The sequence below is a fragment of the Hyperolius riggenbachi genome, chromosome 1, assembly GCF_040937935.1.
Source record: "Hyperolius riggenbachi isolate aHypRig1 chromosome 1, aHypRig1.pri, whole genome shotgun sequence".
Taxonomy (NCBI): domain Eukaryota; kingdom Metazoa; phylum Chordata; class Amphibia; order Anura; family Hyperoliidae; genus Hyperolius; species Hyperolius riggenbachi.
This window is the reverse complement of record NC_090646.1, coordinates 455,103,020-455,175,108: the sequence shown is the minus strand read 5'-3', so window position 1 is coordinate 455,175,108 and position 72,089 is coordinate 455,103,020. Positions and strand designations below refer to the sequence as shown.

At 43.2% G+C, this 72,089-nt stretch overlaps 3 protein-coding genes across 3 annotated transcripts; all 3 read left to right on the top strand.

Moving 5' to 3' along the window:
* The first annotated feature begins 43,259 nt into the window (after positions 1-43,259).
* Positions 43,260-44,198, top strand: LOC137524954 (olfactory receptor 6F1-like). The gene has a single exon (XM_068245548.1). It carries the CDS (start codon positions 43,260-43,262, stop codon positions 44,196-44,198), a length of 939 nt encoding a protein of 312 aa, XP_068101649.1.
* Positions 44,199-55,917: 11,719 nt separating this feature from the next.
* On the top strand, positions 55,918-57,855 carry LOC137524892 (protein FAM200C-like). Its single transcript, XM_068245423.1, has one exon. The coding sequence runs from the start codon at positions 55,918-55,920 to the stop codon at positions 57,853-57,855; it is 1,938 nt and encodes a 645-aa protein (XP_068101524.1).
* Positions 57,856-61,933: 4,078 nt separating this feature from the next.
* LOC137524848 (olfactory receptor 2G3-like) lies at positions 61,934-62,887 on the top strand. Its single transcript, XM_068245285.1, has one exon. It carries the CDS (start codon positions 61,934-61,936, stop codon positions 62,885-62,887), a length of 954 nt encoding a protein of 317 aa, XP_068101386.1.
* The last annotated feature ends 9,202 nt before the right edge of the window (positions 62,888-72,089 follow it).

The following is a 72,089-nucleotide window of genomic DNA, read 5'->3' as shown; positions in this document are numbered from 1 at the left end:
GTTGTGTTCACTTCAGTGCACCCACCTACCTACGTGAGCGCAAGCAGTGTCACTGTGCCTATCCGGTACCTGTCTGTGTGTGACAGGTGCACATGTAATACCCATCCCTGCATATACCTACTTCCTGTTGTTCACTTCAGTGCACCCACCTACCTACGTGAGCGCATGCAGTGTGATATACCACTCCGTGCATACCTGTTAACTGCACCTGTGTGACTGACTGCACATTGTATTAGTCAAGTCAGTGCATACCTTTCACTTCATCCCTCCCAATATGGACAAAACAAAAGGCAGAGGCAGGCCACCTGGCAGGTCTGTTCGAGGCCGCGCTATCGTGATTTCGTGCGGCCCGCGACCAAAGAACAGTGTTCAGAAGAAGGCACGTGCCATCAACCCCCAATATTGCCAGGATGTAGTTGACTATTTAACACAGAACACCTCATCTTTCTCATATCATATCTTCCTCCTCCTGCTCTGATTCTGGCACCCCACTTAACACTCAGTCGGCCGCCACCACCAAAGTGCCATCACCCCAGGGCTCAGCGGTGTGGACATTTTTTTGTGTGTCTGCCTCAGATGAGAGCAATGCCATCTGTACTCTCTGCCACCGAAAATTGAGCCGTGAAAAGACCATGACCCACGTAGGGACAACTACCTTATGAAGGCAGTTGTAGTAGGGGTGGAAGAACACCCTGTAAAAAAAAGTCACAGGAGACCAAAAACGGGAGCCCAGTAGTGCAATATGTCAGTGACCACAATAAAGGTAAGTAAATTAGAGGCACTACTCACAAAGGGAGGTTGCTGGGGCAACCAACCACAGGAAGCAGGTGGAGACAATAAATCCGACTCCACTCTGGGTGGTCCTAGCCAGAATCGGAAGGATGGCCACTCTCTTAGTGAAAAAAGGAGGACAGAGTCCACTGTGGGGACTCCACTGGTGGTCTGCCACCACCCCTCGGACAGGGTATGTACGGGGGTATACTTAGCACAAACGAGGAAAAGAGGCGCCCTGGTGTAATAAAAGCATCTAAAATCAGCTTAAAATTGAAAAGTAATATGAGGTAGCTTACCTCAATGACGAAACCTCTGTGATTAATACAAGGGATTTTTATTAACACAGGCAACGCGTTTCGCTGGTCTCAGCCCGCTTCATCAGGCCAGTAAAAGTGCCAAATAAGAAAAATCATCTAGCATAGGGAGGCTCCCTATGCTAGATGATTTTTCTTATTTGGCACTATTAATCACAGAGGATTCGTCATTGAGATAAGCTACCTCATATTACTTTTCGATTTTAAGCTGATTTTAGATGCTTTTATTACACCAGGGCGCCTTTTTTCCTCATTTGTAACTTATGAAGGCAAATTATTACAAAGCACAAACTGCAATGGGATGACCACCTGAGCAGCACACAAAAAAGCAGCACACAAAAGCAAATCCTCACACTGCAGTGGGAGATATGCAATTATTTCTCAAAAAAGGCAATACCCAAACTGTACCATGATGTTGAAAGGCAAGTGGTGTCATCTCTGGCACACAGCATTGGGTCAAGGGCAGGGCAGTTTCTAGGCTAAAGCTCACCCAGGGCGAGGGTGTAAAGATTGTGCCCCCCCGACTTGCAAATCCATACTACGGACCAAGTATAGGTAGTCAGGTATGGGTGCCCCAGTATTGGTAGCCAGGCATAGGTGTCACCAGTATAGATAATAACATAATAATAGCAAACATTTCTCCTGTCAGACTCAAAGCGCTCAAGAGCTGCAGCCACTGGGACACGCTCAAGAGGCCACCTTGCAGTGTTAGGGCTCTTTTCCACTATGAAATGCGATCGCGATTGTGATGGCGTTTGCGATCGCAATCGCGATTTGATTTCCACCATGCGATTACGATTGCGATTGAGCTACTATACTCATTATAGTAAAGCTCAATCGCATCCAAAACGCGGCAGGACAACGATTGCGTTTTGACCAAAATCGCATCGCAATCGGATCGCACTAATGGAAATTGCTGCTGCAGTTTCCATTAGTTTAATGTACCTTGCGATTTGCGTTCAGAATCAAATCACAAATCGCAGGGTGGTGGAAAAAGGCCCTTAGGGAGTCTTTCCTTACTGAATAGAAACTGACCCTAGCCAGGAATCAAACCCTGGTCTCCCATGTTAAAGGCAGTGCCCTTAACCAGTATACTTTCCAGCCACTAGTGTAAGTTAGCTAAGTATAGGTGCCACCAGTATAGGTTAACTAGGTATAGGTGCCACCAGTATAGGTTAACTAGGTATAGGTGCCGCCAGTATAGGTTATCTAGGTATAGGTGCCGCCGGTATAGGTTAGCTAGGTATAGGTGCCGTCGGTATAGGTTAGCTAGGTATAGGTGCCGCCAGTATAGGTTAGCTAGGTATAGGAGCCGCCAGTATAGGTTAGCTAGGTATAGGTGCCGCCAGTATAGGTTAGCTAAGTATAGGTGGATAGCTGGGAAGTCAGGGCACAGAGAGTGCCAAGTCTAAATGTATCCATTACTGGTACAATTCCAGAGCGAATCAATCGTTCCTGATCACCTTGGTAATCGATTGGAAGCAATTGGTCATGCCTATTAACTCACAAATTCCTGCTAACTAATTAGATCAGATCAATGGGATTGATCCCAAAAAAAAGATCAATACCACTGATCTAATTGATTTGGTTAGTGGGAATTCAGCAGTTAACGGACACGAACAATCCATTACCGAAGCAATCAGAAACAATTAATCGGCTGCAGGATAGTACTGTAAATGTTCACCTTTAGAATGCTAACCATAGGAAAGGTGAAGATGACACTATAACATTTTAGAATAATACGAGAGACAGACAGACAGACACACAGACACACACACAGACAGACAGACAGACACACACTATTGCATAAACCTACACAAACACACAATACAGCACTACACTCAGCAATATATATAAACAATACAGTAAGACACACATTCCCCCAGACTTCTCCTCCCTCAGCACACTTACTCAGACAGGATAATGCAGGCTTTTTGGCTGTTGCTGTGTGTATGCTGGAAGGCAGGCTGCACACAGGTCTCTCTTCCAGCTGAAGGGGACACATGCTGGCTGCTGAAGATTCAGAAAGCCCGGGGGAAGAGGGGAGGCAAGTCACATGACTGTGTGATGGAGGCTGTCACAGCAAGACAGCCTCCCACAAAGTGTCCTCAGTGCAAGGAGGCTGTGGTCTCCTTGCCATAATAGACAATGCATACAAAATGGGGCTACAAAAACATGGCTGCCACTGCTGATAGTGGCAGACTAGGCAGATTGCTCTCTAGTGACAGCTGCACAGATAGTTACTGTGTAGTCCTGTCATGTCGGAGAAGTCTGCCTGGGGACAGAGGCTAGAAGGACCTGGGGGGCGCAGCTGCTGTAGGGCTGGCATCAGAAATAGCACTATCGTTGGTAAGTGCTAGCCAGCTGCCCTAATTCCGCTGATTGTCTTTCGCCCTAGGCCACGCCCACAATAAACCTAGGCCACGCCCACAACATCGGAACTTTTTTTTTTTCATATCCAGCCGTGTCTGCGCCCATCTCCCTCACAGCGCTCAGTGCAGTTGCACGCCTGGCATGCCCCTAGAAACGGGCATGGTCAAGGGACCATCTGACCACGTGGTCTGCAAAGCACAGTCAGGCCTGCCCGAAGACTAAGTCAGTCCCCACACACAGCATCTCTGCCTGCAGGCCGCTTGACTGTCTTCTCTGCCACCACCAACAGGGTTCAGGACTCCAGACGGATTCCTGAATTTTTAACAAAACAAAAGGCATGTACATGTGCCAATTCCCCTTCGTGATCATTACCTTGCCGCAGTGAAGGGGCTTGCGTATCACAATTAAGCAATGACCGCCGGCTATATGAGTGTCTCGGGGGGGGGGGGGGGGGGCACACCCAAGATAATAAAGTCGTTGCTTCATTGTGGAAAGACCAAATTTGATCAGCTGGACAGTCACTGTTCTGTCAGCGACCACATGGGCTGGAAAACCACTACAGCCTGCACTCTGGCCATGGTGCGCCCTAGTCCAGCACGGCCATCACTACCCAAACAGCTGTTTGCAGTGCATTACACAGTGAGTTTGGTGTGTCAGTGTGAAGCAGTACTCTAATTACACTCCCTGAATAATTTATACACATGCAAGATGTTTTAAAGCACTTTAGGCCTGCAAATTAGCATTCAATGTGATTTTGGCCCTTAAAACGCTGTTTTGCGTCTATCATACTCTGCCATGCCCCCCTCCAGGTGTTAGACCCCTTGAAACATCTTTTCCATCACTTTTGTGGCCAGCATACATTTTTCCAGTTTTCCAAGTTCGCCTCCCCATTGAAGTCTATTGCGGTTTGCGAAAGTTCGCACGAACCGAACTTTCGCCGGAGGTTCGCGAACCCGGTTCACGAACCGAAAATCGGAGGTTCAGGCCATCTCTACTTCCAAGTTGCACAGGATTTTTTTTTTTGCCCTTTCTCTTCTAGAGCTAGTTCACAATGCTCAGTTGCATTGCAGAGTATTTCTGCATGTCAACTCACTGCCCATACAATTCAATGAGCCTGTTCACAGTACAGTGTTGTAACTGAGCACGTTATTCTAATTTGTTGCATGCAAGCTTTGTATCAAAGTCTATGTCCAGTCTCCATTGCAGTTTACACTCATTATAACACGTTATAACGTGTGTTATGCAACTGACCACGGTGAACCTAGTCTGAAATGTTGGTAGAGAATTTAACACCCTAACACGTGTTCCCCAACCCTAAACTCAAGACCCACCAACAGTGTATGTTTTGCAGAAAACCACAAACATGCAAAGATGAGGTAATTAGTCTCTCAGCAGAGCTGATTAACTACCTTATGTGGATTTCCAAAAATCATGCACTGTTTGTAAGCCTTGAGGACAGGGTTGGGAAACGTTGTGCCTAAAATATAACCATTAAGGACTCTTTTAAAACAAAGAAAGCAAGACAAATAAACATAAGTGGGAGATACATTGCCTACGGGGGTATGAGGATGGGTAAAAAAAGCACTAGTGAATTCAGATGTATTGTCACAATCTTATCTATATGTAATAGATAGCGGAGATGCCGCCGCAGCGCTGAGCGATATGGCGGCTCTCTCCATGTCTCCGCCGGCGGCCTTCGCCGCGCAATTACATGGTGGAGTTTTGCCTGGTCCTTCAGTTGCACATAGACTGAGGGCTACGCGTGCGCACGCCAGGCGACAGGACCTTTATGCGAATAGAAGGGGAGTCAGCTGATCGGCCGGTCAGCTGACTCCAGCAGTGCTCCTGATTGGCTGAGTGACTGGGGCGACGCTGTGGGGCGCTCTCAGTATATATAGGACCTGCCTGTCAGTAGCTCCTCGTCTGCTGTTGCAAATGCTACGTGTTAGCACTCAGACCTTAGTCAGATCCCAAAGTGTACTAGAACCAGCAGGAGCTGGGGATCCACACTTAGTCAGATTCTGTTGATAGCTAAAGTACTAATTGAATTGTATTATTTGTTATGACCTTCCGCTAGCCTTGACTACTCTTCTGCCTACTGATTCTGTGCTTCTGCCTATCTGATCCTGTTGCCGACTCAGCCTGAACACTACTTTGATTTAGCCTTTTGTCTTTGTACCGTATCTGTCCGTTTGTTGCCGAATCTGCTTGTCTAACTCTCCTGCCCTCACCAGTGAGCCTAGTCCCTGGTGAGGGATTCTCTGTATAGCTTAATCACCTGCTCCTCAGGTGACCAGTAGCTGCAGTACAGTCTGAATCACCTGCTCCTCAGGTGACCAGTAGCTGCAGTACAGTCTGAATCACCTGCTACTCAGGTGACCAGTAGCTGCAGTACAGTCTGAATCACCTGCTCCTCAGGTGACCAGTAGCTGCAGTACAGTCCTAATCACCTGCTCCTCAGGTGACCAGTAGCTGCAGTACAATCTGAATCACCCGCTCCACGGGTGATCTGTATACGTTGTCTTACTGTGCACCACCCACTCCTCGGGTGAATGGATTACTAGTTCATCTGCATCTCCGGCTTGCTGGAATGCTGATCCCTGTGTTCTATAGAGATATCTCCCTCTACTAGCTCCTCTGGGAAGTTAGTATCTCTATCTGTATTACTGTTGCACCAAACACCTATCTTTACATCTGGTTGTCCTGGGTCTCGCTATACTCGCATTATTGGTGATTCTGCAGATCACTACATAATCAGGTATAGCATATGTATTATTGGTGATACTGCAGATCACCAATAATCAGAAACTCTGTTCTTGCTGACACCAATCATTACAATATACTCCACAGTTCCCTATTAGTCTTATAACAGTATCAAATAAATGCTGTTCCCTCTCAAAGACTCACTGTGGGCTCTGTAAGTTGACAGAACACTGTGTGGAAATCTTGGGTAGTCAGTGCACACCACCATTAGTGACTCCTAAATACTAAATTTGCCCCTACATATACATATACACAATATACTTAAATTCACTACTACCAATAATCCAACATGTTGCACTTTGCAGAGGCTTTGTCAGGGATACAATTTTATTACATAAAGTAACAATGCATACAAGTGACAGTGTGGTGCTGTATATAGTTCAAGTAAGAGCCAAATCAGCCCCAGCTTCCCCTGGCTCTATATGTGTTACTTCAGGCACCACCCTTTTCCTTAATTGGGGCGGTGGCGACCATGCCATTGATTGTTACCGTATAAACCACCCTCATGATCAAGGCTGAAATTCTCATTGTGGGTGTGTTAGAAGCTTGATGTTTTATCCCCATACACTCCCCCAGTGTAGTATACATGCTGTTGATACACCATTTTTCCACCTTTGTGTCTAATTATGTCCCCTTTTCCCACTATCCCTCTGTATGGATAGATTTGTGGCTGATCCACTGTATCAGCCTGTTCACACAAGACAGGACAGGACACTATACATTACCTTGCCAACTTAAGTTTAATGACAGGAAATGTTTGCTTGGGAAAGGCCCTTAGCATGTTATGTTAAGGAATTACCTAACATGGGTATATCCTTATGCTTAGGGGAAATCTTTCCCTACCACTGTCATAATGGGTGAGCATGATCAGAGGTGAAGAACAACCTCTCATAGGGAGAACAACCAGACCAATAAACATCCCCTTCATGGAAAATACCCAAGTTAGAAGCCAAACCCGGTCTCTTTTCCCCCACTCTCCATTTATGCCTTCCACCACTTATTGGTGGCATATTGTGGGTGGTCTACTTCCGGAATGGGGGATGTACTATTATGACCATGCCTGCAAACAGTTACATAATCAACTCCACCTTCATGTTTAATATTGCCTGTGCTGTCACCATCCCTGGTACAAAAGAGATGGAACAGCACCTCGGCAATCCTCTGTGGGTGTGCGGGAACCAACCCATTGTACCAACAGGGTGAAGATCCATCTTGTTTGAAGATAATGGTCCGCACCACATCCAAGTATAAATCAGCTTTATTGAAGATGCATAAAAAGTTGTGTATCAGCTACAGCTCGCTGTTTCAGATTACATGCCCTTTTACAAGCTGCTCAGCACGGCTTGCTGAGCAGCTTGTAAAAGGGCATATAACCCAAAACCGCGGGCTGTAGCTGCTACACACAATGCTTGTTCCTGACTATTCTTGCTTGTTGCCTGGATTGGCCTTTACCTAATTCACCATTACAACTATTGCCGCTTGGACTGACCTTTTGTTTGTATATTGACAATGATTTTGTTTGCCCTTTTGCTTGTGAATTGACTCATGTGTATGACCTTGGCTAGTGTGACAACCCAATTTGTTTCTGCCTGTGTGCACTGTTGGTATCTCCGCCTTCCCTTCCTCAGTCTTTATATCTTGGGCACTAAGGCCTGAGTGTAAGCGTAGTCGGGTAGACACATTTTGTATGCCGTTTGAGCAAGGACGCTCCACATAGGGTGAAAATTGTCGAGATAGACTGGGGCATAAAGACTGAGACGATGGCTGGGAATCTGACAGGCCTCACATAGTTTTAGGAAAAATAATGATGGTCTACTCTAGGTTGAAAAATTGAATCAATCCAAAGTTCAATACATATTCCTTATCATATTTACAAGGATTCCACACACAACAAATAATATGTTGTATTATACATATAATTATATATTACTTTAACAAAAAAAACACTTCCCAAATGCATCAAAGAAATGTTTAAAAAGGTTCAGTCTGCATAAAGTAAGGCTTGGTTCACATATAAAAAGGTATCCAGTCCTGTCCTGTCAGTATTTGACAGTTGGTATCAGTTTTGTATGTGTTTCTATTGGCTGGATAGTGTACTAGTTAAGAGCTCTGCCTCTGACACATGAGACCAGGGTTTCGAATCTCGTCTCTTTCTGTTCAGTAAGCCTGCACCTATTCAATGAGGAGACCATGGGCATGACTAACACTGCTACTGCCTATAGGGTGCATTATACATGTTCTGTGTCTTGTCTTCTATGGAATCGTTCACGCATAAATCTGTACATTTCTGTAGTCAAAGAACTGATACAAAAACAGACAGGACAGTACTGGGCTGGACCAAAAAATGAACACCTTTTATGTGTGAACCAAGCCTTAGTCAGGAAAGAAAAGAAACCCTGTTAAAGGAACACATATAAACATGGGGTGAGAGGAGAACCTCTCACACTAGATAAATAGGGTGTAGGTGAGCCCTTCATTCAGATAATCTAGGCTGTGTTCCCAGGTGGTAGATCCCTTTAGCTTCCAGTTTCAAAAGTTGTTTATCTAGATAACAGCTTCTTGGCCTCATTGTCCAGATTTGGATACCCCAAAACTTGCCATCCTCATTCCTGCCCCCCATGGACTTTGTTAATATGCCTAGCATCTGATTCCTCTTTCTTATTTGTATGTCACCCACATGCCCGAGAACAGGCTCCTTCAATTTGTGTCAATGGTTTTACCTACGTTCATCAATGGGCACATACACTGGGCTGCATATACCAAACCAATGTTGTCACAATTGATGAATGTCAAAATCAGGGATGAGCAGAAACTACGCCAGTGCAAATTTACACATCATAGCTCGCATCTACGCATCGTAGTTCTTAGGTGACGTTTCAAAACTATGCTTACGAATTTACACGTAGCGAAGTACCGCTACGCGTAGCTTACGCCCACTATGCGTAGTTAACATGTGTATTGTGTAGTGAACTACAAATGTGTTACTCGCGTCTATTTTTCCGCGTGCGATTGTATGCTTACAAATTTACGCATTGGAAAGGGGAATGTACGCATAGAAGAGTTCCCGGTATAAGCCTGTTATGATCGCTTCTGCAGCGTTTACTGCTGACTGCAGTGGTATTGCAAACCAAGCAGTTCTGATGTCATTACATGCATTTGCTTGCATAGTTTGGTTTGCACTTAAACTAGTTGCTGATTCCATCTGCAGTCGCTCTGAAGTTAATGACAGTTTAATATGCTTTTGTGTAAACAAACATTGTCTGCTGCAATGGAGGGGCAATCCCTTTCCTGCAGGCTGCATATCATTGTCTGCCTTTTCCTGCTGTCAGCCTGTGATTAATTACCATTCACCTGTGTGGGAATCTGCAGGTCTGCTCCCATTGGATGACCTCAGTATAAAGAACTGCTTCCTGCAATGCTTCATGGGCTACCATAGTCTCAGATTCTGTCTGTTACTCTGCTCGTGCCCCACCTCGTTCCTAGTCCGTGTGGACTGCGCTGACTCCTGCGAAGGGGTCAGCAAGTCCTCCTAGTCCTGCTCTTGTTCTAGAAGTTGTTACTCTGCTTGTCTTGTGTCATATATTGGTTCATCGCCAATATATACGCATACTTGCACATTTTGTTATTTTCCTTGTATTCGTGTTACGTTGATACATCAGTGTCGCTGATATATACGTACACGAACTGTTTATATCCTGTGTTCCGTTAGTCAGCGTTCCAGCACGTTTTGGTGGTTGCGCGTATCGTGATCACCCGTGCTGAGCTAGTTATCCTGTTCCTGGTCCTGTTTGTGGATTGCGTTCATCTCCGCGAGGAGATAACGAATCCTTCTGAATCCTGTCCTGTTACCGTTTGTGGATTGCGTTCATCTCTGCGAAGAGATAGCAAATCCTTCTGAGTCCTGTTCCCTGTATCGTTCCAGTCCTAAGTCAGTGTTCCTGCTTATGTCATATATCGGTTCATTGCCGATATATACATATGTTAGTCAGACGTTACGATTAGTTTCATTGATAGCTGTAATTGTAATACGCTAGGAAATCATACTTATTGTATATTTATCTGTGTTACGTTCATCTATCTTGATCCTGCTATTTCCTGGTGTATGCGCCAGCGCTACTTTGCGCTGAGACGTTATTACGAAAGTGTTGTTTGTGGCTGTTCGGATCTGCACCGGCTCTGTGCACCACAATCTCCTATTGGAGTCAGTCCTCTCCACCACTAAACTGGGGATATCCTGATTCCTTGTGCTGGTGTGTGTACCTCCTTCACGTCAGCTTATGTGTTGCCTGCTGACTGTGGAGAATACACCTCCAAGCTTAACAAAGCCTTTACCCAATTTGTTTCTGTTTGTGTGCACTGTTGGTATCTCCGCCTTCCCTTCCTCAGTCTTGCGTAAAATTTTCTGCATATGGGCATAAGCATCCGCATACACTACGCTTCGCACTATGCGTAATTGCGTATTTTAACGCGTAGTCTATGAAATGCATGCGAAGCGAATATTTGATTTGAAGCTGTAGTTTGGTGAAGCTTAATTGCGTAAAACTATGCCTAGTTCCAGCGTAGCGAAGTTGGCTGACTACGACCATCCCTAGTCAAAATGTGGTTAACTACTTGCCGACCACTCCACGCCCGATGGCATGTACGCGGCAGCAGCCCCAGGACTTTTCCACGCCGATTGGCGTGAACGGCCTTCTATGGGGCTAGCAGGAGATTGTGCCCGTTGCTGCACGCAAATCCCTGAAAGGGGGAGGGGGATCACTTGTGTGCTGAGTTGTGCGGCCCTGCAGCTAGGCCTTAAAGCTGCAGTGGCCATTTTAGTAAAACATGTCCTGGTCACCAGGGGGTTTTAACACCGTGGTCCTCAAGTGGTTAAATGACAGATAATGTATCCCTACTATTTGGTATCAATTGTTTACCAATATCTCTCCAGAAATAACAGTGAATTTTCTGATGGGCTTCCCTGTTAGTCAGTACACTGACAGCCAGATGACCAACAGGAAACCCTGGAGCAAGTTGCAACACTCTTTCTGGTGGAAGCCTCTTTAACCCACCGTCATGCATGCAGGCTGATATAGCCATAATTTGAAGCCCAGACCATGCGTGGCTCCACACCCTGAGCTATGCCAAGCCACATGGTCAATGATGTGAGGGATGGCAAAGCCCCTCCCCCCCCATGAAAGCCGTTTTCCATACTGAGGACAAGAAGCTCTGCCCCATGTTGGTGTCCAAAAGAAGGTGGGGCACAGGGGGAACTTCATGTTGGAATTTGGCGATTCCCTTTAACAATTGAGGGTATTGACATGAGGTCATTAATTAAAATTAAGTATTCATGTTGATAAGGATCATTAATGGACCTTTTTGTGTTTGCATTTTTATTTCAAATGAATCATTTGTGGAAATGAGTAATAGGTGCATTAGTACTTCTATGCCCATTTCACTTGGGGGCAAGCAATTGGGTGTTCTATTGTTAAAGGGGTCTCCAGTTTCTGCCATGAACCACCCCAAGGGTCCATACCTTCTCCTGAGCACTGGGGGTGGGGAAGAGCCCCTTGTCCATGGTATGAAAAAGGTCTCTGGGGGAGGCTTTGCATTCTCTTTTTTCCAAAGCAAATACCCCCCCCCCCCCCCGCCGCCCCAATCATGGACCATGTGGCATGTTAGAGCTCACGGTGTGGAGCCCCACATGGTCCAGGCTCCAAATTTGGGCTATACCAGTATGCATGGGTTACAAGGGGCTAAAGAGTCTTGGGAGGGGGGACTCCCTGTTATTTTTGTAAAAAAAATGTTTTATGGAAAAAAGGAAATAACAGGTACCGTATATTTGCCAGGGATCCATACACAGCAGTATTGCAGTTGTACAGCAATCCCTGGTAAAAGTATTTCAACTTGCACTGGCAGTGTACTGACCAACTCGCAAAATTTGGTGACCTTAGCGTGTACATGTAAAATATGCCAGCCTGGCAGTGTCATGTTATTTTTATCATACAAATTGTAAATCCCATGAATTATCAATCACTAGCATTAAACAGCTACAGATTGTCCAGCAAGTGAGCCAGAGTTCCTACGAGTGTGTAAGGGGTTATCTTTAACCTCTACCAGACTAATTAACCCCTTGGCCCATATTCAATTCACTTTTTCTCCTCATTTCTAGGAATGATCGGAAAGTACGAATTCCATTCCACCGGAATTCCAGAATTCCGCCAGGGCTAAATTCTGTAACCGTTAAATTTCCACGGAATTTTGCAAAATTCCGTTCTGTTGGAAAAATTAAAGTAATCGCAATTGAAACCTCGATTTTGCTCAATGGTAGCCCATGGGACCTAGTGGCTGTTCCATTGGTCCTTTTTTTTTTTTTTTGCAGCAGGAGTTGTCATGTAAGCCATGGGGTTCCACGGCGGTCATTATAAGTGTGGTTTGGAGCTGCAGGAGTTGTCGCGTAAGCCATGGGACCCAGCGGTGGCTCCACGGCGGTCATTACAAGTTTGGTTTGGAGCCGCAGGAGTTGTTGCGTAAGCCATGGGGTTCCACGGCGGTCATTATAAGTGTGGTTTGGAGCCGCAGGAGTTGTCACGTAAGTCATGGGACCTAGTGGTGGTTCCACGGCGGTCATTACAAGTTTGGTTTGGAGCCACAGGAGTTGTCGCGTAAGGCATGGGGTTCCCCGGCGGTCATTATAAGTGTGGTTTGGAGCCGCAGGAGTTGTTGCGTAAGCCATGGGACCTAGTGGTGGTTCCACGGAGGTCATTACAAGTTTGGTTTGGAGCCGCAGGAGTTGACGCGTAAGCTATGGGGTTCCACAAGGGGCATTGTAAGTGTGGTTTGGAGCCGCAGGAGTTGTCGCGTAAGCCGTGGGACCTTGCGGTGGTTCCACGGCGGTCATTACAAGTTTGGTTTGGAGCCGCAGGAGTTGTCGCTTAAGCCATGGGGTTCCACGGCGGTCATTATAAGTGTGGTTTGGAGCCGCAGGAGTTGTTGCGTAAGCCATGGGACCTAGCGGTGGTTACATGGCGGTCGTTTTGGCGCCGCAGGAGGTGTAGCGTAAGCTTTGGGACCTGGCGGTGGTTCTATGGTGGTCGTTTTGGCACCGCAGGAGGTGTCGCGTAAGCTTTGGGACCTGGCGGTGGTTCCATGGCGGTCGTTTTGGCACCGCAGGAGGTATCGCGTAAGGTTTGGGACCTGGTGGTGGTTTCATCGCGGTGGTTCCATGGCGGTCATTTTGGTGCCACAGGAGGTGTCGCATAAGCTATGGGACCTGGCGGTGGTTCCATGGCGGTCGTTTTGGCACCGCAGGAGGTGTTGCGTAGGCTATGGGACCTATACAAAATGGGTGGGATAGCTGAGATAGTTAGGGAGCTGGTTGCTTACATAGGATTGATTGGTTTTTGTTAAGACTGTAATTGGTGCTGAAATAATTCCGATTTTCATGCAGAAATCCATTTGGCTGTTTTTTTTTAAAGGGAAGGTTCAGGGAAGCTACAAAAAAAAAAAAAAATACACATCCACTTACCTGGGGCTTCCTCCAGCCCGTGGCAGGCAGGAGGTGTGCTCGGCGATGCTCCGCAGGCTCCCGGTGGTCTCCGGTGGCCGACCCGACCTGGCCAGGTCGGCGGCCAGGTCGGGCCTCTTCTGCGCTCCATTGTGCATTCTACGCCGGCGCGCTGACGTCATCAGATGTAGTCTGTAGTTCTGAGCCTGCGCAGTACAGCCCGAAGGATGTCCGATGACGTCTGCGCGCCGGCGTGGAACGCACAATGGAGCGCAGAAGAGGCCCGACCTGACCGTCGGCCTGGCCAGGTCGGGTCGGACACCGGAGACCACCGGGAGCCTGCGGAGCAGCGCCGAGGGCAACTCCTGCCTGCCAAGGGCTGGAGGAAGCCCCAGGTAAGTGGATGTAGATTTTAATTTTTTTTTGTAGTGTCCCTGAACCTTCCCTTTAAGCCTCTAATTGATGCAGAAATTCCTATTTTCGTGCAGAAATCTGGTTGTTTTTACTTTAAGCTTCTTCTAGGGGCTTCCTTGTGATTGGATTACAAAAATCAGCATTCCGGCGGAATTATGCATTGCAATTCGGGAATTCCGCGGAATGCGGTGAGCATCCCTAGTTTTTACACTTTGGCCTCAATTCACTAAGCTTATCACCTGTCTTTAATAACTCTTCTAGAGTTGTTACCATGGTGATAAGGCATGTAGTATTCAGGCAACATTTTACCTCAGGCAAACCTAAAGTTTACTCTTCTGTCTTTAAGTTAACTCTTTAATCCTTAAAATAACTCCAGAGTTAGACAGGCTGTTCATTAACTGCGTGTGAAAATAACTACAGAGGAGGTAAATTAACTACAGAGGAGGTAAATTAACTACAGAGGAGGTAACATAACTACAGAGGAGGTAAATTTACTACAGAAGAGGTAACGTAAGGAATGAAGAGATAAGATAACTCTCTCACCTTGCCTTATTATCTCCAGCATGATCTTAGTGAATTGAGGCCTTTGTCATAAATTGATTTTAAAGCAAGAAAATACTCAGAATTATTTTGGCAGCAGATTCTCCAACTAGTGATGAAATACGGCTTGTATGGTATTGTTTTAACTGGGACGAGCCAAGTCATGTATTTTGAGATGTTTTACAATTGTGGCACTTGTCACAATATAAATATATAGTTCCCATTCATTGATCTAAGTCCCCTGCAGAAAAACCGATGGCCTCTTATCAAAGGCTGCGGTCTTTCTGCAGAAAAAAAGTTTCCCGTCCTCCTAATGCTTCCTGGAAGTGAGATCATTCGTTTCCCGGACTTTTGGACTGTTGCCATCTTATGGCCAAATAGTAAAACTACACCCACATACATTTTTTTATTAAATAAATACATTATATTATATTTAAAATTAGCTGTTTACCTCCCACACCAAACATTACCCAAATAATATTTTTAATAAAGAAAAAAATTAAAAAATTACAATAAAAAAAGCATAAATAGTTACCTAAGGGTCTGAACTTTTTGAATATGCATGTCAAGATAGTATATTAATATAATGTTTTACATTTTAAGCTTGTAAATAGTGATGGACGCAAATTGAAAAAATGCACCTTTATTCCCAAATTAAATATCAGTGCCATAAATTGTGATATTTAATTTAAAAGGTGTAATAACCGGGACAAATGAGCAAATAAAATAAATGGGTTTTAATTATAGTAGCATATATTAATTTTAAACTATAATGGCCAAAAACTGAGAAATAATGTTTTTTTTTTCATTTCTTTCGTAATCTTCCTGTTAAAATGGATTAGCAAAATGTACCACCCAAAGAAAGCCTAAATGGTTGCGGAAAAAACAAGATATAGATCATTTCATTGTGATAGGTAGTGATAAAGTTATTGGCAAATGAATAGGAGGTGAAAGTTGCTCGGATGCATAAGGTGAATAACACTGTAGGCTGAAGTGGTTAAGTGCCTGTGAAATTAAAAAATACTTGGAAAAAAATATTACTGAAGGAAAGCCTAGTTTGTCCTGAAAAAAAAACAAAACAATGCATGCATGTAATAGATTGCGGAAAAGCCGCCACGCGGACTGGCAGCGAGGCGGCTGATTCCGCATACAGCTCAGCGGTTTACACGCGGCAGCAGGTGTCTGATGTGGCTGGGCCTTCTGGTGCACACAGATTGAGGAATACGCACGCGCTGAGAGGCAGAACCTTTATGACAAATGGAGAGGGATCAGCTGACCAGCATGGTCAGCTGATCTCAGAGCGGGCGGCTATTGGTTGATCAGCGCTGGATGGCGCCAGGGAGCGCCGCTCTATATATAGTTATTGCTGGTCAGTCTCAAGTTGTCTGCCGTTGCGAACACTTACGTGAAACACTCATACCATAGTCAGATCCCACAGTGTGTTAGAACCAGGAGGACCTGAGGATTCACACTGAGCCAGATTACTACTGTGTTATTTGCTGTGTTATACTTTAGACTAGTTCCAGGGTGTTGAGACCACGGACCTCACACCCCAGCTTAGGATTACTGTGTCATTACTGTGTTATACTTTAGACTAGTTCCAGGGTGTTGAGACCACGGACCTCACACCCCATCTTAGGATTACTGTGTCATTACTGTGTTATACTTTAGACTAGTTCCAGGGTGTTGAGACCACGGACCTCACACCCCAGCTTAGGATTACTGTGTCATTACTGTGTTATACTTTAGCTCAGTCCCAGGGTGTTGAGACCACGGACCTCACACCCCAGCTTAGGAACTCTGTGTCAATACTGTGTTATACCTTAGACTAGTTCCTGGGTGTTGATACCACGGACCTCACACCCCAGACTAGGAATCTATTTGTTATCTGTTATGACCATTTGCTCTGTTGACCTCGCTCTTGCTTTCTGACTCAGTACCTCAGCATATCTGCCTTCCTGTTGCCAAACTCTGCCTGTCCCCGGTTACTGAATCAGTCTACTGTCTCTGTACTTTATCTGCCCGTGTGTTGCCGACCTAGCCTGCCCGACCTTGCGAGCTATCACTCTCTCTAGAGAGATTAGCCTTCAGTGCTACCTGTGACGCCCACCTTCCAGGGGTCAATTAGCCACAAGGCCTTCCTGCTATTCAGCCTGGGGCTCCATCCCCCTGGAAGTCTCAGGCTGCTGGAAGGTCTTCATATTTCCCAGAGGGAGGTATTCCTCATACTGCCAAGGGCCGCCTGCTCCTCGGGTGGTCCTACTCAAAGTCATTACAGTTGCACCAAACACTCACACTATATAGGTGTCCAGAGGTTAGTCATATCTGTATTATTGGTGATTCTGCAGATCATTAATAATCAGGTATACATCTGTATTCTTGGTGATTCTGCAGATCACCAATAATCAGATTCTCTCTGCGTGCTGACACCGATCGTTACAATGCATCAGTTTTATGGCATAGGTAATAAAAAAGTTATTGCTGTATCAATATTGACACAGCTGATATGCCAAAATTGTCAGGAACCTTAAGGAGTAACATTGGACCCTGAATTGGTTAAAACAATGGGTATTTGTGTTTATTCTGATTGGCGTGAGTACATGAGGTTTTCCAAAGTGCATAACTGCTGAATAAGCAAATCATTTCTTTGTTGTCCCTGAAAGCTGAACACCCCCCCCCCCCCCCCCCCCCCAGAACAGCTGGAATGCAATGATATGTCAGATTGTACAAAGCCACAATAATACAACATGCATACAGACTGTTTCGGACTGGTTGATACTCATCAATTGTGGGTATTTCAAGTCCTACCCCATAGAGCCACATTAATCCGTGCCATGCACTGATGAGGATCAACCAGTCTGAAATATTCTGTATGACTGTTGATTATTGTGGCTCTGTACAATTAACTAATTTGACACATCATTGCATTCCAGCAGTTCTGGAGGTGTGTTTAGCTTTCAGGGACAACAAAGGGATGATTGATCAGCATTTTACTCTGATGATTTTTTTTAGATGTCTTGTAGTAATCTACAAATATAAAATGTCACAATTTAGGTCCTCTGAGTTTCATGATCTTCAGATATCTAATCTAAACAGATCTGCTATTTTAACCTGCTGGGCGGTCTGGACGAGCTCAGCTCGTCCAGTACCGCCGGAGCCTGCCGCTCAGGCCCTGCTGGGCCGATTTGGCTCAAATAAAAAGCAGCACACGCAGCCGGCACTTTGCCAGCCGCGTGTGCTGCCTGATCGCCGCCGCTCTGCGGCGATCCGCCGCGAGCAGCGGCGAAAGAGGGTCCCCCCAGCCGCCTAAGCCCAGCGTAGCCGGAACAAAAAGTTCCGGCCAGCGCTAAGGGCTGGATCGGAGGCGGCTGACGTCAGGACGTCGGCTGACGTCGATGACGTCACTCCGCTCGTCGCTATGGCGACGATGTAAGCAAAACAAGGAAGGCCGCTCATTGCGGCCTTCCTTGTTTATTCTGGGCGCCGGAGGCGATCGGAAGAACGCCTCCGGAGCGCCCTCTAGTGGGCTTTCATGCAGCCAACTTTCAGTTGGCTGCATGAAATAGTTTTTTTTTTATTAAAAAAAACCCCTCCCGCAGCCTGCCTGGCGATCTTAATAGAACGCCAGGCAGGTTAAGTAATTGTTTTGTTTTGGTTGCATTCAGTGTACTCAATTAATAACATAAATTTGTCCTGAAATTTCCCACTGTGTATTTACTGATTTCCCATGGTGAAGTTAGACATTACTAAAAATATTGCATCACTTCAGTGTTTCCCTTTTACCAGCAAACCCCCAGGGAATAATATTGTATATATACTGGCAAAGTAATAATGCTGATACTTTCACAACATATTTTTTCCATCATGGATTCATGATAAATCTATTATATTTTAGGTCAGTATATTAAATTCTGGCTTAGTCAAACAACTCATTTATAGCTGTGTATTGTGTAGACATAATGTAAACACTAATACACTACAAAAAAAGTGTAGTACTATTATATAGCAAAGATGGTAGCATAGTGAGATATAAAGAGACTTTGTTTCAACTTTCAAATATATTTAAAGGAGATTCAGCATTTTAAAATTACTTCATTACGTGATGGTGCATGAGGTGAATGCATTTAAATCCCATCACTTTATTTCATTTCACTTTAATAAATTAAGATTAACTTTTTCTACTGAGTTTTCTCCAAGGAGATACATTTTCATCTTCCATGTATGCTAACTTTTCAGCGCATTTCAATGGAAACCAAAATGTACTAAAGTAGGTGAAAAGGTACTGTAAAAATTATTTTGAGTTTTTTTTTTTGCTGGTGATTTAAATGGCATTTTATTGACAAGTTTGAAAATATCATTTATGGAGAAAACTCAGTTTAAAGAGTTAATTGCATATGGGCCAATGGTCCTTATTCAATTCTCTTTTTCTCCTACATTTTCTCATTTTTAATCTTCTGTTTAAAATAACTTTTTAGCAGTCTGCTATTAAAAAAGTACCAAAAATGAGGCAAAAAAAGTACTGTCAAAGAAAACTTGTCCCCTTGGCCCTATTCAATTCATTTTTTCTCCTGCATTTTCTCCTAGGTCAAAATTTTCCATTTGATCAATACAATGCCCTTTTAGCCACCAGCAAGCAAGAAAATACACAGAATAATTTTGATAGTTATTTTCCACATATTTTTGGGTAGTTTTCCGATTGCAAAGTGCTGAAAAGTTATTTTTAACAGAAGATGAAAAATTATCTTCTAAGTGAAAACTTAAGAGAAAAAGTAAATTAAATAAGAAAAGATCATTAACCTCCTTGGCGGTAACCCGGAGCTAGGGTCGGGGTAGCCGCCAGAAGCTCTATGCAGAGCAATGCGCGCAGCGGGAGCGTTTCTACATACCTCCCAGGGATCCCAACATCGGACGCCATTCTTCTTCCGTCCTCCGGGGTCTGCTTCCTCCTGGTGAGATCGCCGGCTGTCGTAATGACGACAGCTGGCAATCTCACTTTAGAGTTGCAGTGCCACCCGGAGGATGGAGGCATAACTACAGTGCGGGAGCCCAGGGATGTGAGTGATTACTGGCGCTGTGCAGATCTCCCTGGCAGCATGTTATTATCCAGGTTTTACGGTCTGAAAGGGTGCAAAAAAAAAATTGTACCGCTTTTAGACCTAAAATCCGAAAAAAATCATACCGCCAAGGGGGTTAATGAATCAAGCCAAAATTAATTTAAAATGGAGACTATGGTCCATATGCATTTTTTTTTTCTTCTGAGTTATCTCCTAGTAGGTAATATGGATCAGATCCAATTCATTTTTTCTCCTATTTTTCTCCTAAGTTTTCTCCTAGGTGACATTTTCACATCTTGGTCCATGTGCAATTAATTTTTTCACCTGAGTTTTCACCTAGGGGATCATTTATCATCTTCTCTTTAGAATAACGTTTCAGCATTTTGCAATTGAAAAAAGTCAAAAAGTAGTTGGAAAAGTGAAATCAAAATTATTTTGAGTATTTTCTTGTTTGTTGTGAGTTTAAAAGGCATTTGATTGACAAGGGGCCATATGCAATTCACTTTATCACCTGAGTTTTATCCTAGGTAATATTTTCACAAATTGTAAATAAATTGCATTTTAAATTACCAGCAAGCAAAAAGATACTCAAAATTATTTTTATAGTAGTGTTTCAACTACTTTGTGGTACTTTTCTGATTGCAAAATGCTGAAAAGTTATTTTAAATACAAGATGAAAAATTCTCTCCTAGGAGAAAACTCAGGAGAAAAAGTTAATTGCATATATGGGCCAAAAGGTGTGAAAGTATCACCTGGGAGAAAACCTGGGAGAAAACCCAGGAGAAAAAGTTAATTGCATGTGTGCCCTTTCAAGCCACCAACAAGCAAAATCTACTACTTTTGGTACTTCTTCAATTGCAGAGTGCTGAAAAGTTATTTTAAACAGAAGATGAAAATTATCTCTTGAAAAAAAAGGGGATTGGATCAAGTCCTATATACCTTGATACATTTGTAGCGCCTGCATTACTTTATTTAATTTTGCGATAAAAGACATGATTTACTAAAGCAACTGCCCTAGGATATTTGTAGAGATTCCGGCCTAGTTCACAGTGCTCAGTTGCGTTGCTGAATAATTCTGCATGTCAACTCACTCATAGACCATGGGCACTGGGCAGTCTATTCTCTAGAGATGGCCCAAATTGTTTGCCTGGTAGTGAATAGGTCACAGCAGACGCGTGTTCGCAAAATTGACCCCTCGCCCCAGAGTCAGCAGACACATGGCAGCCAATCAGCTATCCCTCCCACCTGGAAAACCCCCTCCCCCTTATCAGAAAGCCAGCACAGCAGTCATTTTACACTCTGGCTGTGGCTATTGTGAAGGAGACGATAGACAGAGCATTTCTGCAGATAGGGAAATTGTTAGTTAAGCCTGTGTTCTGTGTCCCTAGTGGAGTTTCTTGCTGCTGCAGTACCAATTCACCATCTACATAACCCCAATAGTCCTTCTAAAGGCTGTGTTTTGATCTTGTGATAGTGCTGTTCACTGTGCCTACACAGTGTACTTTAGCTGTTGCAGACAGGTGCAGACCTTGTAGTTTTTGAGAAAATTGATTTTACATATGCAAAGAAAAAACTCACAGTTTAGAAACCATTTTTCTTTGCATTTTTAAAATTGATTTTCTCAAAAACTAAAAGGTCGGTTTGATTTTTTTTTTTTACTTGTACCCACTATTCTTGTAACAGATGTAGCAATCTTGGTGTCAGTAGCTTGTATGGGGGCTTTGCTATTAACTGCCAAAGTCGGCACAAAATTACACAAACTTATGCAAAAAATTATGCAAACTTTTGAAATATTACTATTACATGCAAAAGGAATTACAATTTTCTGTGAAATGTCGCATTACAATTGCAATGCGTAATTGCGAATTTCAATGCGTAATTATGTATAGGTGTAATTTCTGCTCATCACTAACAGCTATTACACTGATGTTCCTTTCTGTTAAAATGTACTATTGCCAAGCCTATCAGTGTCAAAAAACTATTCCAGGTACATTCCTGCCATTCATTTTTTTTTTGTTTTGTTTTGTTTTGTTTTTCAGTTTGCTTAATTAGGTAATAGTAATATGAAAAATCTAAAATGAAACCATTGCTTTTCAGGTACCACATTAATAAATATATAAATAATAAATACTCAAAACAAAACAGACTTAAATTGATATCTTGTGCTGATATAGACATCAATAAAAATTCATTAAAGAGTACCCCTTTAAAGGGATAACTTTATAGACCTCAGTGTTAGTACACAGGTCGTGTGTTTAGTGTACCTTTTCAAAAACAAAAATTAAAAAAAATTGAAAAATCTCATAATCCTTTCTCTGGAAAGGATTATGTTTTAAATAAGTTTCCAACATTGATTTTACCCTGCAGCAAAATGCTCTTAAACCATCATTTCATCGTTTATCTAATTAATCTGGTATTTGCATTAACAATTATACTAAAAGTATAAAAGAAATGAGGTTTACCAGAAGAGCAATAAAGCAATGATCCATCTCACTTTCAAATTTGTGATTTAACACCCCCCCCCCCCCCCCCGAAAAAAAAAGAAGATTGGTGCATGTGTGATGCACTTCAAAGGCATCATATTTTATTTCTGATCATAGACTATGGTACATTTCTGATTTTTCCCCATTTTAAATTTAAACAGCAAATCTGATTTTTTTTTTTGTTAAATAGTTATTTTGGTTAAAAACAGACAAACGTCCATTGAATTCAACCAGACAAGATGCAACACTAGCCTGCACCCTCACATAGCCATGCTTATCCAGAGGAAAGCAAAAACACCTTACAAGGCACGGTCCAATAAGCTCCAAAAGGGAAAAAAAATCCTTCCTGACTTCAAATGGCAATCACCACTGGGAATTACCTAGAAATTATAACCATGGATGTTTTTCATCGCAACAAAGCATGTAAGCCCCCTTTAACACAAATTTAGAATTTGCCATTACTACTTCCTGTGGTAATACTTTCCACATTTTAATCACTCTTATAGTTAAGAACCCTTTCTTAAATAAAAAGCTAAAACTTTTTTCCTCCATGTGCAGATCATGTCCCCTAGTTAGTGTTGGGCGAACAGTGTTCGCCACTGTTCGGGTTCTGCAGAACATCACCCTGTTCGGGTGATGTTCGAGTTCGGCCGAACACCTGATGGTGTTCGGCCTTTTAAGTTCGGGTTCGCCCCGAACTACTAATTGGCCGCCGAACAGGGCCGAACAGGGCCCCTGTTCGGCCGAACAGGGCCCTGTTCGGCCGAATACTGCCCCCTATGGGGTCGCAGGCATAAGGGGGGAACATGCCCCGATCGCGGGGGGGTCGGAAATTCCCCCCACCCCCTCCGCTAGCGCTCCCCCCTCTGCCCGCTTCCCCATACAAAAGTTTCAGGAAGTACCGGTCCGGTGGTAGTGGGTGGCTGGCAGTGGGCGGCACTGTGAAGTGAGTGACTGAGGAGGAGGAGTCCGGAGAGTGACGCGTTGAGGGAGGCCGAGCAGCGGGCGGTTCAGCAGTAGTGCCGCCCACTGCCAGCCACCCACTACCACCGGACCGGTACTTCCTGAAACTTTTGTATGGGGAAGCGGGCAGAGGGGGAAGCGCTAGCGTAGGGGTGGGGGGAATTTCCGACCCCCCCCCCCCCGTGATCGGGGCATGCTCCCCCTTATGCCTGTGACCCCATAGGGCCCCCAAAAGCGGGATGTTCGGGGAGTTCGGGGTTCGGCCCGAACATGCCGAACATTGCGGCCATGTTCGGCGAACTTTCCCGAACCCGAACATCCAGGTGTTCGCCCAACACTACCCCTAGTCCTTTGCACAAACAAGGGAAAAAAGTAATGATGACTGTAATCTGCTAATTCTGATTACGCAAACTTTTGCATACATTTTTGCAATTACTGCAATATGTAATTGTGATTTGGACATTCAATTGATTTCATATAATCCATTTGTAATTTTGCGTAATTTTGCATAGTTTTGTGCTGAGAGGTTAATAGTAAAACCCCTATATATATGTAATATACAACATTTATACATATGTTAAGGAGGATAGTGAAAACATTTTTTTTTTCAAAATTGGTAGTAGGTTTTGAGAATATGCAAAGGAAAAATGTTTTATAAATTGTCATTTTTTCTGAGTTTAAAAACCATTTTTTCCTTTGCATTTTTAAAATCAATTTTCTCAAAAACTACAAGGTCATTTTGACTTGTTCCCTCCTTAACATACTTAGCAATTTTGGTAACATTGGCATGTATGGGGCTTTGCTATTAAAGGGAACCTAAACTGAGAAGGATATGGATTTTTCCTTTTAAAATAATATCACCAAACTCTCCCGCTGATCCTGTGTCTCTAATACTTTCAGCCACAGCCCACTCAACAAGCATGCAGATCAGGTGCTCTGACTGAAGTCAGACTGGATTAGCTACATGCTGGTTTCAGGTGTGTGATTCAGCCACTACTGCAGCCAAAGAATTCAGCAGGACTGCCAAGCAACTGGTGGTTAAGGTTCCCTTTAATTGCTCGAGCATGCTACAGTGGGAGATGTTGGTTGCTCAGGTTGAACAGGAGTGTTCCCGCACACAGGAAAGTAGGAATGCCCGACAATTAATCAACGGGGGTTTTAGAAAATTGGATCGATTGTATGAACAGAAATCACGCTTGTGGTGGAACATCAAGTACAACCCTGAATATTTAAGCGATCATTTTGCACCTCTGTGGTTACGCTTTCAGATCTTCCCACATAGGAAGAATCTATCAGCAGAATTTAAAAAAAAATGGGAGACGAATTTTGAGACCTGTGCCAATGTTTGTTTGACTCTTATGAACGAACTTGATGAGGAGGAATTAAAAAATATTGAAAAAGAAATTATTAAAGTGACGGACTCTCTATGCTTATGTAGAGATGACCCCCTGTTTGAAAAGCGCAATGGTGAACTCACCAGCCATATTAAATACTTCAATCAGGAGTTGGTGATCAAGAGGGATCAAAAAATCCTGAGGGATAGATTGGCCTACAAACTCGGAACTGCATATAGATGGGGTCCTAAACCAAGACAACCGATAAAAAGGCCCCACCAGCAAAAAGGATCAGGACAACTCCCGATATCTAGTGCGGGGGAGGAATCAGAGGGATCACAGGGGTCCACGGTTAGTCTGAGCTCGGCTAGCTCTACCTCCCATAGCTCTGTATCCAATAAAGGACAACCTAAGGCCTATAACACTCGCTCACGTCCAGACACGAGTATACCGGCTAGGATAGATAAAACTACTAAACCTAGTAATAGAGGGAAGAAACCCACATCCACTGCGCAATGTCTGGACGATGTAGACACGGGTGGAACAGACGAGGGACGGGTGGATGGTGGAGTTCGTGGAGCCTGTGCCTCTGTGCCATCCTCTGTTTCTGGTACTTTTTTAGAATAACATCACAACCGTTGGTGGCATATGGGTCCCTTGGCAATGCCCATCAGTCTGATTTACAGGTGATCAATCTGACAGGTGAAATAAAACCTAAAGCCATGATTGATGTCCTTGCTCGTGGGTTGGGCTTTTGCCCTACCCACAGCATCGATAAGTTTGAAATTATAAAAGATCTCCATTTGTTTGGGAGAAAAATATTATTGCGATCCCTGTGCGCACAGACGAATGGTGGGCGTCATCGAGTTACATCACGACTAGCTCCGCCTGGTTTATCAACGCAGGATCATCAGGCTTTACAAGATCTATATGATCTCCTTGGTATGGAGGGTGGAGCGCCGGGGCATGATGGCCTGGATACGGGGGCTCCGTTGGACGCAGCCCCCTGCCCCCTCCCACCGCAGACTAACAGTGAATTATTGAATAGAAAGTCTCATAAATATCCCCCCTTATCTCTGAATTCTAATTTACAGACCTTTGTTACCTTGGTTGAGAGGGAATTAATGCAGATACGTAGTTATGTTGGCCCGGCTAACCTCATAGAGGAAAAGACTCAGGCCCTAGAGGCCTTACAAGATCATGATAATTGAGTCATTAAGCCTTCAGATAAAGGCAGTAATGTGGTGGTCATGGCAAAGTCGGCCTTCAGAGACATGTGTTTACAAATTCTGTCGCAGCGTGAATGCTATGTCAGGGTCTCGGCGTCCTTGGTGGAGCGCTGTCGGGTGGGACTGTATGCCATCCTTGATGGGGCACAGCACAATGAGTTGATTTCCAATGAAGTTTATGATTTCTTTAAAGTAACGCATCCGGTAACACCTACCTTCTATGCCCTTCCTAAAGTGCATAAGAGGTTAGTAAATCCACCGGGACGTCCAATCGTCTCGGGTTGTGGCTCTTTAACTGAACAGATTAGTGTCTACATAGATAGGCACTTACAATCTCATGTGCAGTCTTTCCCATCTTACATAAGGGACACTTCCCATTTTCTTAGAACTGTAGATGGCGTGCAGGTCCCGCCTGGCACTTTGCTCGTCGCTTTGGACGTCGAGGCCCTGTATTCGTGTATACCACACGAACTTGGCATTCGGGCTGTTGGTGCCTTCCTTGCCGAGTTGGGCCTAGAATCGGCTACACATAATAGATTCCTCTTGACGCTATTGGAATTTTTATTAACGAATAATATTTTCGTTTTTGACGGTGACCACTACCTCCAGGTGCAGGGTGCTGCGATGGGGACGACGTGTGCCCCTTCGTATGCTAACCTGTACCTGGGGGAGTGGGAACAGGAGTTGTTCGCAGACGAGGCCCTCTCGATGTACCTGTGCCGGATTTTGGTCTGGCACAGGTACATCGATGACATCTTCGTACTGTGGACGGGCAGCCGGACGGACTTGACCAAGTTCGTTGAATGCATAAACGCGAATCGTCAGAATCTTAGATTCACAATGAATTACGATTATCACGAAATTTCGTTTTTGGATCTTCGCGTGTATTGCGACGAGTCCGGTTTGATCAGCACAGGACTATTCAGGAAGGAGACATCCACCAATGCTCTACTAAAGGCAGACAGCTGCCACCCAAAGCATACAATCAAGGGTATCCCTGTAGGCCAATATTTAAGGGTCCGCCGTAACTGCACTAAAGTCGAATCTTTCATACAGGAGGCTGGTCAGCTACGTTCACGCTTTCGAGCACGTGGTTACGAAGATAAAATTTTAAAAAGGGCTTATCAGAGAGCCTTGGATAGCGATAGAAACAAATTACTTAACTCTAATCGAGTGGTGGGATCTGGTCAACAGCAGACCAGATTCTGCACCCGTTTTTGCATGCAACATGGGGAAATTGTACAAATTTTGGACAAATATTGGTACATGCTGTGCAATGATCCACGGTTGTCTCCTTTTGTCCCACCACGGCCTAACATCATGTTCAAAAGGGCCCCTTCTTTGAGGGACAAGTTGGTCAATAGTCACTTTGAAGACACTTCACGACCACATTGTCGGACCTTCAGTACCTACACATGTGGGGGTTGCAGTTTTTGTAGGTTCATGTACGTGGGGGCGTCTGTGGTGCTCCCGGACGGGAAACAGTGGAGACTTTCACATTATGTCAACTGTACCACTAAATTTGTGGTCTATTTATTATTATGCCCTTGTGGGGCTAGGTAAAACAACACGTGAGCTCAGAGAGCGTATCTCTGAGCACGTGAAGAGTATAAGAAATGTGAACTGCACTGCACCAGTCGGGGTGCACTTTAGGCAGTATCACGGTGGTGATCCTAGGGGACTTAGATTTGTGGGGATTGATCGTGTACATGGCTCAATAAGAGGGAGTAATCTTGATAGATTGCTTTGCCAAAAGGAATGTCGTTGGATTTTTAGTCTAAGAGCCACTTCCCCCCCAGGGCTAGATGAGATGGAGGGCTTCGCCCCCTTCCTTCCGTTATAGATTAAGGGATTTGACACTTTGGGTGGGCGTCTGTTTGCTGCTTACTGTGTGCGGGACTGTACCTGTCTTGCCCTCGAGTATATTGACCTCCTGCTACGCGTTGCCTTCCGGTTTCAGCTCCAAATACCCTACATCAAAAAAAGTTTTTTTTGTCAGGTATGCCGCTTCTCATAGGCTGTTTTTGTTTGCAGCTTCTATTTAATAACAAGAAATTGCCATATAGGGGTATGATTGCAGAATGTATGAAGCAATGAGTACATTAGACTGCTAAATTTTGCATGTAAATATGCATGTTTCTATATGTGGTTTGATTGTGATTTTGGCTCCACCCCCATTCCGCGCTGTCACTTGCCCTCTGAGCTATCCGCCCTACCTGTCTCCATATTGGCATTAGGTTGCCATGGAGAGTTGGGGGCGTGCTGTCTCGGACGTCGGCTGTGTACGTCCCTCGCTGCTCCCTCCGCCCTCCGTAGTGCTGTGGGCGGATGTGGAGCATGTGACGGAGGCTTGCTTTGGCCGACGTAGAGCACCTGCCCATGTTTGCGTTCTGACGTGCCCTCCGCCTGCCGTATTGGTATGGGCGGATGTGGCGCGTATGTGGTGGCATCCATTTGGACTGGCGCTGGACAGGCGGTGCGGAGGGAGTGGGTGGAGCCATCAGTGCGTTGTTCCTGATAGGACATAAGGGCTGTTATAAGCAGCCGTCGGCTGATTGCGGTTAGCCACGCCTCCTGAGGAAATGAGCAGAGGCTAGTGAAACATGTCGGGGCTGTGAGTGGCACTACTGCTGGCTTGCCTGACCCCCCCGACCACTCCACCATACTGGACCCGGTGCTATCGAAGCATGTTTCAGCCGCACTCCCGATTTTACTTCTGCCTGGAGAAGGAATTATCTGGATTATACGGCAGCTTACCTGCGGACATTACAAATAGTGTTGGGCGAACAGTGTTCGCCACTGTTCGGGTTCTGCAGAACATCACCCTGTTCGGGTGATGTTCGGGTTCGGCCGAACACCTGATGGTGTTCGGCCAAACTGTTCGGCCATATGGCCGAACTAAGAGCGCATGGCCGAACGTTACCCGAACGTTCGGCTAGCGCTGTGATTGGCCGAACGGGTCACGTGTAGTGTTGGGCGAACATCTAGATGTTCGGGTTCGGGCCGAACATGGCAGAACTCCGAACATAATGGAAGTCAATGGGGACCCGAACTTTCGTGCTTTGTAAAGCCTCCTTATAGGCTACATACCCCAAATTTACAGGGTATGTGCACCTTGGGAGTGGGTACAAGAGGAAAAAAAAATTTAGCAAAAAGAGCTTATAGTTTTTGAGAAAATCGATTTTAAAGTTTCAAAGGGAAAACTGTCTTTTAAATGCGGGAAATGTCTGTTTTCTTTGCACAGGTAACATGCTTTTTGTCGGCATGCAGTCATAAATGTAATACATATAAGAGGTTCCAGGAAAAGGGACCGGTAACGCTAACCCAGCAGCAGCACACGTGATGGAACAGGAGGAGGGTGGCGCAGGAGGAGAAGGCCACGCTTTGAGACACAACAACCCAGGCCTTGCATGAGGACAAGAAGCGTGCGGATAGCAATTTGCATTTTGTCGCCATGCAGTCATAAATGTAATACAGATGAGAGGTTCAATAAACAGGGACCGGAAACGCTAACCCATCACAGATGTTCATTGTTCATGTTACTTGGTTGGGTTCCGGGAGTGTTGCGTAGTCGTTTCCAATCCAGGATTGATTCATTTTAATTTGAGTCAGACGGTCTGCATTTTCTGTGGAGAGGCGGATACGCCGCCGATCTGTGACGATGCCTCCGGCAGCACTGAAACAGCGTTCCGACATAACGCTGGCTGCCGGGCAAGCCAGCACCTCTATTGCGTACATTGCCAGTTTGTGCCAGGTGTCTAGCTTCGATACCCAATAGTTGAAGGGTGCAGATGGATTGTTCAACACAGCTACGCCATCTGACATGTAGTCCTTGACCATCTTCTCCAGGCGATCGGTGTTGGAGGTGGATCTGCACGCTTGCTGTTCAGTGTGCTGCTGCATGGGTGTCAGAAAATTTTCCCACTCCAAGGACACTGCCGATACCATTCCCTTTTGGGCACTAGCTGCGGCTTGTGTTGTTTGCTGCCCTCCTGGTCGTCCTGGGTTTGCGGAAGTCAGTCTGTCGGCGTACAACTGGCTAGAGGAGGGGGAGGATGTCAATCTCCTCTCTAAAGTCTCCACAAGGGCCTGCTGGTATTCTTCCATTTTGACCTGTCTGGCTCTTTCTTCAAGCAGTTTTGGAACATTGTGTTTGTACCGTGGATCCAGAAGGGTATAAACCCAGTAATTGGTGTTGTCCAGAATGCGCACAATGCGTGGGTCGCGTTCAATGCAGTCCTAGGCTGAAGAGGTCATAGCCTAGGGTCACAAAACCTGTTTATTTGGGCAATTTCAATGGTGGCGAGTCTGACGTACATAAATCGCAGCAATGGCCGTTAGCAACGTCTGAATCTCACGAAATGTCTCATGCAGGTAGAAGACATATTGTTAGACTTGGGCTCCAAAGATGGGTTCCCTACATCTCTGCAAACCAGAGTTACAGGGCTCCAAATTTGGTAAAATCACCCATAGGCTTTCATTGGGCCTCCTATTTACAGTTCCAAAATCTCACATCTTTTCAAAGGGCAATTACTCAGCAGTGGCAAATTTTCTAGCATTGTAGGGACCCTTAGGAAGAACATGACTGGTGAGTTTCGGGCCCCTAGGCCAAAGAGGTCATAGCCTAGGGTCACAAAAACCTGTTTATTTGGGCTATTTCAATGGTAGTGATGGTGACGTACATAAATCGCAGCAATGGCCGTTAGCAAAGTCTGAATCTCACGAAATGTCTCATGCAGGTAGAAGACATATTGTTAGACTTGGATTCCAAAGATGGGGTCCCTACATCTCTGCAAACCAGAGTTACAGGGGTCCAAAATTGGTAAAATCCCCCATAGGATTTCATTGCCTCCCTATTTCACTTTCCAAAATCTCACATCTTTTCAAAGGGCAATGGCTCAGCAGTACCAAATTTTCTAGCATTGTATGGACCCTTAGGGGGAACATGACTGGTGAGTTTCGGGCCCCTAGGCCGAAGAGGTCATAGCCTAGGGTCACAAAAACCTGTTTATTTGGGCTATTTCAATGGTAGTGATGGTGGCGTACATAAATCGCAGCAATGGCCGTTAGCAACGTCTGAATCTCACGAAATGTCTCATGCAGGTAGAAGACATATTGTTAGACTTGGATTCCAAAGATGGGGTCCCTACATCTCTGCAAACCAGAGTTACAGGGGACCAAAATTGGTAAAATCCCCCATAGGATTTCATTGCCTCCCTATTTCACTTTCCAAAATCTCACATCTTTTCAAAGGGCAATGGCTCAGCAGTACCAAATTTTCTAGCATTGTAGGGACCCTTAGGGGGAACATGACTGGTGAGTTTCGGGCCCCTAGGCCGAAGAGGTCATAGCCTAGGGTCACAAAACCTGTTTATTTGGGCTATTTCAATGGTAGTGATGGTGACGTACATAAATCGCAGCAATGGCCGTTAGCAACGTCTGAATCTCACGAAATGTCTCATGCAGGTAGAAGACATATTGTTAGACTTGGATTCCAAAGATGGGGTCCCTACATCTCTGCAAACCAGAGTTACAGGGGTCCAAAATTGGTAAAATCCCCCATAGGATTTCATTGCCTCCCTATTTCACTTTCCAAAATCTCACATCTTTTCAAAGGGCAATGGCTCAGCAGTACCAAATTTTCTAGCATTGTAGGGACCCTTAGGGGGATCATGACTGGTGAGTTTTGCCACTGCTGAGCCATTGCCCTTTGAAATGGTGTGAGATTTTGGAACGGTAAATAGGAGGCCCAATGAAAGCCTATGGGGGATTTTACCAATTTTGGACTCCTGTAACTCTGGTTTGCAGAGATGTAGGGACCCCATCTTTGGAATCCAAGTCTAACAATATGTCTTCTACCTGCATGAGACATTTCGTGAGATTCAGACGTTGCTAACGGCCATGGCTGAGATTTATGTACGCCACCATCACTACCATTGAAATAGCCCAAATAAACAGCTTTTTGTGACCCTAGGCTATGATCTCTTCGGCCTAGGGGCCCGAAACTCACCAGTCATGTTCCCCCTAAGGGTCCCTACAATGCTAGAAAATTTGGTACTGCTGAGCCATTGCCCTTTGAAAAGATGTGAGATTTTGGAAAGTGAAATAGGGAGGCAATGAAATCCTATGGGGGATTTTACCAATTTTGGACCCCTGTAACTCTGGTTTGCAGAGATGTAGGGACCCCATCTTTGGAATCCAAGTCTAACAATATGTCTTCTACCTGCATGAGACATTTCGTGAGATTCAGACGTTGCTAACGGCCATGGCTGAGATTTATGTACGCCACCATCCTTACTATTGAAATAGCCCAAATAAACAGGTTTTTGTGACCCTAGGCTATGACCTCTTCGGCCTAGGGGACCGAAACTCACCAGTCATGTTCCCCCTAAGGGTCCCTACAATGCTAGAAAATTTGGTACTGCTGAGCCATTGCCCTTTGAAAAGATGTGAGATTTTGGAAAGTGAAATAGGGAGGCAATGAAATCCTATGGGGGATTTTACCAATTTTGGACCCCTGTAACTCTGGTTTGCAGAGATGTAGGGACCCCATCTTTGGAATCCAAGTCTAACAATATGTCTTCTACCTGCATGAGACATTTCGTGAGATTCAGACTTTGCTAACGGCCATGGCTGAGATTTATGTACGCCACCATCACTACCATTGAAATAGCCCAAATAAACAGGTTTTTGTGACCCTAGGCTATGACCTCTTCGGCCTAGGGGCCCGATCTCACCAGTCATGTTCCCCCTAAGGGTCTCTACAATGCTAGAAAATTTGGTACTGCTGAGCCATTGCCCTTTGAAAAGATGTGAGATTTTGGAACTGTAAATAGGAGGCCCAATGAAAGCCTATGGGTGATTTTACCAAATTTGGAGCCCTGTAACTCTGGTTTGCAGAGATGTAGGGAACCCATCTTTGGAGCCCAAGTCTAACAATATGTCTTCTACCTGCATGAGACATTTCGTGAGATTCAGACGTTGCTAACGGCCATTGCTGCGATTTATGTACATCAGACTCGCCACCATTGAAATTGCCCAAATAAACAGGTTTTGTGACCCTAGGCTATGACCTCTTCGGCCTAGGACTGCATTGAACGCGACCCACGCATTGTGCGCATTCTGGACAACACCAATTACTGGGTTTATACCCTTCTGGATCCACGGTACAAACACAATGTTCCAAAACTGCTTGAAGAAAGAGCCAGACAGGTCAAAATGGAAGAATACCAGCAGGCCCTTGTGGAGACTTTAGAGAGGAGATTGACATCCTCCCCCTCCTCTAGCCAGTTGTACGCCGACAGACTGACTTCCGCAAACCCAGGACGACCAGGAGGGCAGCAAACAACACAAGCCGCAGCTAGTGCCCAAAAGGGAATGGTATCGGCAGTGTCCTTGGAGTGGGAAAATTTTCTGACACCCATGCAGCAGCACACAGAACAGCAAGCGTGCAGATCCACCTCCAACACCGATCGCCTGGAGAAGATGGTCAAGGACTACATGTCAGATGGCGTAGCTGTGTTGAACAATCCATCTGCACCCTTCAACTATTGGGTATCGAAGCTAGACACCTGGCACAAACTGGCAATGTACGCAATAGAGGTGCTGGCTTGCCCGGCAGCCAGCGTTATGTCGGAACGCTGTTTCAGTGCTGCCGGAGGCATCGTCACAGATCGGCGGCATATCCGCCTCTCCACAGAAAATGCAGACCGTCTGACTCAAATTAAAATGAATCAATCCTAGATTGGAAACGACTACGCAACACTCCCGGACCCCAACCAAGTAACATGAACAATGAACATCTGTGATGGGTTAGCGTTTCCGGTCCCTGTTTATTGAACCTCTCATCTGTATTACATTTATGACTGCATGGCGACAAAATGCAAATTGCTATCCGCACGCTTCTTGTCCTCATGCAAGGCCTGAGTTGTTGTGTCTCAAAGCGTGGCCTTCTCCTCCTGCGCCACCCTCCTCCTGTTCCATCACGTGTGCTGCTGCTGGGTTAGCGTTACCGGTCCCTTTTCCTGGAACCTCTTATATGTATTACATTTATGACTGCATGCCAACAAAAAGCATGTTACCTGTGCAAAGAAAACAGACATTTCCCGCATTTAAAAGACAGTTTTCCCTTTGAAACTTTAAAATCGATTTTCTCAAAAACTATAAGCTCTTTTTGCTAAATTTTTTTTCCTCTTGTACCCACTCCCAAGGTGCACATATCCTGTAAATTTGGGGTATGTAGCATGTAAGGAGGCTTTACAAAGCACAAAAGTTCGGGTCCCCATTGACTTCCATTATGTTCGGAGTTCGGGTCGAACACCCGAACATAGCGGCCATGTTCGGCCTGTTCGGCCCGAACCCGATCATCTAGATGTTCGCCCAACACTAATTACAAACAACAGGTCTGGTGAGCAGCCTATATCACTGTATGCCAGTAAGCATTGGAACTGTCTACGCTTAGCTCATGCTACGGAGCTGAATTGTCTGCCTGGGTTTCAACCAATGGACAGTGTTTTGAGGCATCTGTCTGCTGTGCTTGCTACACACAGGTCTATGTGTAACAATATCATTTTTCAGTCCATGCTGCCGCTGTTGCCGCTGCTTGCTTCTAATTGATGCTGCTTATGACTGTTCCGCTTTGCATTATCTACGGCTGTGCTTCGTGATGAGATAAATAGACTGCCTTCTGCTCTTTGCTATATGGAGTCACTATGAAGGGACTGTATATACAGTATAAGAACGCTATGCCTTTCCACCTTGGCTGCTTTCTATCCACAGTTACCATCCTGCTGTAACGGCTGCTTGAATTTTTGCCATTAGAGCTCTATTAATACTGCAGTAACATATAATTTTCCTGCCCCGTGATTAGTGATTAATCTGGTCCGAGTGTGTGCGGTTGAGTGCTGAGTTTGTTGGGGCTGTTGGGGTCCATTGGGGTGGTGGTCGGGATACGAGGTCAAGCTTATTTTAATTGATGCTGTTTTTTGATACAATAAAGAATTATATATTTTTATAAATATATTTTTGTATTATTTTGTTTATTGTCATGTACTATTCACCGTTCTCATTCCTTCCTATCTTGTTGTTCCCTTTAACTGCTAAATTTGGCACAAAATGATATGAACGTTATGTGAAATTGCGAACTATGGTTCTTATTATGATTCTAAAAAACGAATTAAATTTTTTTCCCAAAATGGTGCATTACGATTTTGCATCATAATTGCAAATTATGATGCAAAATTATGATTATGCGAAATTCATGCTCATTACTAGCAATAGTTCATGTGCCAAACTTTTATATTGCCCTCTGATGTATTTATACATGTTAATTGTATCTCCTCTAAGATGTTTTTACCCCAGCATAAATAAGCTCAGTTTATTTAACCTTTTCTGGTGAGTGAGACCTTCCATCCCTCAAATAAATTGTGTTGCTCGTCTCTGCACCTGCTCTAAAACTACAATGTCCTTCATATAATGCAGTGCACACAATTGAATTTCATATTCTAAATGCAGTCTTACTAGAAAGTTAAACAGCGGCAGTGTTATGCTAGCATCCAGGCCCGGATTTATCTCCATGAACCTGCAAGCCCCCACCAAACTGCACCGCAAGTGTGCTGCCTGTCCCAGCTGTCACTTCTCCATTACTTGCCCATCATAGGTAGGTAGAGGTGCCCCTTAGAATTAGGTAGCTAGAGGAACCCCAGTATTAAGTAATTAGAGGTGCCCCTGACTGAAGGGAGGTCTTGTCAGTAGAATGCCGAGAGCTGGGTGAGTAACCTCTAATTTACACTCTCATCAGGACTCTGCATGGGGAAGGAGGGAAGGAGGCGCTTGGGAAGGGAAGTGAGCCGCCTTTCCAACATCAGACATGTGCCTACAGTGCCTTATGGTAAATCCGGCCCTGCTAGCATCCCAGGTTTTATTTCCCTTTTAATGCATCCCAAAATTGTATTTGCTTTAGCTATGGCTGCTTGTAGTTGAATATGATTATTCATCTTGTTGTTGACAAGTTCTCCTAAGTCCTCCTCCAAGTTTGATGTCCCATCTGTATACTTTGTATTATGTACGGTGCTAGACCATTGGTACTACCAAAATGCATGACTTTACATTTTTCAACATGGAATTTAATCTGCCATTTACAGATGTGAAAGTTTGGGCAACCTTGTTAAGTGTCATGATTTTTCTGTATTAATCGTTGATTGTTACGATTAAAAAATGTCAGTTAAATATATCAAATAGAAGTCACACACAGTAATATTTGAGAAGCGAAATGACGTTTATTGGATTTACAGAAAGTGTGCAATAATTATTTAAACAAAATTAGGCAGGTGCATAAATGTGGGCACCACAAAAAAAGAAATGAAATCAATATTTAGTAGATCCTCCTTTTGCAGAAATTACAGCCTCTAAACACTTCCTGTAGGTTCCAATGAGAGTCTGGATTCTGGTTGAAGGTATTTTGAACCATTCCTCTTTACAAAGCATTTCTAATTCATTCAGGCTTGATGGCTTCTGAGCATGGACAGCTCTCTTTAACTCACACCACAGATTTTAAATTAGTTTCAGGTCTGGGGACTGAGATGGCCGTTCCAGAGTGTTGTACTTGTTCCTCTGCATGAATGCCTTAGTGGATTTTGAGCAGTGTTTCGGGTCATTGTCTTGTTGAAAGACCCAGTCCCTGCACAGCTTCAGCTTTGTCACTAATTCCTGGACATTGGTCCCCAGAATTTGCTGATATTGAGTGGAATCCATGTGTCCCTTAACTTTGATAAGATTCCCAGTCGCGGCACTGGCCACACAGCCCCACAGCATGATGGAACCACCACCATATTTTACTGTAGGTAGCAGGTGTTTTTCTTGGAATGCTGTGTTGTTTTGCTTCCGTGCATAACACCCATTGTTATGCCCAAATAACTCAATTTTAGTCCACAGCACGTATTCCGAAATGAAGCTGGCTTGCCCAGATGTGCTTAAGCATACCTCAAGTGGCTCTGTTTGTGCTGTGGGTGGAGAAAAAGGCTTCCTTTGCATCACTGTCACATACAGCATCTCCTTGGGTAAAGTGCACCAGATGGTTGAACGATGCACAGTGACTCCATCCGCGGCAAGATGATGTTGTAGGTCTTTGGTACTGGGCTGTGGGTTGACTCTGACTGTTCCCATTTGTCGCTTCTGTTTATCTGAGATTTTTCTTGGTCTGCCAAGTCAAGCCTTAACTTGAACTGAGCCTGTGGTCTTCCATTTCCTCAATCTGTTTCTAACTGTGGAAACAGCTGAAATCTCTGGGACAACTTTTTGTATCATTCCCCTAAACCATGATGATGAACAATCTTTGTCTCCAGGTCATTTGAGAGTTGTGTTGAGACCTCCATGTTGCTCCTCTTCAGAGAAAATTAAAAGAGGAGGGAAACTTACAATTGACCCCCTTAAATACTCTTTCTCATAATTGAATTCACCTGTGTATGTAGGCCAGGGGGTCACTGAACTTACCAAGCCAATGTGAGCTCCAATAATTAGTTCTAAAGGTTTTGGAATCAATAAAATGACAACAGTGCTCAAATTTAGGCACCTGCCTAATTTTATTTAAACATTTTTTGTGCACTTTCTGTAAATCCAATAAAATTTATTTCTCTACTCAAATATCACTGTGTGTGTCTCCTTTATGATATATTTAACTGGCATTTTTTATTGTAACAACCAACGATTTATATAGGAAAATCATGATGGTTAACAAGGTAGCCCAAACTTTCGCATCCCACTGTATGTGCCCATATAGCCATCCTATCCAGATCCTGCTGCAATATGTCACTATCTTCCTGAGAGATAATAATTCTGCACAATTTTGTACCTTCTGCTAAAATAGCAACATTAATTTCTACTTTATCTACTCAGTTATTAATAAAAAAAATTGAAGAGTACTGGACCCAGTACCGACCCCTGTGGGACACAACTGCTAACAGTCACCCATTTTGAATATGATGAATTGACTACAACTCTTTGCTTTCTGTCCAATAGCCAAACTCTTCCCCTGTCCTCGCATCCTCAACTTTGCACGAGGCTTTTGTGGAGAACAGTATTGAAGGCCTTTGCAAAGTCCAAGTTTATTACATTTACAGCATCAATCAATCTATTGAAACTACCATATTTTTCTGACCATTAGATGCTCCAGACCATAAGGTACACCTAGGTTTAGAGGACAAAAAGCAGGATAAAAATATATACTAAACCTGGTGCGTCCATGGTGCAGGAGCATCTTGTGGATCTTCTACCCCCAGTTACTATGCCCCCCTTGTGCATCTGGTGTCACCATGTGTCCTCTTTTTCCCCTTTTGTAACATTCTCTGCCCCCCTCCTGTCCCACTTGTGTCCTCCTTAGAATAACACATATTTTCATAGAGCTGTACATCAATCCTGAAAGAGGACAAATGAAGTATGGGGGACAGACAGATTTGGCTCTTAAAGAGGGGCTGTCCATATGAAAAAAGTGCCACAATATCTTACATACTTACTGGCAATTTGTCCTTTAGTGCTACTGTGATGTACCTGTGGATGATCCAGGACTGTGTTTGGGCTCTGTTTTTATTTCCTACATAACCTCACTCTCAGGCCATCTCCCTTTTTGAAAATACATGCCCCCCCCTTCCCTCCCTTTGTATGGGCGCAGATGCACCAAGCCATGGAAATGGGCCACAAACATTAAGAGTCACACAAGCTGATTAGAAACGGAAAATAATATGCCCACATCCCTCCCCCTGCCAATAACCATCCTTCCCCTCAGTCTCCTTCTTGGTCCTTCCTATTTTTCTGCATTTCCCAGCACATGTGAGCTGTCAGCTGCACTGTCTCCTGTCTGACATGATGGCTCTCTATTCTGGAAGATGGCCAGAAGCTGGTGGAGGGTAGCAGGCAACTTGGAAGACAGCAGCTCTTCTCATTGCCTGGGGGCCAGCAGTCCTACTATGGTCTGCAGACAATCGGAGCAAATGCTGCAGATTCCTTGGCCCCGGAATCATGATACCAAGGAGAGGGGCGAGTCAAGGCAGAGAAGAATCCTTAAAAGAGATCAGACCCAATGGTCTCCCTGGCAGGACCAGGCTCATCATTGTGGCCAATCATTGCTCTCCCTGAGCAGCAGTGACCTATCAGGCATCTGGGCATTGTCCTAAAACAACGCCCGCCGCATCAGAAACTTAGCCGCATCACATCGGCTGTCATGATAGGCAGCTCTGTGTGCAGCTGTATTCTTCCACTTCCATGGCATTCTGGACCGTATTTACCATAAGGCACTGTAGGCATGTGCCTACAGGCACCTGATGATGGAAAGGTGGTTCACTCCCCTCCCCAAGTTCCCCCACCTTACCGAAGTGGAGTCCTGAACAAAGTACTCACTGGAGTCATGGCATTCCACTGACCAGATCTCCCTTCAGTCAAGGGCACATCTAGTACTTAAACAGAAACCAAGGTGGCTTGTAAGAATCCTATTAGCACACAGAGGCTGTGTCTGCATATAATGCCCAGCCTCTGTTGCCATACTGTTCCCCCCTGCACTCTGCTGTTCCCCATAAATCAAACACCGTGCTAGCAACACGCAGTGTGTCGATAGCAGGCTGTTTACCTCTGCACTGTCACTCTCGCCGCTCCCCTGCCTCCTCTATATCGCCGCTCCCCGCCTGTGACCCTTCCCTCCAATCAGCGGGGAGGGAAGGGATGCAGGTGGGGAGCAGCGACATAGATGAGGTGGAGGAGCGGCAAGAGTGACAGTGCAGATGTAAACAGCCTGCTAGCGATGTCGCTAGCATGGCGTTTGATTTATGGGGGACAGCAGAGTGCAGGGGGGGCCTGGGGGGAAACAGTATAGCAACAGAGGCTGGGCATTATATCCAGACCCAGCCTCTATGTGCTAATACCATTCTTACAAGCCACCTCAGGTTCACTTTAATACTGAGGATAGCTCTGGTCACCTAAAACTAATGGGCACCTGTAGCTAGTACCTTTGATGGGCAAGGGAACTAAGGGAGAAGTGACAGCTGGACCAGCCAGAATACTTGCGGTGCAGTTTAGTGGGTGTTTGTAGATTCACGGAGAGTGAAATTTAGGGTTCCAAGACATCTGTGCCTATAGGCTCCTGTAATGTAAATCCAGGCCTGCCTGCTCTGCACCATCTGTGCTGCTGCCAGTACATTGCAGGAACCATGCTTTCCAACATAGCACAGTTAATATTAGGAAATGTTACTGATGCAGAAACCATTTTATAATTTAATGTAATTACAAATATGTGTAAATTTGCAGATACTGTATATACTTGTGTATAGGCTGACCCACGTATAAGCCAAAGTAACCACTTTTCCCTCAGAAACCAAGAAAAAGTGATTGACTCACATAGTATAAAACACCAGATGTGCCACCAGTATGAGGCATCAAACCATCTCTCAGCAGCCCAGTTTCTTCAAAAAGGGATAATTGCAGACAACATTCTGAATGTTTCTGGCAGCAGGACATAAGAGAGCTCTTTACTGTGATGCTACATAAAGAATACCTGTAACCTCCCTCCAACCTCCCTCTCTCCCATGCTGAGAATTCACTCCAGTCCAGCACCATCCAGCATCTTTTATTTCATTACACCTCTAAGTCACAGTGCTGCTCTATGAAGAAATATCTATTTACTAAAGAACATGTAACATCAAACCAGCGACTCAAACAACAGCCCTTTCAGGAGCTAAAAATGCCTCTTTAAAACACCCTTTAAAAAAAGCTCATACAAAGTAAGTGTAATAATTACAGTCTTTCATCTGATTACTGTGTCAGGGTTTTTCTGGTGTGTGTGTGTGTGTGCATTTGTGTGTATTTTGGTGACAGGGGTAGATCAGTATAAGTGCAATGTTCTGGCAAACACTTGTTAGTGTCTGTGTTCATGTCAGCTCTCACCAATGTCCGCAGGCACTCTCAGGATCCCTGGTATTACAATCATCTGGTTGGTTTGGTACACTGCTTTCACCAGTGAACACATACCTGACTCCTTCTCACACAGGCTAGCCTGTTTACAAGAAGGTGAATGGCGTGTCTGAGACACAGAAAGGATTGGGATTTCCCTGTTGCCTAGCACTCGCTGTCTCATATCTATGACGCCATCTAGTGGCATCTTGAGAAACAGCGAGTGCTAGGCAACAGGGAAATCCTGATCATTTCACTTGTTCTGACACGCTGTGCATCTCGCTTGTAAGCAGGTTAAGCCTGATCGGAAGAAAAATCGTTCACTACACCATCAGCTAACCAATCTTTATTTCCTATCTATCACAACCAATAAGAAAATCCAAATTTTGGTTTGACCAAAATCCAATCGGATAATCATTCGTAATCGATTGTGGCTATCAATGGAGGCCATTTACAACCAATCCGATCAGAATTTCTGATCGCTCTAATAATTTGTCACTAGAAATTGGACTTAGTGGCCAACTTAAGAAGGAGTCCTGGATTGGTGAACCAATGTTAGCAGCGTCCAAATGCTTGAAATACTGGGGATCCTGAGGCTGCCTGCAGAGATTGGTGAGAGCTGACATGACACAGACTCTCTCACAGGAGTTTCCCAACTAAATGCAAGTTGCTGACTCGTGTATAAATGTGGGGGGGGGGGTTGGAAGGGGGTTGGCTTTTTTGCTAAAAAATTTGGCTTATACAAGAGTATACACGGTAGCTATGCTTTTCTAGATTTATAAAATTACCATCATATCAGATTTCTGTAGAATTTTCATTTTTCTATTTCTTTTTCTGGGTAAAAAGGAAAGAAGAGGAAATTGTGAATGTCCCAGTAACACTTCCTAAGATTTTTCTTTAGCAGTGTTTCATAAGTATAGGTAGTCAGGTGCCCACAGTATTATAGTGCAGGAGGGGGGAGAAGCGGGCACACACAGCTGTGGGGAAGAGGGCCCAACTTCCACTCCCTCATCTTGGGCCCCCCTTTAGTGCCCCGCCTCCAGAAATTAGCACAGCAGGCAGTGGCATAGCTAAGGAGCTGTGGGACTCAATGCAAGTTTCACATAGCCACCCCCCATCCCCAAGGGATCAATACATAACAATTGTGACCGCAAACCAATACCTGCCAAGGACAACCAAAGTGTCAGAGGTGCAAGAAGGCAATGGGAAACAGTTTGTTAATGATTATTACGAATTAAAGCATCTGTAGAAGTGATTATTACCAGCACAAGAACAATAAAGAGCTAATACTGTAGTTGAAGGTGGGCCGTTTAGGGCCCCCCTAGGCCAAGGGCCCCAGTGCAGTTGTAACCTCTGCAACCCCTATTGCTATACCATTGACAGTAGCATGGGTAAGGAACATGGATTCTCCTCTTCAAAGTTCCATGTGATACAGCTCTAGGTGCCGCCTGTCTAATCTGCATCCAATGTTGCTCACTCTACTTTCGCTAATCAGGAGGAAGAGTAAAGTGCCATTGGAAACAGAGAAGACCAGTGGTATGTGGAGCTGTATTGCATGGAACCCGGAAGAGGTGAGACCATGTTCCATGACTGCTGTGCTAATATCTGGCGGGGAGCGCGGGGGGGGGGGGGGGGCAATGTAAGGGAGGAGGTGTTGTGCCCACTTCCCCCCCTCCTGTACTGCACCCCCCTCCTGATCTGCGACCTGGGGGGTCACCTGAATCACCCGCTCCTACAAATGGCCCTGTGAATGTACATTCATGAATGCATTAGCTGTGCAATATACACCTCACAAGAAAGCTTTTAATAGTATAATGATGCATGGTCAGTAGGACCTGAGGGGTTGCTCCTGCTCTGCAGAAACTTTGTATCGTTTTATTTCTTTACAGTTCAACTATGTGTGACAGACATAGAATTTTTTACTTTCAATGTGTTAATTTATTTAAATTGCATTTGCCAGTATACAATACCCTCAAATATGTCTCCAAAAATTGCATGTGTCCATATAATATAGGTACTATGCCACTGAAAAACATGAGCTGAAAAAATAAGTTCCAGTTAACTGGATTGGTTATGAATCTTTTGTAGTAGGAACATATATTAATTTATGGTTTTACAGAAACCCCAATATTTGCTTTATACTAGCATATATTTACAAGGAATAGTTAAAAAGTCATCAATGCCCCCGAGGTGTCCCTATTTCATGGTTGCCAATATGTAATCTTTATTTTTGTTTTGTCCAGGCACTTCAACAGTACCAGTTCATGTAATGCAGAATTAATCAATGCTGTGCAATGTTTTGCCTGTTAACGCTACTCATGTTTTGCTTCTTGACAAGTTACTTGTATGCTATGCAAACTCAAGCTGTATGTGTTTGACTGTTTGTTGTTAAAACCTTTTCAATAAAAACTAAGTTGAAAAAAAATTCATCAATATCACTGAAAAGATCATTTCACAATCAATATTGTAATATCTTCATAAAATCTATTTTTTGCAAAGGGTTGTATTAAAATTGCATTGGTTGTAACCAGCTTTAATCTAAGAATACAAATATGCAACAGTAAGAAATCATTATCTTTTGTTATTTTTGTTTAGGACAGAATGATAGATTCAAATGAGACTTTTGTTTCTGAATTTATTCTTCTAGGATTTTCAAGTGTAAAAAATATAAAACTGCTTTTGTTTGGTTTATTTTTGTTTATTTACATTATCACAGTAACTGGAAATGTTGTTATTATTTCCATTGTTTCTGATGATGAACAACTGCATACACCAATGTATTTCTTTTTAAGTAATTTGTCTTTTCTGGAGATTCTGTACACAACTAATATTGTTCCTATGATGTTATGTCACATTATCTCAGAAAATCATGGCATATCTTTCTTAGGATGCATTGCCCAGTTGTACTTCTTTGGTTCTCTAGGTTCAACTGAATGCTTTCTTCTGGGAGTGATGGCCTATGACAGATATGTTGCTATCTGCAAACCACTACATTACCCAACACTGATGAGTGTTAGAACAAGTATACTTTTGGCAGTTTGTTCATGGGCTTCAGGGTTTATATTAACTTTTGGTGCACTGATATTTGTGTCACAATTACATTTTTGTGGACCTAATGTAATTAGACACTTTTTTTGTGATCTTCAGCCAGTCTTAAAATTGTCCTGCAAAGATGCTTATGCTATATACATGGTAGCTTGGACATTAGCTTCTACAATTCTTTTAGGATCATGCCTGCTCACACTTGCATCTTATGTTCATATTATCCTTACCATGTTAAAAATACCCTTTTCCAAAGGGCGTCAGAAAGCTTTTTCAACTTGCACAGCTCATCTTACTGTTGTTGTCATTTATTATGGTGCCATGATTTCCATGTATGTTAGTCCAAACAATGCTGATGGTGCTGAATTTAACAAGATTTTATCTCTGCTTTATACAGTGGTAACTCCATTCATGAATCCTTTCATATATACTTTAAGGAATCAAGAAGTTAAGCAAGCACTACAAAAAGCAGCTATAAGATTGTGCAAACACTTCTAAAGTATTCATTTTACAAGTATATCTGATGTGGTCTTGCTTACTGAAGTCTTGTTCACAAAATGCAATGCAAGTGACTGTACATTATATTTCAACATGGGGCACCAGTTTTCGTTTCCCAATATAAAGCTAAAACAGTTCTATTACTATAAAAATGGTGTTAAAACATTTTGTTTTCCTTTTGGTTTGCAGTTCAGTATTTCTTCCTTCCCAGTGTGGAGGTGCAGATGGTTCCTCCAGTGGTGGCAGCACTTGGAGGGTCTGGTTACTCCTTCCCCCCTACATTTTGGTGTGTTCTGCTCCCAGGACTTGCATTATGCATAATCTTGCACTTGGCTAAAATTCGCTAAAATATCCCGTTTCTGGTTTCGCAAGCAATCTGACAAGATTGGGAAAGAAAAAAAAAAAAGAAAAGAGGAGTCAAATTGTAACTAGGTGACAAATTAAGACACGAGTTAACGTTGAAGATTCCTGAAAACTTCTGCCAAGTTATTAATAAGAATATGCTACTATTAACCGTGTTTTTACTGAATCTAATTTTTACACTTTGTGGAAAAATGTGTAAGAAATCTCAGAAGACTTATATGCATGTATATTTACTGTGTGTACCAGTGCTTTAGATATCATACTCAAATGGCAAGGAATCCACTACCATATAAAATTACTTTTGATTTTGACTATGTGCCTCTTTAAAATGTAAATGTCTGAGGTAAAGATCATTTGAATGAACTGGGGATTATACTCCAGTAAAAGCTTTAATAGATTACAGATCACATTTCAGGGGTTAATAGTGCTAAGGTGGTGACTTTCTCATCCATTCTTACTAAATCTATGTAGTAGAAGAATAAACTGAGTGAATATATTGAATGGATACTTTAGGCAGTCCTGCATATTACATAGTAATAGTAAGAATGGATGAAACATGTTGGATCATTAGTGGTTAACTTTAGAGGTGGTGTTGGTATATAGTTGCTGCTGAGGGAAATCCAGACAGAACGATGACTCATAACACAATACTAACATTTGAAAATAGCTGTGCCTTTCACAGACTATACATTGTCTTCATTAATTTCTACTTACATTTCTTTCCTTCCTTACTGCTCAGCTGACAACAGAGAGTTGACCTGATTACCTATCAGCAACACCCACAGAAATGTCGTCATCACATGACCTGAATTCAAAGTTTAACTATTAATATTTATTATATATACTGTAAATAGTGGGTAAAAATTACTTGTTTGCAAAATTAGTAAGAGGAATTGGATGTTGAAGAGTTCCCTTGTTATTCATTGGGGCTCAAGTTAATGTAAGCCCCTGTTATTCAATAGGGCTCAAGCCAATGTAAGGTGTTACATTGGCCTGTTGTCCATTCACAACCAATCTACATTAAGAGAGAGCAGGGACCGCGTTCAATAAACAGTATCCTAAATGTAATAAGCAAGTGGCCCATTAGAAACAAACATAGTATGGATTAAGAGACTCTCGCCATGCCCATGTCATACCATTTCTAAAGGAACCCCCTCAAGGAGGCCTGTAGTCATTTTTATATGAGTCTCTTAAGTTTCCCAAACTGAATGATATTTAGTTTCGGTATCCCTGAAAGAGAGTCTGAAGCGAGAATAAATCTCGTTTCAAACCTCATAGAGCTAAACCACCGCTATCGCGCCACTAAACGGGGGTCCCTTCACCCCCAAATCCCCTCGGTGCAGTGGGGGAGCGCTTCCTGGTTGGGGCAGGGCTTACTGCCGCAGCCCTGCCCCACGCGCGTCTGTCAGCACGTATCTCCGCCTCTCCCCCGCCCCTCTCAGTCTTCCTTCACTGAGAGGGGCGGGGAGAGGCAGCGATGCGCCGCTGATAGACGCGACTGGAGGCAGGGCTGCAGCCGTTATCCCTGCCTCCAGGAGTGACCAAGTCCATGACCAAGTGTTGTGGGGGTGGGTTTGGGGGTGAAGGGACCCCCGTTTAGCGGCGCGATAGCGGCGGTTTAGCAGGGGCACACATGCCCCTGCTAACTATGAGCTCTGAAGCGAGATTTATTCTCGCTTCAAAGGTCTCTTTAAGGATGCTGTCATTTTTCGATATCCTTAGTCCATTAAATTTTATGTATAACATCAGACATCAGAGGTGTACTACATTCTTCCTGAAAGAAGCAAAAGCAAGTTTGGTTGCCGAATGAATGTGATTAGTAAGAATTTTAGTATAATTATTAACTTGAAGACTAGGTTGACCCATTAACATGGTGGAAGGCTCCAAAGGCAAAGAGAAAACCGGTACAGTCAATATCAAGCTTTGGACATCATGCCATAAAGGCATAATAATCGGACAATATTAGTAAAAATATTCCAGAGTTCCTTTTGAACCGCATCCCCCACAATAGAGGTCCGAAGTTGTGTCATACATTTAAGCTAGGCACTTTGGAGTAAGGTACCTTCGAAAAAGGATCTTATACATTTTCATGTATCTGGATACACATGGAAGAGGCCTTAGTTTTTTTCCCAGATATCATCCCATGCCTCCAGAGATATGGGTGTAGAAAGAGCTTTTTTTCCCAGGCCTTCATATTTAAATTAGCCTGTGTAACAGAGTTGGCTTTAGTATGAAGAAAGGTGTATATTTGAAATATAAGACTCTTTTGATGGCCCCTATGATCACAGCTATATTTAAGGGAAGAATAGCTGACAGTATGTGCATTATTTTTAAGATAAGAGTGAAGAAAATAGCTAATTTGATTATATTCTAAATGTAGCTGTGGAATAAAAAAGTGGCTTTAGTTAGAAGCTTTTCAGTGTATGGATCTATCCAATCATTAAGATTGAAGCAGCCTAAATTGTACCATCTATTCATAAAGCCCTCTGAGACCCCAGGGGAAAAGGTAGGGTTCCCTAAAATAGGAAATAACAAGATCTCAGATGAGCTGAGGGAGCAGTAATGCACCAAATCTGAAGAGTAAATCTAACCGTAGGAAGTAGATCTACGGAAAATAGTTTAGCAGGAAACTCAAACCATAACATAGATGCCAATGAAATAGGGTAAACACTCATAGCTCATTTGGTAAAAAATGTCAACTTTAATATTGGACCATTCTGGTCGTAGTCAGCCAACTTCGCTATGCTGGAACTACGCGTAGTTCTACACAATTACACTTCACAAACTACGGTTTCGAAATCAGAAACTTCACTACGTTTGCATTTCGCAGACTACGCGTTAAAATACGGAAGCTTTGCGTAGTGCGAAGCGTAGTGTATGCGGACGCTTATGCCCTTATGAGGAAAAAGTTTGCAATAATCTGCTAAATATGCCCATGGGTGAACTAATATACAGTGATGTGAAAAACTATTTGCCCCCTTCCTGATTTCTTATTCTTTTGAATGTTTGTCACACTTAAATGTTTCTGCTCATCAAAAATCGTTAATGATTAGTCAAAGATAACATAATTGAACACAAAATGCAGTTCTAAATGATGGTTTTTATTATTTAGTGAGAAAAAAAACTCAAAACCTACATGACCCTGTGTGAAAAAGAAATTGCCCCCTGAACCTAATAACTGGTTGGGCCACCCTTAGCAGCAATAACTGCAATCAAGCGTTTGCGATAACTTGCAACGAGTCTTTTACAGCACTCTGGAGGAATTTTGGCCCACTCATCTTTGCAGAATTGTTGTAATTTAGCTTTATTTGAGGGTTTTCTAGCATGAACCGCCTTTTTAAGGTCATGCCACAAAATCTCAATAGGATTCAGGTCAGGACTTTGACTAGGCCACTCCAAAGTCTTCATTTTGTTTTTCTTCAGTCATTCAGAGGTGGATTTGCTGGTGTGTTTTGGGTCATTGTCCTGCTGCAGCACCCAAGATCGCTTCAGCTTGAGTTGACGAAACAGATGGCCGGACAGTCTCCTTCAGGATTTTTTGGTAGAATTCATGGTTCCATCTATCACAGCAAGCCTTCCAGGTCCTGAAGCAGCAAAACAACCCCAGACCATCACACTACCACCACCATATTTTACTGTTGGTATGATGTTCTTTTGCTGAAATGCTGTGTTACTTCTACGCCAGATGTAACGGGACACGCACCTTCTAAAAAGTTAAACTTTTGTCTCGTCGGTCCACAAGGTATTTTCCCCAAAGTCTTGCCAATCATTGAGATGTTTTTTAGCAAAATTGAGACGAGCCTTAATGTTCTTTTTGCTTAAAAGTGGTTTGCGCCTTGGATATCTGCCATGCAGGCCGTTTTTGCCCAGTCTCTTTCTTATGGTGGAGTCGTGAACACTGACCTTAATTGAGGCAAGTGAGGCCTGCAGTTCTTTAGATGTTGTCCTGGGGTCTTTTGTGGCCTCTCGGATGAGTTTTCTCTGCACTCTTGGGGTAATTTTGGTCGGCCAGCCACTCCTGGGAAGGTTCATCACTGTTCCATATTTTTGCCATTTGTGGATAATGGCTCTCACTGTGGTTCGCTGGAGTCCCAAAGCTTTAGAAATGGCTTTATAACCTTTACCAGACTGATAGATCTCAATTACTTTTGTTCTCATTTGTTCCTGAATTTCTTTGGATCTTGGCATGATGTCTAGCTTTTGAGGTGCTTTTTGTCTACTTCTCTGTGTCAGATAGCTCCTATTTAAGTGATTTCTTGATTGAAACAGGTGTGGCAGTAATCAGGCCTGGGGTGACTACAGAAATTGAACTCAGGTGTGATAAACCACAGTTAAGTTATTTTTTAACAAGGGGGGCAATCACTTTTTCACACAGGGCCATGTAGATTTCGAGTTCTTTTCTCTCACTAAATAATAAAAACTATCATTTAAAACTGCATTTTGTGTTCAATTATGTTATCTTTGACTAATAGTTAACGATTTTTGATAAGCAGAAACATTTAAGTGCGACAAACATGCAAAAGAATAAGAAATCAGGAAGGAGGCAAATAGTTTTTCACACCACTGTATGCGTACATTCCACCTTCCAATGTGGAATTGTATACGTATAGAAGGGCAATAATATTTCTGCGCATGCGCAATGATCCCTATAGACGCAGTTACCGCATGCGTAGTTGACTACGCAATACATACACCAACTACGCGTAGCGGGCAAAACTTCGAATGGTGGTACTACGACTACGCGGAAATAAGTACACAATATTTTTAAACTTCGTTTGTGAACTACGATGCATATTTGTGGACTACGTAGATTCGCACTGGCGTAGTTTACAAGCAACCCTGGCTACTTCAGCTTGATAATAATATTTCAAGTGGAGGAGGCCGAAACCAAGAACTGCTTTATGTACCCTAGGGTGTTTGTGATTCCAAACACATTTCAGGAATTCTTGTTGTAGCAGAGCAAACTGATTTTCTGGGACCCTAACAGGGAGAGTCCCAAAAAAATATAATAGGCAGGGTAGGACATTCATTTTAAATGTATAGATTCTGCTAATCCAAGAACTATTATAGATGTTACATTTGTGGAGATCATGTAGGATATTACGTATTAAGGGGAAAAAATATATAGGGTAATAATGAAGGAGTATGCTGTATGCCCAGGTATTTAAGAGTATGCACTTTCCAATTGTATGGGTTTCAAATTTAGCAATAAATCCGGCTGTATTCAAATTGGTAAAGCCTCAGTCTTGTCTTTTGATTAAGCTTAAATCCAGAGATGGATTCAAAGACATGTAAAACAGAATGGCGTGTGGGGAGTGAAGTAAGCAAGTGGTCGAGCTAGAGTCAGCAAAATTGCATAAGCAAATAGTGGTATTTTACACTCATGTCCACCTTGTGTAATCCCAGCATATTAGTGTTTTGTCTAATAGCACTAGCAAAGAGTTATATATTAAGGGCAAACAACAAACGTGGCAGATGGTACTCTTGTCTAGTGCCATTAGGAATTTGAAAGTAATGAGGGGAAGCAAATGGAAGTTTAACAACTGTAGTCTGAACGGAGTAAAGGCCCTTAAGGATAAATAGGGTCCCTCAAGACCTTGAAGTTGTAGTACACAAAAAAAATACAGCCAGGAGAGTGTGTCAAAAGCCTTTTCTGCATCCAAACTCAGAAGCAGAGACGGCTTTCCAGATTGTCCCCTAAATGCTTGCAAACACTGCGCTGATATCAGATCTCGGGTGAATTCAAATTGGCGGTGCGCTGCTTAAAAACAAAACAAAGTCCACTTTCACAATCTAAAACATCTGCGCACTAATGTTCCCATGAAAAGACTCCTCTCATGTAAATCACAAGATCAGTTCCAGTTTTCCATCAAATGCACAATCTTGCTCCTGCAGTCGGCTTCCACTGTTTCCGCTTCGGTAAGACACCACCACCACACACCCCAAGCAGTGGGCACTCACCGCACCACATTGACCCTCTGTTAGATGGGTCTCCAGCACCTATAGAGTCATATGGCCGCCCCCTGCCTTTTCGAGCAATTCTTGTCCACCACTTCAACCTTTTTCATAGGATCATCACACCTCAAAAGATAATATTCGGAACAACCATAGCGTAAAGCCATAAAAACTATTTATTATTAAAAGAAATTTACACTCACAAGCATGGAGGTTTTCATAGGGCACAGCGTTTTTATGGGCTCTACCCCAATCGATGGCCGCTGGGAAAAAAAACAGTTTGTTGCCACACCTTAAACCTGGGTGGTTCCTTCTTCGGTTCCACACAGCTAGGGGCCTGATCTTGTGATTTACATGAAAGGAGTCTTTTCATGGGAACATTAGTGCGCAGCTGTTTTAGATTGTGAAAGTGGTATTGTCCCCTGCCTGGCGACCCATAATAAAACCCACTTGGTCATTATTAATCAACTTAACCAAGATTGGATTAAGGCAATTTTGGTAGTACTTTAGAGATTATTTTTAATCAGAGTTCAATAAAGAAATTGACCTATAACTCTGTGGAAGTTAGGGATCCTTTCCATCCTTAGGGATCATTGTAATTAAGGAGCTCAATGAGGTAGCATGGGGAAAATTCACCTTTCATAAACCTATTTGTAAACTGTGTAAGATAAGGGACAAGTACTGACATTTTTTTTGTAATAGGAATATGTAAGAGCATCTGGGCCTGGTGCTTTAGATGAAGGGAGAAATGCAATCTTCAGTGTATAACAAGCACCCAAGGAGGGGATGTGTGATGTGCTATGACTCCCAGTGTAACGATGAACAAAAGTGGGGACACCGAGAGCCCAATATAGTGTAGTAAGCAAAACAATAGGTTGAAATTGAAAAGTATATAATGTATATACTCACAAAAGTGAGTTACCTCCTAGGTACAGGCAGGTGAGGAGATTAGACCTGTCCTCACTCAGGATTAAAAGTCGCTCTCTGTAAATCAGGAAAAAAGAGGTGGGGATCGACCCCTCCACCAGGGATGGATATTGGTAATATAAGAGTGAACAGAGGCGCCAGCAGGATAAATGGTACTACAAAGTTTAAAATTCCTCAGGAGGTGGTGGTGGTCCACCACCTCCTGAGGAATATTAAACTTTTTAGTACCCTTTATCCTGCTGGTGCCTCTGTTTACTCTTATATGACTCTCAGTGTCTCTGCACACTCAGACACTCCAGAACGTCTTCCACAGTTGAGTCAGCACCATCAGAAGTGTATATAAAGCTATTTTATTAGTTTAAAAGCAGTATGATCATCATCCGTGCAGCAGCGACATCTCCGCTGTTTCGGTCACCAGACCTTTTTCAAGCTATGTAAGTTGATATCCTTTTTTTCCCCTCAAGCTGTGTAAGTTGATATCATACTGACATAAGAAACTCCACTCTTATATAGTAACTTCAGATCTCCTACACCAATCAGGTGCAAGAAGCCTTTAGCCTTATCAACTTACTCAGCTTGAAAAAGGTCTGGTGACAGAGCTGTCGCTGCTGGACAGATGATGATCATGCTGCTTTTAAACCAATAAAAGAGCTTTATATACACTTCTAATGGTGCTGACTCAACTGTGGAAGACGTTCGGTAGAAATTGAATAACCTCACATGCAGTGTTCTCCCCAGAATTTCTAACCAGCCGGGTGGCATGAAAAAGTAGCCGGGTGGGGAAGTAAGGTCACATTGGGTGGAGTTGGAGGGTGATGCTGGGTGCCACTACTAGGTAGGGAGGGGCAGGGTGGATCGTGTTGGGTGCTACTTGGTAGGGACGAGTGTAGGTGGATCATGCTGGGTGCTTTTGAATGAGGAAGTGGGTAAGGAGGAAACACACTGGGAACTACTGATGAGGAGTTACACTGGATGATCTCACATGCACACAAGCATGATGTACACATGCTTGTTGCTTGTCTATGTGCTAAACAGCGTGTACTACAGAGGGGAAAAAAAGGACTGGGAAAGAAAAAACAAGGAGGAATGTGTGAGAGACAAAGGGAAATGTGTGAGAGGGAGAGACAGACTAAAGGTAGAAGAAAACATATGTATATCAGTGTGGAAAAGGAAGGAGGGGGGGGGGGGGGCAATAAAAACAACAACACTGTGTGGGTCAGAGAGGAGAGGATTGCAAGCTATACCATCTAAATATGAATGAAATACAAGAATGCAGCACTCTCACAGATCCTGTAACTTGCACAGCACACTGCAGGTCTGCAGACAGGTTTACATCAATGTAACATCTTGGAGCAGAGCAGTTGGGGGAAGGACAGCAATAGGAGCTGTAAAAATGTCTGTCTCCTCTCCTCCCAGCAAAGTGCATCTGAAAGGGGGGCATGCCATAGAGGTGACGCTACACCAGGCACAGCAGCAGAGGCAGCTAATGGCTATCAGTCACCACCTTACCAGGGATTAACAGATAACCATCTGCCCTGCAATGCTGTCTCCCCGGCATGAGCGAGCGCTGATCCACACTTCCCTGTGCTCTGACTTCTGACCTGCGAGGCTGGAGGTGAGGCTGGAACACATTCTGGGAAGTTTGCTGCGATGTGAAGACTTGCTGGAGGAAGGAAGAGAGCCCGTCCTCTGCATAATAGTCATGCAGATCGGGATGGGATTCACTAGCTCCAGCTCCTTTGAAGTTCCCGCGGTGCCTGTGTAACTTCAGTTACCACCAGGCTCTCCCCGCCCCTCTACATCATGGATATGCAGGAGCTGAGGGGAGGGCGGAGATAGTGTGAGTGACAGCGGCTGGCTCCAATAACACAGCCGCTGCTCACTGCATTGAATGTGGAGAAAGAAAATCTGATGCACGCTGTAACCACAGGCGGGCGGGAAGCTGAGACCAGCCGGGCGCTCCGCCCGGATAATAGGCTCTGGGGAGAACACTGCTCACATGGCTGCACAGTCAATAGCGTAAATGCACATGGCTGCACAGTCAATAGCATAGTTTGGGAAATGCACATCATTACCATTCATTTGTGTTTTGCATTTCTGATTTTCCACGTTTTTAAATTGTACAGTTTTCCCCTCATAATGCATGAGCTTGCAATTGTAGTGTATGAGTGTGCGTGACAAAACATTTAAGGCAGGGGTCGGGAACCTATGGCTCGCGAGCCATATATGGCTCTTTTCATGCCTGCGTATGGCTCTCTGGCTCGCTAAAAGACGGGTGACAGAGCGGCCAGAGAGCCTGTGTTTAGTAATCTGCCCCGCTGTAATCTGCGCCGCCGCCCCGCCCCCCTCCTCCATGCCGGTAATCTGCGCCGCCGCCCCGCCCCCCTCCTCCATGCCAGGTGTTTGTAATTGCGCTGATGCTGGCGCTGCCTGTGTGATGTCACACGTTACGTGTGACACATCGGCGCAGCCGGCGGGAACTGAGGCAGCTTGGCGGGGGGAGGAGCCGACCCCACGACGTGCGACCCGGAGGCAGCCGCACCCATAGGTACTGCTCCGGAGCGCACAAGCCAGCAGCAGCCGTCGCCGCCGCCGCAGGAGCCGCCGCAGTCACTCCAGGACAGGTCCAGGAGGTCACTCCAGTCTGGTAAATTCATTTGTGGGGAAATCGTCTGCCAATGAGATAGGATAGGCATTTGTGGGGAAATCGTCTGCCAATGAGATTGCATTTGTAGGGAAATTGTCTGCCAATGAGATTGCATTTGTGGGGAAATAGTCTGCCAATTGAGATTGCATTTGTGGGGAAAGCGTCTGCCAATGAGATTGCATTTGTGGGGAAATCGTCTGCCAATGAGATTGCACTTGTGGGGAAATTGTCTGCTAATGAGATTGTACTTGTGGGGAAATCGTCTGCCAATGAGATTGCACTTGTGGGGAAATTGTCTGCCAATGAGATTGCATTTGTGGGGAAATCGTTTGCCAATGAGATTGCATCTGCCAATGAAATTGCATTTGTGGGGAAATAGTTTGCCAATGAGATTGCATTTGTGGGGAAATTGTCTGTCAATGAGATTGCACTTGTGGGGAAATCATCTGCCAATGAGATTGCACTTGTGGGGAAATTGTCTGCCAATGAGATTGCATTTGTGGGGAAATCGTCTGCCAATGAGATTGCACTTGTGGGGAAATCGTCTGCCAATGAGATTGCACTTGTGGGGAAATCGTCTGCCAATGAGATTGCATTTGTGGGGAAATTGTCTGCCAATGAGATTGCACTTGTGAGGAAATCGTCTGCCAATGAGATTGCACTTGTGGGGAAATCGTCTGCCAATGAGATTGCATTTGTGGGGAAATCGTCTGCCAATGAGATTGCACTTGTGGGGAAATCGTCTGCCAATGAGATTGCATTTGTGGGGAAATTGTCTGCCAATGAGATTGCATTTGTGGGGAAATTGTCTGCCAATGAGATTGCACTTGTGGGGAAATTGTCTGCCAATGAGATTGCACTTGTGGGGAAAACGTCTGCCAATGAGATTGCACTTGTGGGGAAAACGTCTGCCAATGAGATTGCACTTGTGGGGAAATAGTCTGCCAATGAGATTGCACTTGTGGGGAAATTGTCTGCCAATGAGATTGCATTTGTGGGGAAATTGTCTGCCAATGAGATTGCATTTGTGGGGAAATTGTCTGCCAATGAGATTGCACTTGTGGGGAAAACGTCTGCCAATGAGATTGCACTTGTGGGGAAAACGTCTGCCAATGAGATTGCACTTGTGGGGAAAACGTCTGCCAATGAGATTGCATTTTGTGGCCAGCCGGCCCTCCACCATGTGGACTATTGTGCACCTCATCTGTCCACCCACCAAGCAATATCACCTGCCCACCCAGCACCTTGACCTACCTCTCCGCACCCTGACCTGCCGCTCCCATTATTTACTGGTGAATGCTGGCCAGTGTACGATTATTTTATGGTGAAATGCTCCCCACTTTACGATTAATTTCTGGTGAAACATTGCTGCATTAGAATTACTTTATGGCGAACCGCTGCCCCATTATGATTATTTGGCACCTATGGGGGAGCCCCATCCACATTTTCGCAGGGGGGGCCCAGTGATTTCTAGTTTCGCCCCTGTCCCCTGACCGGCCTTCCCAACCCACCACCCCTAGCCATCTCCCCCTGCCCAGGAGTTCACAACCTAATCCTACAATAGTAGTCAGTAGATAGCAAGTAACAATGTTTGATTGTATGGTCTGTGTTGAGGTGGAGTCAAACATGTCAATTATGTCTTTTAATTTCTCCATAGGAGTTTGAATTGTGTTGGAGGATTTAACCAGCTTTGGCGGGCTGTTACGGAACTTCCCACCAGCTACACTCGCAATTGGCTACCCTGCCTTCATTATCTCTGCCCTGCCCCACGGACCACAAACTAAGGTGGTATCCTCCTTACCTCACTCATCAAGCTGATTACAGAAGATGGCTAAAAGAAAAAAAGATGATCAGTATCGTACTTTTCAGCCGGAATGGACAGAGGAATTCGCCTTTATGGAGAGAGCAGGTTCTGCAGTGTGTCTACTATGCAACGATAAAATTGCATCAATGAAACGGTCTAATTTACAGCGGCACTTTGAAACACGCCATACTACTTTTGCATCAAAATATCCAGTGGGGGACAGCAGGAAGAAAGCATGTAAAGAGCTACTGGGTAGAGTGCAAGCTAGTCAACAGCAACTCCGTGTTTGGACCCAACAAGGTGACTGGAATTCAGCTAGCTTTGCTGGTGCTTTAGCAATTGTGAAACACGGAAAGCCATTCACAGACGGGGAGTATGCCAAAACATTCATGCTTGATGTTGCCAATGAACTTTTTGACGACTTTTCGGATAAAGACAAGATAATCAAACGAATAAAAGACATGCCTCTGTCGGCAAGAACTGTTCACGATCGTACCATCATGATGGCAAATAAAATTGAGGCAACACAAGTGAAGGACATAAACACAGCACTATTCTTTTCTCTCGCTTTGGATGAGTCAACAGACGTAAGTCATTTATCCCAGTTCAGTGTGATTGCAAGGTATGCTGTCGGTGACAAAATACGTGAAGAAAGTCTTGCTGTTTTGCCTATGAAAGGGACAACAAGAGGGGAAGATTTATTCAAGGCTTTCACTGAGTTCGCTAAAGAACAAAATCTACCTATGGATAAACTTATTTCGGTGTGTACTGATGGTGCTCCGTGCATGGTGGGGAAAAACAGAGGATTCGTATCGCTTCTTCGTGAACATGAAAAGAGACCCATCCTAAGTTTTCACTGCATCCTACATCAGGAGGCACTTTGTGCTCAGATGTGTGGCGAACAGCTTGGTGAGGTGATGTCACTGGTCATTCGGGTGGTAAACTTTATAGCTGCACGAGCTTTACATGATCGCCAGTTTAAAACACTGCTGGAGGAAGTTGGGAATAATTATCCTGGTCTGCTTCTGCACAGCAATGTGCGTTGGTTGTCAAGAGGAAAGGTGCTCAGCCGTTTCGCAGCTTGTCTGAGCGAAATCCGGACTTTTCTTGCAATGAAAAATGTTGAGCATCCTGAGTTAGAAAACACTGAGTGGCTCCTAAAGTTCTACTATCTTGTGGACATGACTGAACATCTGAACCAGCTCAATGTGAAAATGCAAGGCGTTGGAAATACAGTCTTATCCCTTCAACAAGCAGTGTTCGCATTTGAAAACAAGCTAGAACTGTTCATCACCGACATTGAATCAGGTCGTTTACTACACTTTGAAAAACTGGGAGAGTTTAAAGATGAATGCACAGCAAGTGACCCTGCTCAACATCTTGATCTTCAGCAGCTAGCAGGCTTCACATCTAATCTCCTGCAGTCATTCAAAGCGCGCTTTGGAGAATTTCGTGAGCGCACTCGTCTTTTTAAGTTTATCACCCATCCACTTGAGTGTGCAGTGGACAGCACTGACCTTAGTTACATCCCCGGCGTCTCTGTCAGAGATTTTGAGCTACAAGCTGCTGACTTGAAGGCCTCAGACGTGTGGGTGAATAAGTTCAAGACATTGAACGAAGATTTGGAAAGACTTGCATGCCAGCAAGCAGAGTTGGCGAGCAAACACAAGTGGGCAGAAATGAGAAAACTTGAACACGCAGACCACCTGATTCTTAAAACTTGGAACGCTCTTCCCATCACATACCACACACTGCAGCGTGTGAGTATTGCTGTACTGACGATGTTTGGCTCTACATATGCATGTGAGCAGTCTTTCTCACATCTAAAGCACATTAAGTCTAACCTACGATCACGTTTAACAGATGGAAGTCTCAACGCCTGCATGAAGCTCTGCCTCACCACGTATCAACCAGACTACAAAGCCATCAGCAAAACCATGCAGCTCCAGAAGTCCCATTAATTCAGGGTAAGAAGTACTTTATTTATCAGGTGCTAATGGTAAACAATAAGTATCTGAATTCTTTTTAATAATGTTATGCAGTTGCTAACCATTAGCAACTGCATAACAACGTTATTAAAGAATGCAGACACTTATTGTACTTTAAAAAGTGTTTGTTTTGCATAAAATGTACACATTACCTTGTATTTAGTTTTAAACATATTGTATGGCTCTCACAGAATTTCATTTTAAAATATGTCGTGTTTATGGCTCTCTCGGCCAAAAAGGTTCCCTACCCCTGATTTAAGGGAAAGTTAAAAGCAAATGCGATGGGGTGTAGAACCAAGAATTGCAGTGAAAAACACCCCTGCAAGTGTGTTCCCTGACTAATACTTAATCGGAGACTGTTACAGCTAGTAGGATCAACCAGGTCAAAATCAGAATAATGTATTTTGCCAAGTAAAAATGGGGGTTGTACCCGGAATTGGTTTTGGCTCATACAGGTTCTGAAAGAATGGGGGGGGGGGGGGTTAATGTCCGAAAGCCAAGAGCTGAGGCTGCCATATTACAGAGCCACCAGGTGCACTTGGTAAGTGTCCAACCCAAAATGCATAATTTAGTTCTCCATGAGGTTTTTGATTATTCTGACATCCATGAAAGGGTCATATGCCATGGCCTTGGCTTGTTTAGACTCTAGGAACAATACATTGTTTATTGTGATTTTTCCTTTGGGGTACATATTGCCCTATGGCTTTATTACATTGACAACGTGCTAGGGGTGGGAAAAGGAGCTCTGGGAAAATTACAGTGTAAGTTTATGAGGTTTTTTTATCCATGATTGTATTGTGTGAGCCTGATTAGCATATGTATATTCTGTATCCTGTTAAGCTAGGGCTGCAATCACTTTATTCATTTTACATAGATTCAAATACACACTGTAAACTCATCTGTGGATTTTTTTTTAAATTACTTCTATTAAAGTAGTTAAAAGTATAATGCTGGTGAAGTACTTTATATTGTCTATCTTGACCCAACCATTTTTGGTAGCTTGCCACTCTAAAAGCTTCTTATAGTAAACTGATTACATTTTGGCCAATTGCTCCACTTGGAGCAAACTAGGACAGGTTTAAAGGTACCCTAGCTCATACATATTTTTTTTTTAAATTCTAACCACAGTTGTTTGATTGAATTGAGGTTGGTGATTTGTGATAGGTGCTCGCATACCTTAAACTGGTTCTTCTTAAGCCATTTTGCCACAACTATGGAGACATGTCATTGTCCATTCGGAAGATACATTTATGACTGATGTTCATCTTCCATGCTGAGCTCTTGGCACGTTGCTGCAGTTTAATTCACAAAATTGTCCTTTTGTCTTGATGTCATTTATTTTGTTAAGTGCACGAGTACCACTTGCAGCAAAAAACCCTGACAGTGTGATTATCCAATGATTATTATGGACAAACAGGTCAATTTACATTGCTGCTTTTTTTTTTTTTTTTTAGGCGGTTTTTGGAGCGAAAAGTGGAATAATCTCTTTGTAAGTAGATATCTTAAACAGTATGCCAAATGTATAGTATATAATCTGTGGAAGAGTTATAAAGTGAGTTTTAAAGAAGTGACTATAGATGTTTGTTAATATCTTATTTTAACTGTACATGTTTTTTTTTTTTTTTTTTTTTTTTTTTTTTTACTTCTTGACAAAATATCCTGTGCCAGCTCACACTAAGGGTAGGAAAAAAAACTTTTAGGTGCTTTTTAACTTATACAAAAATGGGAAATTTAACTTTAGAAAAATAGTTCAGTATATTAAAGCGGTATTGTCACCATATAAATCAAATTTGCAACTGGTCTGAGTGTATTAAGTGATAAAGATGCTAATCCTGCATTCATAACTTTTTTCTGCTGTTATGGTTTGGAGTTATTACATACTATAGGAGCACTGGCCCTAGTGCCAAACAGTGCCAAAAAGTTGAATGCTGGGAGTTCTTTTGAATGCTGGGAGTTCTTTTTATCTATAATATACTCCACCTCTTCCATTTATTTCTCTGCCTTGCTGATCACTTGTGTTTACAAGCAAGGCTGAGGTGACTCAGTGATTGGATGTGTAAATAAAAAAAAAGACTCTGGAAGGAGGGAAGCTAATGAATACACAATGAGCAAGAGAAGGGAGGGGGGAAACAAGAGTCAGGGAGGATAGGATGTCAGCATTATCTTGGCAAGATGGCTACTGCCTAGAAAAGGATTTTCTGCTTTTCCTTTTTAAAATTCACAGGAATCATTACGTGGATAGCACAATGCATCTGTTATGTAAGTAGAGGTAGTATTTATCTACTTATATATGTGGTTTTTATTTCTAGGTTAGCATGGGTGTCGCTTGTTCTTTAAAAGAAAAGTGTGCATCTAGCATCTGAGAATGATAAAACTAAAAAAACTAAAACTGTATTCTATATTCAAGATGTGGCTTCACAAGTGTGTTATACAATATAGTAGCATCTTGTCAATTTATTTCCTGTTGTATGCATCACAGACTTTTATTTGCTTTAGCTACTGCTGCTTGGCATTGAATATGTTAGCTTAATTTATCAACACATTTTTTAAGTCCTTCTCAAAGTCTGATGTTCCTATTCGTAAGGAAATAACAAATTATTATTACCAATCTTTATTTTTAGAGTAGGCAGCATCACTTAGGTCCTTTAATTTTTTTTTGTATTGTAATTAAAACCCATGTGAAGAAAACCCATGTGTAATCTATCTGTTATTCCAATCAGAGAAGCCCCTGCAGTCCAGTCTGCAATGATATATAAATGTACCATGTAATATTCATTCAAAACTAATGCTCCATAATCCATAAAAATGTAAGTAATAGCTTGTGTGTACATAATGTGTTCATTTTTGATGTGAATTTTTAAAAATATGTATATTTATAATTAATATAGGAATTTAAAATAATTGAAACTGATATAGAAAATAAGTCTAATTTTTTACAAGACATTTAATTAAGAGTAAAACCTGATGAGCAAAATGAAGGACATTGTATTTTAATATAAGTAACCTGATGAAGGTTGCTTGAAGGATTTCTCTAAACCTAGTCATATGAATTCATAATGCATAACTAAATCAATAAATTGGAGTAAGTAAGAAAAAAATGTCACAAAAAATGTCAGATAAGTTGCAGAACTACCGTCAGTCAGATGAAAAATGTCATAGTCAGCTAGAAAGTCATAGCTATAATGGCCTGAAGGTGGAAAATTCCCGTTAAGAGGAGAGGTTTAAAAAAAAAAAAAACAACAACATGCACAATAACAATACTAGTTGTATCCTGCATCTCTATTTTGAATTAGTAAAACACAGTATGCTATATGATAGAAACCTAAATAAGTAAATAAATTAGTCTACAGAACATCCTAAAAATGCATATACAGTTGGATTCACTGAATCAGCCAATGTCACTGAAAAACTGTAAGTACATTTTGAATGAATTAAAAAACTTTACAATTGTTTAAAAGCCCAACCCCTGCTTGATATAATGTCACATTTGGATAGTGTGGGTATTGGCTTTAATTTGTGTTAGGCTGTCAGCAACAGGAATGTTTTCCTTTATCTCCTGTTCTTGGAACCTTGGGAGCTGTAAAGTGAATCCTAAAGGCCTCATATAGTGGGAGCGAGGATCATAAATAAAACTTAAAAGTGGTGCTAACTTTTTCTTCTCTGCTTTTTAAAAAATATATTACTGTTTGTGTCCCTATTGAAGACAGTTACCCATTTTATGCCAGGAAAGAAAGTGATGGGTGAGAGAAAGCCTTCTAGATGTGTACAAATAAACTACTTAACACCCAAAAGAAATTTTAACAATGTTATGTGTTATGCATTATAATGCAGACTAATGTTTGATTGCAACATAACATATAAAGTCTTTATATAAATGAATGCATTAAGGAAAGATGAATTACTACTGTGATAATATTACAACGTTGTTTTATTAACAATGCTTCTTATCATTAATTTATTCTGCTTGTGCATTCATACATTCGTTTGGTGGCCTATTCATTTGTTCATTCTTTTTTTCTTTTCATTTTACCAAATTGCAAGACAAAGTAAGATGTACAATGGATCCAGTATTTCAGATTTCATTCTCATTGGGCTGTCAAATCCCCCAGAATTTAGAATTCTTTTGTTTTCAATCATACTTTTAATGTACTTTATAGCAATATGTGGAAATCTACTTATTCTTTTTATCACAAATTTTGATGCGTCACTTAATACACCAATGTATTATTTTCTTAGCAATCTCTCTGTCTTGGATGTGATATGCACCACATCTACAGTGCCCAAAATGCTGTTCAATGTAATTTCCCAGCAGAAAACAATATCATTCAATGGATGCATACTTCAGATGTTTGTTTTTACTGTTGGAATGGACACAGAATTTTTGTTACTTACCTTTATGTCCCTTGATCGTTATCTTGCCATATGCAATCCATTAAGGTACACAAGTATAATGAGCAAGAAGTCTTGTATATTAATGTCAGTAGTTGTCTGGACATTTGGGTTTTCAAGCTCAACATTTCATTCATCAAGCACTTTGTGGATGTCCTTCTGCGGCCCCAGAAAAATAAACCATTTCTTCTGTGAGGTTCCACAGGTCTTAGCACTATCCTGCACAGATATTTCTCTAAATAAATCTGTACTTATAGTCACAGATCTTATATTGGGACTGATCTGTATTATTCTTATTTTTATTTCATATGTATTTATAATTCTTGCTATCCTAAATATCCGCTCCACAGAAGGAAAAAAGAAAGCATTCTCGACCTGTGCCTCCCACATCACTGTGGTGTTGTTATTTTATGGAACATTAATTTTTGCATACTTTAAACCATCTGACGATTCCTCAGATATGGACAAAGAGATTGCTGTGTTCTATACAATTGTTATACCCATGCTAAATCCAATTTTGTATAGTTTAAGAAACAAGGAGGTAAAAGCATCTATTCAAAAAAGTATTTTAAGAAAAATACATTTTAACACTAACTCCAGATCTGTGTTACCCTAACAGAAATAAATAACTGCATTTTTGGCCATGTTTCTGATTCGCCAATAGAAGTAACAGTAAAATGAGCACAGTATTCAGAGCCAAATATTTATTATACAATAAATATTTATCTTTGGATATTTACAATTGTTGTCTTTGGAGATATACAGTAGATCATGTGCTACATTCACAGGCCGTAAAACATAACGAAGATATATGTATATATATATATATATATATTTATATCGATCTGCTCAGCTGTCTGCACGGGCAGACAGCTGTCTGTCCATTCTTTAAGTCTGAGGGCTGCAGGTCTCTGGAAAAGAGACCTGTCTTTGCTTTGCAAGTTTCAGACCTGCTCTGCTGCTGAGGAATTTGCATATAATTGTCATGCAGATTGGTTAGCTGCCTCCTTGAAGGCTTGCAGTATAAATACCATGTGCTCCCAGAATCCTTGGCTGGTCATGAAGGTTTGTTCCTCCAAACACTCCTAGAGTGTCAGCCTTGTTGTCGTTTGCTAAGTATATCTTAGAGTAATTCCTGGGGACTGCACTAGGTATCCCTTCTAGTGCAGTCAGAATGTATTATTTTGATTGCCTTGTTCTCCCTTTCTGTCTCGATTGCCTTGTCGCCAGCGGCGGTCGACAGGGAATCGTTCTGTCTGTCTGGGAGTGTAGGCCAGAGCTGCAGTTGCTACTGGCCTGCTCCATCTGTCTGGATTGCATTAGCCCTAGTGGTAGTGGCAGTGCTTCCTTCTGTATTCTGCCTTAGGGGTGCTAACCAGATCTGCGGTTGCTACTGGTAGCCCCATCTGTTTGTCTGTCTGGATCGCATTCGGTCTAGCGGTAGCAGCTGTGGTTCCTTCTGAACTCTGTCTGGGAGTGTAGGCCAGAGCTGCGGTTGCTGCTGGCTGCTCCTTCTCTCTGTTTTGTCTTGTACGAACGCTTGCTGTAGGCTCGGTGAGGTAACCGTTTAGCAAGCGTTCGCGTTCTCTATTTCGTGTTTGAGTGTCGTTGGTTAGTTAGGGTGGCATGCTTGTCACTGGGCGCCTAACGCGCGGTGATCGTGCTTAAACGCGTTCACTGTTGCGAATGAGTGCGGTGTTCGTGTTTAGTTAGCGTTTGTTATTTTCCTTATTGTTCTTGTTTGCTGCGCCTTTGCTACCCTCGTGCTCTGTCCTGCTCAGTCTTGTGTCACTTCTGGCAATCACCTCTCTTGCGATTGTGTTCATACTTTGTTTCTGCTAATGTGCGTTCACCGTCGCTGGGTGGTGACTAGATTGGTGGACACACATTTATTCTGTCTCTGTGCTCTTTCTCTTTTAGGGCTATCCAGCCCTACTTTGGCTTTTATCTGTACAATTCCCATCTGGCATCTGTGGCCGTGCAGAGGCTGTGCTCGTCTGCACTCCACAGCTCCATCTGCCGGTGGGAATTGCCCTTTACTGGTGCATTGCAGCTAACCTGGGTTCACCCAATTACACGTTTGTGGAGGATTTCCGTTGCGCCAGCGCACGTCTGGTGCGCTGACCACGGAAACGATTCCGCAAATGTTACACCTTCCTTCCATTTCAGCAATATTTCTAAAAATACATATATATAATAAAGATAATGTATCTTTTTCTATCTATTTTTTTGCCTATCTTTTCTGCAAGCCATTAGATAGTATGGGCTTAAAGAGAATCTGTACTCTAATATTATTACAATAAAAAGCATACCATTCTATTCATTATTTTCTCCTGTGCCCCTCTGTGCAGTTTCTGCCACTCTCTGCTGCAATCCTGGCTTGTAATTAACAGTTTTAGGCAGTGTTTACAAACAAACTAACCAGCTTCTAATAGGCTCAGCTAAGCATAGTGTGTGAGTCATCTCAGAGTATGCAGAAGGCCTGCAGAGGGTGTGTATCGCTTCTACCAATCACAAGCAGCCCTGCACATTCCACACAATCAAGCTTTAGCCCGACAAACAGGACAGAGGAAAGATACATTGATTTATTACAGAGACAGTGCAGTTAGGAAAGACTGCAGTAAGCCAGAGCAGATTAGAACAGGCATAGGAACGTATAGGATAGAAGAACTAAGGCTGAAAAATTTGTTACAGAGTCTCTTTAATATTGTTATTGATAATAATCAAGTGAAAAAATAATTTGGATATAGCTCCCATTCTCTCTTACAAGACCTAAAATATGTATTTGAATATGGTGTTCTCTTCAGCACAAAGATATAGAAGCTGAAACTGAATATAGACATTGAAACAACATTACTTCTGTGTTGAAATCTGTGATTCCACTGTTAGGATGTTCCTGGAGAATCTCAGAAGTTAGAATGATACCATGGTATTTCTTACAAAATCTGTCAGATGTATTCAAGTTATTTATTGAGAGACAAATGACCAAAGCCAAAGCTCATTCAATACAGCCCCACTTGCTCATTTATTTAGGTTATACGGGAGAGTTACATTCAAATGTTTCAAGCTGCTACTCTCTTTCACATGCTCAAGCTGTTACATGCCCACCATCTAAAGGACACTTACAGATCAAAACTTTGAGGCAAATCTAGATTGCTCAAGAGACAAATCTTAAAAACATTAGTTTATATGTCTTTATTTTGATGTATGTATGTATAGGTTTTTCTTTATAGCCCATTGGTAAATAAAATAGAGAGATAAGCACAAGCAACCAAATCAAAGATTTTAAAACTAGTATTGAATTCCTCCTATCCTACAGTATTTTTTTGTGTAAAACATAGCGTTTTAACCCATTTTATTGATTTCTCGCTGTATTTGATACTTGTATTTAGCTAGCCAGACAGTGATTAACTTACGTTAGTTGTAGTCAGTGTGGTCATCGGTGACAGTCTACTGAGTGCTGTGCAGTTTTGTGCAAGGCTGCAGGCAGGCAGGTGTTCACTGATTTTAGTTCTCTATTACTGTATTTGATACTTGTATTTAGCTAGACAGCCAGTGATCAACTTAAGTTTGTTGCAGTCACTCAGTGTAGTCAGTGTAGTCAGTGACATTGTACTGTGCCATCGTGTAGTTACTTTGCTCTACGTAGTAGAGGCAGGCAGATGTTCACTGATTTGCGTGCTCTATTACAGTATTTGATATTTGTATTTAGCTAGCCAGCCAGTGATCAACTTAAGTTAGTTGTAGTCACTCAGTGTAGTCAGTGAAATTGTACTGTGCCAGCGTGCAGTTACTTTAATGTGCGTAGTGCAGGCAGGCATGTGTTCACTCATTTTACTGCTCTATTACTGTATTCAGTATTTGCACCATCTGCACATTTTTCTTTTTTTTTTCTTTTCTGTCTGTTTAAAAAAAATAAAACAATAAATAAAGCCCCTGTTATATTCCGTCTGTCCCCACACACGTCTTATTGACAGTAAAAAGCAGCACACTTTCCACCTTCATATATTGTGCACAGAGAGTGTCTGCCAGGGGCCGTGGCAGGAGAGGGAGTGCCATCACCGCGTCTAGGACTGGTCCAATGCCAGGGAGAGGGCACTCAGCTGTAGGGGAATTTTTGGGCACAATTACTGTTTAATGCTGAGGTACCACCAGTGAGGTGCCATGCCCTTCTGTGCTGCTTCTGCTGCTGTGTGCTTAGGCCTTCTCCTACTGCCGCTGATGTTGTATTTTACTACTAAAGTCTGTGTTTCCACCGCCAGGGTCCACTCATGCTTACAATTTTTGGGCACAATTATCATGCTGAGGTACCACCAGTGAGGTGCCATGCCCTTCTGTGCTGCTGCTGCTGCTGCTGAGTGCTTAGGCCTCTTCCTACTGCCGCTGATGTTGTATTTTACTACTAAAGTCTGTGTTTCCACCGCAAGGGTCCACTCATGCTTACAATTTTTGGGCACAATTATCATGCTGAGGTAACACCAGTGAGGTGTCATGCCCTTCTGTGCTGCTGCTGAGTACTTAGTTCTCCTCCTGCTGCCGCTGAGGTTTTATTTTACTATTGAAGTCTGTGTTCCCACCACCAGGGTCCAGGGATGCTTAAAACTTTTGGGGCACAATTATCATGTTGAGGTACCACCAGTTAGGTGCCATGCCCCTCTGTGCTGATGTTGCTAACTGCTGGTGATGACACACATTAGTCCTCCTCCTCCTCCTTCTCCTTCTGCTGCTGCCGTTGATGTTGTATTTCCCTACTACAGTCTGTGATCCCACCGCCAGGGAGCACGGCCTAGTCTGCCACCACACCTTTCTCCTCCTGCTGCTGCTGTAATCTTACCCTTCTGCAGTCTGTGTTCCCACCACCAGGGTCCACGGACAACTCTGCTGCCATGTCATTGCTATCGCTGCAAACAAAAATTACAAAAACCTCTCTGGGTGTTTCTGAGTTGTCATCCACTCATCCTTCTCCAGTGGTACCACCACCAGGTGCCATTTGGGTTATTCACCTGCCTGCATGGTTGTAGTTTGCTAGGGACTCTGTGATTGCTTAAAGTGTATTTACGTGTTTAAAACAAGTTATTACTATTATTAATAACTGCATTTAAAGTGATATTTTTCACTCTAACTTTAAAATTGATTTTCTCAAAAACAAAAAGTTATTTTTGACATTTGATTTACGTTGTAGCCACTTCTCACCTATAATCCATGCAATTTTGGTGATTGTAACATGTATGGGGCTTTGCTATTAACATTAAAGTCAAATCGTGATCACACGGATATCACTTTTAATCATGGTTAAAATCCGAGTCGAATTCAGAATTGGGCATCAAGACGGTATCACGATCACAGCTGTGTGCGCACACTATAATCACTGCCGACATTAAGCCGACAAGCCCACTTGGAGGGCATCAAGGGTGATGCACTGGGGAGGGGGATTGGGGGTGATGCATTGGGGGGGGGGGATCTAGGGTTTCCTGTTGTCTGATAATAGGTTGTTGCAACTTATCAGAACCAAAGTTTTAATTTTTTTAGGGTTTAAAAAACTGCATGGATAGCCTGTCAAGTACATGGAGCACTTAAAGGTAACCTGAGACATTAAGTAGTGCATCATTTATACGTACCTGGAGCTTTCCCTATGAAAATTTAGAGAAAAAAAAACATGCTCATTATAAACTTAATTTCCATATAATTTAACATTTTTTTTTCTTTTTATCTGGGCAATCCTTAGTACTGGTCCAAGCCTTACCCTATTAGAACAGTGGTCCTGTGGGCTGAATGTGCCCCCCTGAGGTTTTTTTACCTGCTCCCCACACACAAAATGTATTACAGATGCGGTCAGCTACATCTTTAAATATTGGTGGTTTGCATATAGAATGAAGCCAGAAAGCAGTAATTTGCTGGTTTCCAATCAAATTCCACATCAAGTGACACTGTTGTCCAGTTGGACTGCAGGTTGTCACCTGGGTATGCTTCACTGTCTGGTGCACAAAGACTTCTATATTATTTTATGTATACTCCTGCCCTCCAGCAGTCTGAAGTATGTTGACCCTGCCCTCGACCCAAAATGTTTGGGGACCCCTGCTATAGAACCTTATCAATCTATGCCATGCTTGGGTAAGGGTCAGAAAGTCCAAAATAGGCTAAGCATGTTGGATTGATGTGGGTCACTATATCCCCAGCAGTTCTGGATGTGTAGTCTTGCTTTCAGGGGCCTAAAGAGATGAGATGTGTATTTGGGACTGTCGTATCATGCAGGGCCAGTTTAAGGGGCCCTAGGGTCCCAGAGCATACTTAATCTGGGGGCCCCCATACCTCTCTACAGAAAAGTCAGACCCCCTTAGTCTCCCCTGCCCACTTTAGGGGTCCCACGCTGCCAAACCCTGCCAAGCACTGCTTCCTGTTGCCCCTGCACATGATATGTAGCTGCATATTAATCATTCACCTGTCCCAGTGCTGCTCCATCCTTGGTGAATGATATCAGGGTGCTGTGGGTGCTTCAGGGTGCCCGCATGGGTGGGCATGATAGGTGTAGTAGGCTGGGAGGAGAGCAGGAGCTGCGCAGGAGGGATGGAGCTCTAGCTATACTAAGTATTGCTAGAGCCTAAGCATCTTTAAATTTCCCTCCAGGGCTCCTCATTGGTCTATTTACAGACCGATGAGAATCCTTTGTTTGTGGTGGCAAGTGCGCAGAGACCTTCAATAAAACTAACTGAGGATATTGGCATGGGATCAGTTCTGAGGCTATGGGTGTGGGGACACTGTTTTTAAAGGTTCATTTAGAACATTAAAATCCTTTTTTTGTGGTTGCGTTCAGATTCCCATTGGTCTGTTAATAGACCAATGGGGAGCCTTGGAGGAAAATTTAAAGATGTTCAGGCTCTAGCTATACTTAGTACAGCTAGAGCTGTGGTGGGGAGTGGCATGTGTGACGGCAGGTGCGCGGAGATCTTCAAACAAGCTAACTTGTTAGTATATTGGCATGTGATCAGTTCCAAAGATATTGATGTGGGAACTTTTGAAGTATTCATGGTTAATTTAGAACAATAAAATACTTTTTTGTGGTTGCATTTTTTACATTTGTTTTTAACCCTTTGTGGAAATAGGTAAGGGGTACTATTTCTCCCGGGAAGGGGGCTGGCATTGAGGGACCCCTTCTTAAAGGGGACTCCGAGATGCCACCCTCAGGTCATCAGCAGCCCCCACCTCCTCCTGGGGATGGATTGGACGTGGGCTCTGTAAGAGAGGGGGAGACTTTGCCACCCCTCTTCTATAAAGTCCCCCAGTCCATGGACCATGTGGGCTGGTATAGCTCAGGGTGCGAAGACCCACGCTTCCGGGACTCTGCATCCTGGCTATCCCAGCCTGCTTGAGGGAAAAGTGGTTAAAAAGGTTTGGGAATGGGGACACCACATCATTTTTTTTATTTCCCACACTCTAAACATATATAAAAAAGTAAAAAGTAAATACATTTATATACATGTTGATCCATTATCTGTCATTTTACCACTTTTAAATATAGACTTTTTTCCTCTAACTTTAATATTATTTTTATCGAACACTACAAGGTCTTTCTCCTGTTATAGCCTGATGAAGTGGGCATAAACCTGTGAAACGCATTGCAAAATCTGGAGTTACAAATAAAGAATTTTTTTGCTGATAATTGACCTTGGTGAGGTAAATCCACCACTGCCTCCCTTTTTTAAACTTATTCTCCTAATTTTGGCACATCTGTTCAAACACTTGTCTTACACTTTATGGGTTGACAGTGTTAGTTTTCACATGCATTTGTAAGAGGTGAGTCTGTGCAAAATTGTGGGGCTTTGAGTGCCTTCTCAAGCTATCTAACTGAAGAGAATAGAAGAAGATTAAAGTCAAGCTTCACTGCTAAGATTGCAAAATACCAACCACACTGTACATGTATAGTGAGACAGATATAGTCCAATAGTTAAATTGAAACCCACCTAACGGGGCAGCCTGGATGGGACACTGTGTGCCGCCTATCTCCACTGCAAATGGTTTAGCAAAAGGTTTAGTAGGCTATTCAGATATTTAGGGATGAGCAATGCCTCTTGCAGTCTCAGAAAAAAAAATCTTCAAACTCTGTTCTGCAAATCTTCACCGAAGCTTATTCACAAATTCCATTAAAATCAATAAGCTGACCATAAAGGTTAATAGCAAAGCACCTATACATGTTACAACCATCAATTTTTCTAGGAAGTAAACAGAGGCGTCAACAGAATAAAATGTACTAAAACTTTAAAATTGTTAAGGAGACACTGGTGGACTTACCTCTCCGAAGCAGACATGAAACTGCATCATTGTTTTGGAATATGTTAAAAAATCTATGCTTTTTTTTAAAACTGACATTTTCTTGTCTGCTTCGGGGAGATAAGTCCACCACTACCTCCTTAGCAATTTTAAAGTTTTTAGTACATTTTATTCTGTTGACGCCTCTGTTCACTTCCTAGAAAAATTGTTGGTTGTAACATGTATAGGGGCTTTGCTGTTGGCACCTCTGTTTACTTCTTACGATACCAATATCCACTCCTGGTGGAGGGGTGATATACCCCCTTCTTTCCAGTCTACAGAGAGTGACTTCTTAATCCTGAGTGGGGACAGGTCTTAATCTCCCCACCTGCATTTACAGTGGTTGCCTAGAAGGTAACCCTGGTTTGTCAGTATTATTTTACTTACAGTGGGATGTGAAAGTTTGGGCAACCTTGTTAATTGTCATGATTTTCCTGTATAAATCATTGGTTGTTACAATAAAAAAGTTCAGTTAAATATATCATATAGGAAAATTAAGTGATTAGTGAAATTAAGTTTATTGGATTTACAAAAAGTGTGCAACAATTGTTTAAACTTGTTTAAACAAAATTAGGCAGATGCATAAATTTGGGCACCACAAAAAATAAATGAAATTAATATTTAGTAGATCCTCCTTTTGCAGAAATTACAGCCTCTAAATGCTTCCAGTAAGTTACAATGAGAGTCTGGATTCTGGTTTAATGTATTTTGAACCATTCCTCTTCACAAAACATCTCTTGTTCATTCAGGTTTAATGGTTTCTGAGCATGGACAGCTCTCTTTAACTCACACCACAGATTTTCAATGATATTTAGGTCTGGGGACAGAGATGGCCAGAACGCTGTACTTGTTCCTCTCCATGAATGCCTTAGTGGATTTTGAGCAGTGTTTAGGGTTGTTGCTTTGTTGAAAGATCCAGCCCTGGCGCAGCTTCAGCTTTGTCACTGATTCCTAGACATTGGTCTCCAGAATTTGCTGATAATGAGTGGAATCCATGCATCCCTCAACTTTGACAAAATTCCCAGTCCCTGCACTGGCCACACAGCCCCACAGCATGATGGAACCACCACCATATTTTACTCTAGGGAGCAGGTGTTTTTCTTGGAATGCTGTGTTCTTTTTCCTCCGTGCATAACGTCCCTTGTTATGCCCAAATAACTCAATTTTAGTTTCATCAGTCCACAGCACCTCATTCCAAAATGAAGCAGGCTTGTCCAAATGTGCTTTAGCATACCTTAAGTGGCTCTGTTTGTGCTGTGGGTGGAGAAAAGGCTTCCTCTGCATCACTCTTGCATACACCATCTCCTTGTGTAAAGTGTACTGAATGGTTGAGCGATGCACAGGGACTCCATCTGCAGCAAGGTGATGTTGTAGGTTTTTGGTGTTGGTCTGTGGGTTGACTCTGACTGTTCTCATCATTCGTCACTTCTGTTTATCTGATATTTTTCTTGGTCTGCCACTTCAAGCATTAAAGCAGAACTGTAAATACATTTGAAACACATTGTTTCACTTAC

Coding starts and splice junctions, on each gene's coding strand:
- LOC137524954 (XM_068245548.1), top strand. CDS start 43,260: ATGATAGATTCAAATGAGACTTTTGTTTCTGAATTTATTCTTCTAGGA.
- LOC137524892 (XM_068245423.1), top strand. CDS start 55,918: ATGGCTAAAAGAAAAAAAGATGATCAGTATCGTACTTTTCAGCCGGAA.
- LOC137524848 (XM_068245285.1), top strand. CDS start 61,934: ATGTACAATGGATCCAGTATTTCAGATTTCATTCTCATTGGGCTGTCA.